The following is a 70877-nucleotide window of genomic DNA, read 5'->3' as shown; positions in this document are numbered from 1 at the left end:
GAGACAAGTCCAAAGATCATTTGGGACATTTCCAGGTGACATGGCCCAAAACTGTGCCCAGGAGTGAGCTTGGAAACCAGCATTTGTTTAATTTATTGCTGTAGATACAAGTAGTGAGGACCAAAGCACACAACAACAAGGGAGGGGGGACATTCAGTGCAGAGCCCCTTTGGGTGCTGATTTCTGGTGGCAGTTTTTGGGTATTACACAGAAAGTAAGATCTTATTCTCCATGACTGAAGTACAAAGCTGTTTCCCTCCAGAAATTGCTGCTCTTTTCCCTCTGGTGGGGGTTTTTATCTTAGTGGAAATATGGATCCAAAATTGCTCCCCCTCTATATTTCAAAGCAGAATGAATGCCCAGTGCAGACTCCAGGAAAGTTTCCTCACCAAATTTGCCAGTTTGGTACCAGTTCCACTGTAAAATACTTGATCCTGGGAGGTGACTGGGAGAGAGGAGTTCTGGTACAGTGATGTCCCAAAACCCTGGCATTTTCCTCCAAAAGTTATCATCAAAATCCTCATCTTCAAAAACTTCCTAAAAGAAGTTTTTGTACCACAACTCTCCCAGTTTGCTGCAGGCAGGACCCCACAGCCGTGAAGGTCCAATATTTCACTGCATATCAAAGAATACAGAGTAGGAAAGGAGATGTCTCATACAAGAGCTCAAACCAAACATCCTTGTGCTTCCCAGATGCTCTGGGCAGGATCTGGATTTCAGGACACTGCCAAAGTCTGCTTGGAAAAGGGAAAGGAAGGAGAAAGGGGTGGGAGGCTGTGCAGCCTCAGTGCCACACCTGAGAGACCTCAGAGAAGAGAGTTCATGGGTTGTGGAGAGGCATCTGAAAGAAAACCAGGTGAGTGTGGGCACTCACTGCACACGGTGTCCTTTACTCTGACTCCACTTTCCCTCTCTGGGGATGTCACAACAAACCCCTGCAGCTCCACAGACTGGGCCAGAGTGGTTGGAAAGCTGGAAAAGGCCCTGAGGGTGCTGCTGACATGAGCCAGGTGTGCCCAGGTGGGGAAGAGGCCAGTGGCACCCAGCAGAACCAGGGCAGTGCCTGTCCCCTGTGCTGGCACTGCTGGGGCACCCCCAGTGCAGGGGGCAGCTCTGGGACACTCCCAACAAGGAGAACATTGAGGGGCTGGAGCATGTCCAGGGAAGGGATCAGAGGTGAGGAAGGCTCTGGAGCACCAGGAGTGGCTGAGGGATCAGCCCCGAGATGAAAAATTCTTACCCCTCCATGCCCTGGACTCCCCATTTGTTTCAGGAGAGTCCTGCACTTTTCCACATCAAATGGCAACTCTGGGACACAAACTTCAGTTAAAATGTGTTTGCAGTTGGGTCTTTGAAGCTGGGATGTGGAGGAACAGGGAAAGAAGAGGAGTAGGATATAGGGATGAGGCTGAAGAGGTCCTGAGATGGTGGGAGAAGCTGAGAAGGAACCTGAAGGAGGACAGAAACAGCCAGAACTATTTAAGGGTGGGGAGGGAGGAAAAATCAATGCCGAGGGAAGAATTCCAAGGAATTTCAACATGCACCAGGACCAGAGCAGAGCAGCAATCCTGAAAAAACCATCCTTCACCCATTAGGGCAGGGAAAAAACAAGGGAAGAAATTACTCCACACAGAAATTACTTCTCTCCTGCTAACACTCATCCCAGGACAACTTTCTGATGAAACAGGCTCCCTGTTGCCTTTCACCAATCTGCCAGCTTCCATTTTAGCACTTTCCCTAATAATTTTCCCTGGTTTGCTGCTGACAAATGACTTCTGGAGAGGACAGAGGACAACTGCAGCTCAGTCCACAACCTGGCTGGTTTTTGTGCTATCCCTCACCTGCCTGAGGAGTGAACTCCTGCCATGTTACAGCACAAGGTAGGTAACAGCTGCCTCCACCTAGACCAGATATTCAGTGAGAATTTCCTGGAGACTTTCCCAGTCCTTGGTTCTGTAGGAAAGCTCATGGAGAGGGTCAGCATGGCCACACCCAAACTGCATGCTGGGACTAGAAAACAAAGGAGTCAGGGTAAAGGAATCGGTTGAAAAGGAGCAAGAAATGGGTTGGAAAAGAACTGTGGGGTGAGAAAGCAGGAGCAGCTTTCTCCTGGTAGGATAAGTGGACACGGGGGAGGTTCTGTGGGTGGGATCTGAGCATTCCCAAGTGGAGGTGAAGAAGGGGTTGGATATGATCCAGCAGGACTGGTGTGGGTGGCACTGTCCTGTCCTGAGTGCCACCAGGAAAGAGGACACTGCTCCAGGGTTTGTTAGAGGTACCCCTCAAGAGATTAAACTGATTTTTCCAATTCTCTGCCTACAACTTACAAAATCTCTGACCACGTGTGCATGTGCCTCTTACCTCTTTGTGACTCTCTCTCTCTCCCCCTAGCAGGACCTGCTGAAGTGGAGATTTTCTTCCCCAGCTGAGTGTTTTCCCAAGTGCGCCAGAGAACCTTAAACAAACAGTGGTATTTACAAGCCCTGGTAGTGCTGCTGCTCCCTTTAGCTGTGGATTTGGAAGTGTCTGTGCGATAAGTGTGCCACGATAAATTCCCTGGCTCGTTGACTCCACGATGGGTGAGCAAAGGAAAGCTCCAGCTCAGCTCCTGCTCTACAGGGGAGAATTCCTTCGCAATATCCCATCCATCCCTGCCCTCTGGCAGTGAGAAGCTGTTCCCTGCCTCTTGTCTCTCCGTTCCTTGTCCCAAGTCCCTCTCCAGCTTTTTGGAGCCCCTTTAGGCACTGGAAGGAGCTCTGAGGTCTCCCTGAAGGTGTCTTTTCTCCATTATGAACAGTTCCAAGTCTCTCAGCATCATTCCTTGACTCTTGTGCTCCCGTGGGCTTCATGAGGGAATCCTGCTCTTCCAATGTGTGGAAAAGGTAAGGACAGGGACATGGGCTGGCAGTGAATGACAGCAATATCCCCAGACCTGGCATTCCCCAGTCACTGCCAATGGGGAGCTCACAGGACAAAGTGCAGATGAGAGAAAAGAAAACCAGCGTGTAATTAAAGAGCTAATGAGCCCATCTTGGCTATTTTTAGTGCTCCTTTATTTTCCAGTGGTTGCTCAAACAGCCCCGAAATGACAGTACTGGGTCAGCCTTGAAAGTGCAGCTCCACTTTGAAAAGTGAGCAGTGTCCTTGTGGGTTTCCCTCTTTATTTCTGTTCAAAAGCCCTAAATCTAATTTGCTGTGTTTACAAAGCTGAGCCCTGCTGGGACTGCGAGCGGTGCTGGTTCTGAAATCTTCAGAAGGAACCTCCATCCTGCCACAAGAACATCCCAGACAACCAGGGCTAATGAATAAAACGGGCTAGAAATTGGCTGCATTAAAACAGTTTAAAACTCGTTGCAGGTCTATTTGCTTTCTTCACTGCTGACCTCTGTTTGCTGCTGCTGGATCCTGACAAGTCCTCAGCACATAATTCCTTATGAATAATATATCAAACACGCTCTGCTGGGCCTGGCATTTTCTCCTCCTTGTGGAAAGCAATGAACTTTCCTTGCAACCATGTCCAAATCCCAAAAAAAAAAAAAAAAAAAAAAAAAAAAAGAGAGAGAGAGAGAGAGAAAATATATCTGGAGCAGGGATGTTTTGCTTAATTTTACCAGTTTCTCCCTGATACTTTTTGTGGGTCTTGTTCAAGTGAGCCATCCATTGGCGTTTCTTTTGCGCTGCTCAATATTTCCTTTTGTGCTTCATGACCAGAGGAGTGATTCCTGTATCTACAAAAGTGCCATTTTCTTCTTATCTCACGTGTGTGGTAAATAACACTCGAACCCCTGGCAACAAATGTCTTGTGCAAATGAAATTTGCTGCCCAGGTGCTTCTCAGAATAAGAACATAACAATGGTGGAAGGGGATTAATTTTGAAATCTGAACCAGCATCTGCAGGGAATCCTTTTTTTTTTTTTTCTTTCATTTCCCATCTCAGTTTGAGTAAAGCAAGTGAGTGTTTCATGGGATTAAATGGGACACTTTATTTTGCAGAGTGAGCTGCACTTTACAGAAGAGCAATTAGCACAGGTTGGTTTTGTGGTTAAGACATTGCATCAGGCCTGAGGGAAGATGCCTTCTCAGAGGGCTTCCTGAATTAACTCATGAAGTGATAAGATTTGGACAACTGGAGGAGCTGGAGGGGCCTTTGGGCAGCCACCTATCTCCCTTCCCCATTCTGTGGTCAGGTCAGCCCATCCATGACAAATGTGACCATCCAAAAAAGATAATCCCAGCACCCCTTAGCCATTCCCAGGTGTTCTGTACCCTGCCTGTTCTCCAGCATGCCCAATTATGTTGATTCCTGCTTTTCCAGGTGGCAGTGCACAAGGAAACCAATCCATCCCTAGCAGCCTGTACTGCCGGAGCTCCTGTGTGCTTTTCACTTCTGGACCAGAGAAGCCAAGTTCATCCAAGCTCTTCCTCAGATCATCTCTTTGATTCATCTCTTTGTGTCCCTTCCTCTCCTGTCTGCTCCATGCCTGGTCCATCCTGATCTCCTGAAGTGCAGTGGCCAGATGTGGGCACGTTGTTACAGCTATGGGGTTTTCCATCTCTGAGACTGGGAGTAGTTATCCTCTTCCATCACAGGTAATAGGTCCAGAAAGGAATTGGTTCTTTTGAACCATTTTTTTGCTAAAGGTTCTCATTTTAATTATTTTCTAGCTTTACTCCTTCCTCCTTTTTTGTTTCTCCCCAGTATTGGTGCCTCTTGGTCATTCCCAGTTTCCCATCTCAGCTGGTCCTCAGATGAAAAGTTTTGCTCCCTTTTGACCCTCAGTCACCAAAACCAGAGTCATGGTCACAGACAAAAATCAGGTTGCTTTGTGAAGGATTGTCCCCAGTGAATTAAAAAGCGTTTTTTTCATCCCTCTGTTGTACTCCAGTGCACAAATATTGAGCCATTTATGGAAGAACTTCTGCGTGGTTTTCTCAGGAACTGGAGGCAAAGTGTCTCTCCATGATTTCATGAACTCCACCATCCTTCCTCCCAGTATGATCATTACTGATTCAAAGGCTGTTACATGACAGTTCTCAAAATTTCCAGGCTGAGCCTTCCCTGAGTTACAAACCTGCAAGTGGATACAGCAATTTTCTTCCTACTCCCAAACTCTCACCATTAAATTCACTCCAGATTCCATGAAAAACTGAAAACAAGAAACCTGCAAAGCCTTCAGTCTCCTGACAATGCTTCTTAGAGGCTTTTCAGCTCCTCACCTGATTCAAGGTGAGACCAAGGCCAGGTTGGACAGGGCTTGGAACAGCCTGGGACAGTGGAAGGTGTCTCTGCCCAAGGCAAGGGATGGAATGAGACGAGCTTTAAGATCCCTTTCAATCCAAACCATTCCATGTTTCCATGATCCCATAAAGCCCACGCTTATGGAATAACAAGAGCAATAATAACAACATGAACACACTGCACTCATGGAATAGAAGGGAAATCATCAGAATTCCTCTCTCTGCTGCCTCTTTTGCCACCCTCCCTCCAGCATTCCCAGCCAGCCACTGCCCAGCTCTGCCCAGCTCTGTGCTGGCAGCACTTCCAGGAACAGAACCCCTCTCCCTGAGCCTGTTCGTGCTCCTCAGTGCCGCAGTAGCTGTTCTTTGAACTCCTCATCTCCTGGCTGCGGGCACTCGTTGTGACATCCTTTGCTCCGTGGGTCACACGTTGTTAATTCCTTGCTCCTTGCCTGCCTCTGGATGGGCGGCTTCTCCCACCAGAGCTCACCTCTAATCCGTGTGCTCCCTCGAATCAGTGTCCGAAATCAAAGCTGTCTTGTCGTTTTAAGGTCTCCAGGCAGTCCTTGTCCCTAGTGCTTCCATCACACCTCTCCCGGGACTCCCTCAATAAGCATTTCTAGCCTGGCCTCAGGCCATTTATCGCACAACAGAGGCTGATTTGCCTCACAAAGGACTTGCTGCACAGCCGGGACTCACATCCTATTTCTTTCCTCGATTGCCTTCACCTTTTCCCCCCAGCCTTTCTTTTCCCGGCCACCTCTTCCACCTCACATCTCCCTGGTTTATGGGGCACTGGAATGGGGCTCTTCTGCAGGGCACGGAGCTGCTCCTTAGTTGGGAATCGTAATTCTCTCCTTCCAAGGGCTTCCTCCAGGTGGAAAGGGGTCGGCCAGGTGAGTATCAGGCTCAGATGTTCTTCCAACCCTCCTCCACTTTCCTGCTGTTTCAGTTCCCGTGTTGCTGGCTCTGTTGATCCCAGCTGGATCTTTCCCTGTGACCCCAACTCAGCCTGGGAGTGGCACCAAAGGAATTCCCCCAAAAGCCTGAAGGGGCTCTGGGGCTGACAGCAATCGATAAGGACGTGCTGGGATCCCAGGGAAAGAAAGTTCCCTGCCCAGATTCCGAGCCCTGGGTGATCTTTGAGGGGGTCGGCTCTCAGGAAACACCTCTTTCCAAGGAAGACCCCTGGGAGGAATCGCTGGAGAGCTCCGAACGGAATGCCCACCAGGCATCTTGATCCCTCTGTATTCCCGAACAGAGCTACATCTCAACCTCCACAGGCATACCGGAAACAGGATTTTAGGCGATTTTCTTAGAGGGCTGGAACCACCCATAGCAGAAAATATATATTCAAATATTCATGTATTTTTCTTTCCTGTGACATCAGCTTTTAGTCAGGAATGTAATTGGGAAACACACATTGGCCCTGGATGGAACCTTTCCTCTGCCTAATTTCACTGCCCCTATGCATATTGGACTTAACTGCTTTATAAAATCCTAATTTTCAAGAACTGTGTCGGATAATTTGGACCTTGACCTCAAGCTTCCCGATAAGCAAATATTAAATAATAATTAAATCAAATACGACCTCCTTTGTGTTTTGAGTTGTGATTCTTTGCCAGCCCGGAGTGAGAGCTCTGGAGGCAGAAGTGCTCTAATGCAGCCGAATATTAAGTTTCAAAGCCAAACAAGAGAAAAATCTCAACCTCAAGGCATCCTTTAACAGAAATTACTTCACATTTTCCACCTCCAGTGATGTCTTCATACATCGAAGCTGTTCCAAACGTGGGGAATGCTGCTCCCTATTGGAGCAATCAAATACAACACTCAGCTCTCAGCCAGGAGACTTAAACCTCTCCAAAATTAAAACCAGAGCATGAATTCGGCTGGTGTGAAATGGGTCACATGAGAGACCATCCAAACACTCGACACATGGGTGACAGTACAATTTCATTAATGTAAAAGTTATCTTAGGGGGATAATTCATGGAAATGGCTGCTACTGCCTGGAAAGGTGCTTGGATCAGGGAATACAGGTGGAAGGAAAAGGGAGGAATAAATTCTTTTAATTCAGATCCAGATGACAGCAAAGAGTGGCCACTACAGAGAATGCTTGGGTGGTGGTGGAAGGGGAGGAGGAGAATTCTTACAACTCCCAGAAAGGAGGAGGAAATGGCCTCAAGGTGTACCTGGGGAGGTTTAGATTGGATATGAGGGAAAATTCTTCATTATTAGGATGGTCAGACCTGGGAACAGGGTGCCCAGGGCAGTGGTGGAGTCTCCATCCCTGGAAAGATTTAAAAGCCATGTGGATGTGGCACTTGGGGACATGCAGGAGTGGTGGCCTTGGCAGTGCTGAGGGAATGGCTGGAATTAGAATTTTTTTCCAACCTGAGTGATTCCATGAGGGTGCTGGTGAGTGACCTGTGAGCACTGGAAAGCAGATGAGGTGGCACAGAGCTGGAGAAGGGTCTGGAGCATCAGGAGCAGCTGAGGAAGCTGGGAAAGGGTTCAGGCTGGAGAAAAGGAGGAGAAAAGGAGGCTCAGGGGGGACCTTGTGGCTCTGCACATCTCCCTGACAGGAGGGGACAGCCAGGGGGGGTCAGGCTCTGCTCCCAGGGAACAGGGACAGGAGGAGAGGAAACGGCCTCAAGCTGTGGCAGGAGAGGTTCAGGTTGGACATCAGGAGGGATTTCTCCATGGAAAGGGTGGTCAGGCATTGGAATGGGCTGCCCAGGGAGTTTTGGAGTCCCATTCTCTGGAGGTGTCCAAGGAAGATCTGAACGTGGCACTCAGTGCTCTGGGCTGGGGACAAGTTGGGGATCAGTCACAGGTTGGATTCAGTGATCTTGGAGGCCTTTTCCAACCTAAATAATTCCATGATTCTGTGATCCTGTGTGACTCTATGAAAACAGAAAGGAGGCTCTTCTATGGTTGATTCTGATCTCCAAGGATTTCCTCCTGGAGAAAAGCGTTAAGTGAAACTTTTGAATGGGAAAATATCTCTGTGCCACATAGTGAAGGTCTGGGCAGTATTTATTTGTTTTCACATCACTCCAGCCTGATGAATACGACCTGAAAGGGCAGAGAACTGGCAATAAAGTCTGGGGAGAACAAACCCTGTGAGGATTCCTGGCAGCAGGTTATGGCTTCAGAAAAGTATAAAAGGACCAGTTTCAATACCCTTGTTTAAAGGAGGAAGTGGGGGCAGCCAGAGCAGCCTGCTTAATAGGACCTGAATATGAACTATTAAAAATAAATCACCAAGCTAATTATAATTTAGAGATTTGCCAGGGTCAAGCTCCAGCGTATCAATTGTAACTTTGCTGACAAACAGAAAGGGTCTTAGAGAGGAACAGACACAGATATAACGTTTGTTTGCTTTCTCTATGAAAAAAAAAAAAAAAAAACACCGTAAAACCTTATAAAAACTGTTTTGCACAGTGTTCCCAAAGCCAACAGGGAACTGTAACATAAATCCAAAGGCACAGAGGCAAAGCAGTGGGAAAAGCTGAGCCAGGGGAGCTGTAACCCAGCTGCCATCCAGATGGGAGGATGGATGGAGAAAGAGCAGTGGGAAATCTGTCCTGATCCTCTCTTGTGAGGAAAGGCTGAGGGAATTTGGCTTGTTCAGCCTGGAGAAGAGAAGCTTTGGGGCGGCCTAATTGTGGCCTCCCAGTACCTGAAGGGAGTCTACAGGAGAGCTGGAGAGGGACTTGGGCAAGGACCTGGAGGGGCAGGACACAGGGAATGGCTTCCCACTGCCAGAGGGCAGGGATAGATGGGATATTGGGAAGGAATTCCTGCCTGGGAGGGTGGTGAGGCTCTGGAACTGGTTCCCCAGAGAAGCTGTGGCTGCTCCTGGATCCCTGGAAGTGTCCAAGGCCAGGCTGGACAGGGTTTGGAGCAACCTGGGATAGTAGAAGGCATCCTTGACCAGCAGTGCCCGGAGGGCAAAGAGCATTTCCAGCATGTCAGAGTGATCCTGCCCCTCTGCTCAGCCCTGTGAGGCACATCTGGGGTGCTGTGTCCAGCTCTGGGCTCCTCAGGACAGGACATTGAGATCCTGCAGTGAGTCCAGAGAGGGTGACAAAGATGAGGAAGGGCCTGGAGCATCTCCCTTCGGAGGAAAGGCTGAGGGAGCTGGGGCTGTTCAGCCTCGGGAGGAGATCCTGAGAGGGAACTCAGCCCTGGGTGTCCCTGTGTGCAGGGAGGGCTCAGAGCAGGGCCAGGCTCTGCTCCAGGGGGCTCAGCAATGGCACCAGAGGAACGGGCAGGGACTGAGCCCAGCAAGTTCCACCTGGACAGGAGGCAGGACTTTTTCCCTGTGCAGGGACCGAGCACTGAGCAGATTGTCCAAAGAGGGGATGGAGTCTCCTCACTGGGGATATTCCAGAACTGTCTGGACACAATCCTGTGCTCTGTGCTCTGGGATGGTCCTGCTGGAGCAGGGAGGTGACACCAGAGGAGCCCCTGTGGTCCATTCCGACCTGACCCATCCTGGGATTCTGGGCTCAATCCTCCCATTATCAACCTCACTGAAGGTACTGAGGACACCTGGGACATTTCCAGATGACTCCAGCTGGGAAAGAGAAGAAGAAACGCCAAATATCCTCAATTCAGAACAGCACAGCCACAAGGAAAGACACAAATACTGATTCAGTAAAGGGTAAAAGAATTAACACAGCCCACAAACACCCAGAATATAGAACCTCTACACAGCACTGCTATAAAAGGGATACTAAAGAAAATACTGCACTTAGATTCAAAATGTAGGCAGAGAGGAGCCTGAAGAACTCAGTCATATTTTGGGTGCTGTTGTTCAAATAAAACAACTGAAGAGATGCTAAAAATCCAAAAATCCCAGAAAATATGAAAGACCAAAGGCTCAAGAACATAACTACAAAAAAAAAAAAAAAAAAAAAAAAAAATTCTGTGTAGAAGTGCTTTGATTCAGCAACTCATCACAGGGATTACTTCACTCCTCAAGTGCAATTTGTGGCAGAAAGGATTTTTTTTTTCCATCTCACACATTTCATAGAAAGGCAGGAAGGGAGTGTTTCTCAAGAGTCTCTGTGTATCCCCCGGCCAGTTCCCTCCCATGACAGCGAGATTTGGAGAAATCCAGAGACATCCACACCTGAATTTCCCTGAATATTCACCCTGCCCACACCCCTTATTTCCAACCACACACATCGAGCGCTGCTCATCCCCTTCCCCGGGCTCGGAAATAGCCGATACACAACCGAGACGCGTTTTGAGAGATTTATTAGAATTTAGATTTTTTTTTTGCAAATTTGCAAACTTTTTTTTTTTTTTTTTTTTTAATCCTCACTTTGGTGGCCGCCGCGTTCGCCTGTTTTAAAACTTGTTTTTAATCAGGCGCTCCTCGCGCCTCCCTTCCTATGCGCCGGCGGTCAGCAAAGTCCCCGCGCACGGAGGGAGGCCCCCAAGATGGCGATGCTGGCGGAGCGTGAGTGCCGATCCCGCCGGGAATGCCGCGGGAATCCTGCGGGAATGGGGACGAGCCGGTGCTCCGGGAGCGGCCTCAGACCCTCCCCACAGCTCTGCCTGAGGGGTTCGGGCCGCGCTGCCCCTTCCGATGGGTGCGGCGAGTTCCCAGGGCTGGAAAAAATGGGGATTGCGGTGCTGGGAAAGGGAGGTCTCAGTCCCCTCTCTCAGGAGACTGAGAGAGATGGGATGAAGGGTCCCTCTGCCCAGGAGATGGGGTTCGTTGTGTCGGGAAAAGGGGGGATTATGGGATGGGGAGACCTCGGGATAGCCGGGAAAAGGGTTCAGGGGCTTACGGTGTTGAAGAACTGGGGAGCTGGGAAGGGCAGGAATGGGGGGCCCCCAGTGTCCAGAAAAACGGGGGGTCTGGGAGCTGGGAGATCCAGGCCGGGGCGGTAAAAGGGGCTCAGGAGGTCCCCGATGTTGAAGAACCAGCGGGTTCGGGTCTGGGAAAGGCAGGAATTGGGGTGTGGGGGATCCCAGGGTCAAGGAAAAGGGGAGCTGGGACATCTGGGCTGAGGCAGAAAAAGAGCTTCAGTGGTCTCTGAGGGTTAAAAACAGAGGATGTGGGGTCTGGGAAAGGCAGGGAGGAGCATCCAGAGGGTCCCAGGGTTAAGGAAGAGGTGAGGTCTGGAGGCTGGGATGGACGGGAAAGGGATTCCAGGGGGATGTTGGTGCCGAATAAGGGGGTGCAGGGGGTTCTTTGTGGCGTCTATCACACCCCAGGCAGGGCAGGAGCAGTGGGAATGTCCCTTGGACACCTTTAGGGGACAGCTTGTCCTGTCAGTGGCTCGGGGCCACCTCCAGCCCAGGGTTGCAGTGGACACTCAGGGGACGTGGCAGGGCCGTGTGTTGGTGCTGGCTTTGGTGCTTGGGTCATCTCTGGGGCAGTGCTGGAGCTGAGCTCAACCTGTGCCAATCTCCAGCTTTTAGAGACCCTCCAGAGGAGGATTTGGAGGTGGGGAAGGGTCTGGAGGGGTCACATGAGGAGTGGCTGAAGGCACTGAGGTTGTTCAGCTGGAGGTCAGACATCACTGGGCTGCTGCTTCTCCTGAGGGACAGCCCCAGTCTCTGCTCCATGTGACAGGGACAGGACACAGGGAGTGGCTAGAGCTGTGCCAGGGGAATTTGGGATGGATATCAGGGAAAGGTTCTTCTCCAGAGGGTGTTGGGCAGTGGAACAGCTCCCCAGGGAATGGTGACATTCCCAAGGCTGCCAGAGCTCCAGGAGAGTTTGGACAACACTCTCAAGGATGCACAAGGTGGGATTTTTGGGGTGTCTGTGCAGGCCCAGGGCTTGGACTGGTTGATCCTGGTGGGTTCCTTCCAGCTCAGGACATCCCACGACTCTGTGACTTTTGTTCAGTTTTCCCTGATACTGGAAGCAAAGAGCTTCACTTTTGCCTCTGAGGTGATTGAGAATGTTGGCTCCTCATTTCTGACAGGGCACCCCTTACCAAGAGCTCAGGGTCTGGCGAATTTCTCTGCTGAGCTGCAGGAAATTTAGACAATACAAATAACAAATATGGTTTGCAGTGGGAAATAAAGATGGGATTTGAGGAAAACAAATCTGCATTTACACATGGAATTTTTCAGGCGTTTTGGTGTAAATTTTGGTGTCATTTTTCCAAAATTTGTTAATTATTGTAATTGAACATGTCAATCGTAGACTCATTTGGAGTAGAAGGGACCTTAAACCTCATCCAGTCCCACCCCCTGCCATGGGCAGGGACACCTTCCACTGTCCCAGGTTGCTCCAAGCTCTGTCCAGCCTGGCCTTGGACACTTCCAAGGATCCAGGGGCAGCCACAGCTTCTCTGAGGAACCTATTCCAGGGCCTCCCCACCCTCACAGGCAGGAATTCCTTCCCAGTATCCCATTTATTGCTGCCCTATGGCAGTGGGAAGCCATTCCCTGTCCCCTGTCCCTCCATCCCTTGTCCCCAGTCCCTCTCCAGCTCTCCTGGAGCCCCTTTGGGCTCTGGAAGGGGCTCTGAGCTCTCCCTGGATCCTTCTCTTCTCCAGGTGAATACCCCCAGCTCTCCCAGCCTGACTCCAGAGCCTTGTCCTTCCTGTGCTCCCAGACCATCTCTGGGCACACAGCAGAGGTTTTGGATGGAAACTTTCAGAAATTATAATTAAAAACATTCTCCCGGCATAGAATTCATTTTGGAAAAGGGATTAGTAATGGGTCTTTGCAGGTTGTAGAATATCTGAGTGAAGAACTTGAGTTGTCCATCCCTGGCACAGCTGCCCAGTGCAGTGGTGGAGTCTCCATCCCTGAAGGGGTTTAAAATTAGTGTGGATGTGGCACTTGGGGGCATGGGGCAGTGGTGGCCTTGGCAGTGCTGGGGGATGGTTGAACTTGGTGATCTCTGAGGTATTTTCCAATCTCAGCGGTACTGTGAGTCCCTAAAGAAATGAGGATTTTCTCCACTGGGTGGTGCTGCTCTCCCAGAGTTCCATCTCTGTGTGTGGCACCAGTTTTGAAGCAGCCCAGAAAATTGGTGTTAAATTAGGAGCTGAATCTTGTGCCTGGTTTCTTCTCCCACTCCAAAGACATCAGTGAACAAATTTATGTTTCTGATAAATTATTGAACTTATCAGAAATAATTAAATTATTTTAAATTAAGAAATAATTAAATACTAAATAATTACGTATTTAATTAAATAATTAAAATATTTAAATAATTAGTGGATTTTTTGTTTGTTTGGAAAGGGAAGATGATTTTATGTTTTCTGTAAATGGCATGGAGCTATTCCCGGCTTTCTTAAATACAACTCAAAAGATTAAAGAAAGTTTTTTGGGGTTTTTTTTCCTGCATCTAACTCATCCTGTTTAAAAGTCAGAGTATGTTCACCTGGCAGAAACGTGTGGATTAATCCCACAGTGTAGCTGAGAAGTTTGTAACACTTAGATTGAAAGTGCTGGGAAAGGGAAGATCTCTTAATTTCAAGGAATATTTGTGCCAGGTGCCCTCGTGCTTTGTTACCAACAACCTCCTGGGAGCAAAACATCTCAGAGGCTTCTCTCAGGGAGAGATATTCAGGAAAAGCCATAGAAATTCACTTTGCAGCTGCTCAGCTGGGGAGCATGAGGTCTGTTGGAATCCTTGAACCAGAAACTTTGAGGCTGGAAAAGATCTCCAAGACCGTCAATTCCAGCCGTCCCCCAGCACTGCCAAGGCCACCACTGAGCCAAGTCCCCAAGTGCCACATCCACGTGGCTTTGAAATCCCTCCAGGGATGAGGACTCCAGCACTGCCCTGGGCAGCCTGTTCCCATGTCTGATCACCTTTTTCGTGAAGAATGTTTTCCCTCACGTCCAATCCAAACCTCCCCTGGCACAACTTGAGGCCATTTCCTCTCACCCTGTTCTTTGGGGAAAGAGTCTGACCCACCCCTGGCTGTCCCCTCCTGTCAGGGACCTGTGCAGAGCCACAAGGTCACCCCTGAGCCTCCTTTTCTCCAGGCTGAGCCCTGTGGCTCTCCATGGGGCAGCAGGGAATCCCAGTTTGTTTGGAAGTTTAAAATCACAGACCACAGTGATCTGCCATCTTTTCTTGGCAGCACTTGCAGAGTTTGGAGGAGTTGCTGCTCTCAGGGTTTCCTGGCGGGAATAATCACAGAATCCCAGGATGGTTTGGGGTGAGAAGGGACCTTAAAGGTCATCCCATTCCACCCCCTGCCACTAACAGGGACAAGCTTCCACTATCCCAGGTTGCTCCAAGTCCCATCCAGCCTGGCCTTGGACACTTCCAGGGGCAGCCCCTGAGGTTAATAAGTTGTTTCCTGTAGAGAAGTGAACCAGGCAAAGGTTGGATTCCCCTCACAGCCCTCAGGCCTTTCACCCACTGCAAAAACTGTTTGGAGACTGTTTGGAGCTTCAAAGTTTCGGAAGTGTGTTAAAAAAAGCGCCCCCACCTTGAATTCTGACAGGCTTAGTTCCTTAAAAATGAAACAAAACTGGGCAAAAAATGAGTCCAACATCCCTGTTAATAATTCAGTCCCTCTGGCCCAAATCCCAAATCTTGTCTTTTAGGGAACGATGACTTCCTGATTACATTGAAAACACCTCGTTGGATTTGGCTTCTCCCTTGCCTTTGTGTGGCCTTGGGTTAACGGGTCATTTTTGATCCAGCGTTTCCCATGGTGTTTGATGAAGTTTGTGATCTTCCTGCCTCCCATTCTTTGTTTGTCTTGTTTATTTAGGTTCTCTTCCTGCCTGGGCTTAGGTGCACGCTTCAAGTGACTGGTTAGCTGGGCTGGCTGCTCTTCCTTGATTTCAAGGAAGCTGTTCCTGGTGGGAAAGGCAACATGTGGGTCTGGGAATCTGTAATTTCTTCAGGAATCCACATAGGACAAAGGAGCCTTGATTCTCCTTTGGATCTCTTAACTCCTGCAGTAAATTTCTGGCAGCTTTTCAGTTTCCCCATAAAGCGTTTTTGAGAAATCCCAAGAGCTGAAATCCCACAGGTTTGTGTCCTGTCATTCCCTTTCTCTGTTCACTTACACTGGATTTTTGATTTGGCTTTTGTTAGGAAGGCAAATATTAAAAATTTCTGGGTTCTGGTTGAAGGGAAGCCCGGAGAATTGATTTTGTCCAGACCTGGGAAAGCAGCAGCATCATCTCCTCCCCTGTAGATTCCATGTTGAAACCAGATGTAAAATAAAATTGGAATAAATATGGAATTTACACCTAAATGGTAATCCTTAAAGCCTTCCCTGAACTGCAGCCCATCCTGAGGGACAGCAACTTCCGTAGCAATCCTACTTTGGCATCTTCCCATTAATAATTAATATTTTCACTGGGCTTTTATTATTGTTGTTGAATTTTTTGTTCAGTACAATTAACCCCCAAAATGCACTCAGTCTGGCATAAGTTCTGGAGGGGTTTTTTTTTGTTGTAATGAAGAGCTTTGTTTGAAGTGATTCAATACCAAGAGCTCTCTGGGAATGCCAATGGAGCCTGTTTGAATTTTCCCTTCCTGCTGCAGCCCGGAGAAAGCAAAAGTGGTCTGTGGATCCACGGAACAGCGCTTGGAGCAACGATGACACCAAGTTTGGCCAGAAGATGCTGGAAAAGATGGGCTGGTCCAAAGGAAAGGTAGGATCTAAAAGGGAATTGTGTAGCTGAAGGTTCTAAAATTGCCAGCGTATTCTCCTTTGATTTATCTTCGTAAGTGCACAAGAGGATTTGAGCAGTGATAGATTTCTGCAGTTCGTTACAAAGTCTTGTTAGTGCCTCTCCTGCTTTCCAGTTTCTCTCCATTCTTTGACAATTTAAATTCCCAAGTGAGCAGGAGTTGGAGCATTAAATCAGTTCAAAGGTTTTAAGCTGCCCTTAAACCCTCAATTCACTCCCTGTTTTTGATACTCTTTAAAGCAGCTCCAGGACCTGCTTTAGTCTTTCACCTGGTTTTAAGATTATTTTTCTGATCTGTTCCTTGAACCCCCAAAATGCTGTGAGCTATGTCCTTTCCTAGCTCCAGCCAGGACCTGTGGGTGAGGGGACTGGTTTCTGGCACTAATAAAAACCTCCAGGTCAGCACAGACACCTGCAAACTGCAGGTTTAATTCCACAGAGGTGCCTCAGCAAAGCTGAGATTTGGGGCTGCACATTGGGCTGTTTAATGATAAGAATCCCCACAAAACCTCCACTACCTTTAATTATTCTTCTAGATTTCTTCTTCCAGACTTTCCTTAAAAGGCATAAAATTAGGATCGTTCTCTGTAAATGCCTTAAAACCCATTTTTGGATTTACAATGTTGCCTCAGTTGTCTCACAATGTTACCCACTAGAAATACTGGATCTTCCTTGCCAGCAGTTGTACAAGAAGGATTTGTTGTCTCCATTCCATTACAAACTTGGACAAATGGAACTTTCCCTTGATCAAATTAAGGGGCAAAAGCCAATCTGGGCAATGAAATGAGGCTGCTTAACACCAGTCCTGTAATTGGTTGTACTGGATTTGGGTCAGGGAAGGATGTGTGGCCAAGTGTCCTGCTTGTTTCCATACTTTTTGGTCAGCAGAAGTTTCAAGGCAGATTTTCCAGCCCGTGGACCAAATCAACTCTTTCTTGTTTGTAATAGCAACAGCCTTTTTCAAATAGTCCTCATCCCTTCAAATATTTGATATCCCAGGATGTGTCTGCTGAGCTTCTCTCCACTGCAGCATCACATAAATGTTTAACACATTTGGCTGATGATTTGTGACAGATGAGGCATAAAGCAGGTAAATATCAGGAAAAAAAGTTTTAAACCCAAATCTTTGCCTTTTGGTTTTTTAGCCTTGACTGCAGAGTTGAGAAAGATAACCCTGGGCCTGAATATTGCTTCATATTAAACAACCTCAAAGTTGTTTGCTCCGATGTTTTTATCCACTTACGAGGTGGAAGGAGTTGTGAATGTCCTGCTGGCTCCAGTCTGCTTCTTCCCTGCTCCTCCCTGCTCTCCTCCCATAGAAATTTGGTCTGGGTTGTGTGTTCCGTGTGGATCTGCCTTGCTCCCATTACCCTTCCCAGACACAGAGACATTTTTGGGGAGAGGCACGTTCTTCTTATGCAGTGTCTTGTTTAAAAGCTGTAAACACTTTGGGTTTGCTTGGGAATGTCAGGTGATTTGCTGATTAATCACCCAACTACTTAATGTTGTTGCTATTTTAGTGTTTATAATGCTTTGCTGGAGGCTTAAGTAGTGAATTTAAAAAACATTGTGTGGTAATGCCTGTGAATGAATTCAGCTACATGCAGGCAAATTAATAGGAAGTTGTGATTTCCTTATGAACTGTCTTTAAGTCCAAAAGCTCTAATTGCTGCTGTAAAATCCTTACATTTTTACCCTCAAATCCTCCTTAGGGGCTCGGGGCTCAGGAGCAAGGAAATCCAGAACACATCAGGGTTAAGGTGAAAAACGACGTGCTGGGATTGGGAGCTACCATCAACCACGAGGTGAGCACAAGGCCCAGGGCAGGGAATGGATCCCATTTCAGCAAAAGCACAATTATCTGAATGGAATATCAGTGAAATGTGTTGGAATTTGGTACATGGTGGTAGCATGTGCCAAACAGGATTGTTTAGGACTTTCCAAGAGAGCCCATTTAATTTCATTTCAGTTTGAGGTGACTGCAGGAGTGGGCTTGCTGTCACCACCTGTGGAGCTTCCCAGGGTTCCTCCCACCAACAAGGATTGGATATAATCAATTAACTTACTTCCAAGAGTCTTAATATCTGTTTTGTAAAACTTGTGTTAGTTCTGAAGACTTCTGCCTTGTGATGTTCATGTGGGTGATATTTACAGGACAACTGGATTGCTCATCAGGATGACTTCAACCAGCTCCTGGCTGAGCTGAATAACTGCCATGGACAGGGTGAAACAGGTAGGTTCATGCTTGGCTCAATCAGATGTTGAAAGCTCAGAAGAGTTTCCATTCTGTATCTTTAAAAAGTTCCTGAGGCCCAGTTTGTGATGCAAGTAACACCTTTGATAAGGTTGAGAACTCCTTGTTCTTGCCCAGAATCACTGGGAGCCAAAGGATGTGTTGCTATCCATGACGATGGGTTTGTGGATCTCAGTGGATCAGTTTTGCTCTCAGGTCTCAAAGAAAGACTTTCTTGAGGAAAGAAAACATAAAATGCTAAACATGTTTATTTCATCCAGGATCACAAATATTTGAGATACTTCCTCTGGGCTGTACCTAGAGGAACATTTATTTCTTTATAAAGCACCCAGAATCTGTCTGAAGGTTCACAGCCATCACTCAGCACTGCAATGCTTTGCCTTCCTTTTGCTGATGAACTGTCACACTTGGCTTCCATGCTCCAGTGGCTTCTTAAATGCCTCCTTTTCCTGTCCTTGGAGAGCTACTCCATAGCTTTTGCCTCAGAGTTCTGCATCTCTGCTTTGAGTGTGGCATGAAGTGATTTTTGTAGCCCTGGTGTTGAGCACACAAGTGGGGAAACTTTCTCAAAAGGGCTATTTTTAAAGTCTTCTATTTTTGAAAAGCTTCTTACAAACTGACCTTGCTTTGTGAAAATTAAGTTAGGAAGTCATGGTGGGTGTGAGCTTAGAGAAAGTTTATCAAGTGATTTATCAAGTGATTTATCATCTCTCCTTTAGATAAATGCAGTTTAGACTCTGATTTTGTATCTGAACACCTCTCTGGAATGTTGTTAAACCAAGGGCTCCAGCTTGGACACAGCCTGTCCTTGTGCTGCTGGAGCAGAATTGTCAGATTAGTGAATTTGGCAATTCTTCATTCATTCATTCTTAACCTTTGAGCACTGAAGGATTTCTAGGAGAGAAAATGTAAAAAAAAAAAGAGGAGGAAAATCAGTTAGCAAGGAAGTTTTCTAATCCTGGGGAACTAGGATTAAAGTTCTGAGCTTGATACCTCAAAACACCTTTTTTGCCTTGCTGTGCAATTTGTCCTTGTGAAATCATGAGGCCACCCAGGACTCGGTGCTGTCACTCAGCTCCTGGAGAGGCAGGAGAGCATTTCATGGGGAAATTCCAAAAGTTCCTTTCTCTCTTCACAACTAAATCCTGCCCAAGTTGCAACTTGAGCCCCTGGAAGATCAGGGAGGTGTAACTGGTGGGAAACCTGCAGACTGATGAGCAGAGAGCTGAAATGACTTGCCCAGGGCCACGGTGAGTCAGCAGAGGCAGGTTCAGGGAGCAAGGCTTGGTCCTAAGCTCTGCACTCTTCCCTGGGTCATCTCATGCAAAGTGACCCTTGAAAACTCACATTTCTCCCCGTTTCACTCAGTTCTTTTGGTTCTTTTGGGAGCTGGGACAAGTTTTCAATCACTGAGAACAAATTTGGGTGCACCTTGAAAATTCCAGGTCAGAGTCACATTTGGTGATTTACATAAAAGGCATCGCTCTGAAACTTGTTTTTTTGGCAATTGTTGAAGCTGGCAAAACTCATCCAGAAAAAACTCTGCCTGCAGCTGTGCTGCAGGAGCAAATGTTACTTTATTGGCCATCCTCCAGTTCCAAACTGCATTAAAAGTCAGCTGAAAAAACTTCATTGTTCTTAAAGAACTGGTGCAGTTGCCAGAGCTGGATTGCAATCAGAGGTTGGAAAGGAAGGGCCCCGTGGGGGTTGATGCCACCATTCAAATACCCTCAGTGTCTGCAGCTTTAGCTGTCTTTTCCTTTTGGTTATTTTTTTTTTAACTTTTTTTTTTTCCCCTAGCTGAGCACCCAGTGGGGGCAGGTTTAGATTAGATTAAATATTAGGAAAAAATTCATCCACTGGTGGGAGGCCCTGGCACAGGTTTCCCAGAGAAGCTGTGGCTGCCCTTGGATCCCTGAAAGTGTCCAAGGCCAGGCTGGACAGGGCTTGGAGCAACCTGAGATAGTGGAAGGGAGTTGAGACTCCATGGTCTTTTCCCACCCAAACCATTTTATACTTCCTGGCTCTTTTGCTGGGATCCTCAGTGATGATGACTGTCCCTTTCCTGAGGATAAAAAGTGGGAACAACACCCTGGCTGTGCTTTGGCACCTGCACCTCAATCACATTTGCTGCAGAAATGGCACTTTGGTGGCTTTATTGCTCCCACTAAATTGCTTTCAAAACCACAGTAAACATTCCTGCAGCACTTGCTCAGTTTGTCAGATGATTTTCCAGTCCCTGGAAGACACAGGGATGTATTTTCCTGCCCACTGCAAGTGCCAGCACGTTCAGTAGTGAAATTCCTCCCTGCAGGCACGAGGCGGTGCTGCTGCCCCTCTCCCTGTAGGAATAACGTGGAGAAGGAATGCTCTGTGTAATGCTCCTTTTGCTACCAGGAGGTTGGAAACCAGACTCAAAAGTGCTGCATCGCTGTCAGGATATTTTAGTTCTGATCTTTACTTTCCCCACAGACCCTTTTTATTGAGGATTTTTTTGTTAAAAACTGGATTTGCTGGTCCTTTTCCCTTTAGTGTGGGAGTGGGAGAGTGGATCTCAGCCTGCTGGCCCTCAGCTCTCCCACTGCAGGCTGAGGATTTCAGTTTTAGCTCACGATTCATCAGGTGGCAGTGCCTATCAAGCAGGGAAGTGCTGAAATTCCAGTGTCAGAAAAGCTTGGGCAGCAGAGCTTCCCAGGGTGGGATCATATAAAAAAGGTGACTCAACGTGGCCCTGGGGGCATGGGTTGATTTCCCTACCCATCCCACAGGGAGGAAAAAAAACCACCTCGCCATAGCAACCTCCTGTGGAATTACAGAGCAGAGATTTCTGTGGTGCCTCTTTTCAGGAGTAAGGCAGCAATTAACTGTTCAACAGGTGAATTCTCTCTCTCTCTCTGGCAACATTTTGTAAATTAACAGGCTCCTGTGGCTGCAGAGAGAACATTTGTACCCCTAAAATAACCTGGCACAGCACAGGAACGTGATCCTTGTGCTTTTAAATAGTGAGGTTAATCCTTCACGTGGCTTTAACCTGCTCACAGTCTCCCAAAGTACTCCTGAGTGGCTCTGGGACTGAGCCAGCCCCAGAGACCATTCCCAGAGGACAGTTTAGATGCAGTCCCTCTTCTGGAAGCCTGGAAAATGAGATAATAAGGATGTGGCAATTTGTTCTAGCTGACCTCAGGGACAGAAAAGCTTTGTCACCATTTAGTTTCCTTACACAGATGTATCAGCTTATGTCCAAATAAAGGTCTTTTGTGTAGGGTTAGAAATTAAAATCCTGTAGGGAGGATTCCCCACTTTTTCTTTCTGCTCAATCAGTATTTTATTTCCTACTCTTTCTCAGATTCTGGTGCTGGAGATACTTTATGAGGAACAGCACTATTGTTATTTTCTTACCACGGAGATGGATTTGCCTTTGATGTGGAGTACCTGTATCTGCCTTTTCAGATTACACTGGATTGGCAATGGGAAAGAAAGGGAATGGGACAAAAAAAAAAAAATCAAGCATTGACATATTTCAGAAAAAAACTTAGAATGCTTCCTTCAGTAATACTTTTTGTTATGTTGTTGACTGGATTTTGAGAAAGTTAATTACGCTGATGTTTGAATTTGGTGCTTAAGTGCCTCTGACAGAGCTGGACCCTGTTTGCTTGGGGTTTTTTTTTTTTTTTTTTAGAGTCCTCAGTGAAAAAGCAGAAAAAGACATTCAGCCTTGAAGAAAAATCCAAATCTTCCAAGAAACGTGTCCATTATATGAAGTTTGCCAAAGGTAAGTGGAGTTTTGTTGTTTCATAAGCCCTGGGCAAGATTAAAACAAACCCTGCTGAAGGTGATCTGTTGCCTCATGGAGTCTAAATTTGCCAAGTAAAACCTGGGTTTAAAACCCCCTGCAGCTACTTGCTTAAAGCTCTAATGTGCTGCTCCTCTTTATTTTGGGCAATTTTGGATGGCCTTAGGCTGCTGATGTTGGGAATAAAAGAATTCCTTAGTGAAGGAGCTGAATAAAGGAGCAGTGAATATTCCAAGCAGTGGAGGCATGGGATGGGAGCAGGAGGCAGAGGTGAGGTGGGAGTGACTTGGGCATGTGCGTGGCACTAACCCTGCAATCCCCAGTAACCCCTGCTCAGAGATCATGTGGATGAGATCAGGGATCAGATTAAACCTGCATGAAGGAAGAGGAAAGCCCTCTTACATCCACCAGGTGCTTTATGCGATAAATTAGGGCAGCCAGAAAAACTCTTCATCAAGAACTTGTGGAGTTTAGTAGTTTCTTTCTTTCTTAGAGTGCTGACATTATTTCAGTCAAGTTGTGGCCCTTGACAGTTGTCCAGTCCTTTCCCTTTTGCTCTGCTCCCCTTTCACACCATGTGTGCCCGTTTCAGGGCAAGGATAGGATCAGTTTCCACTAATGGCTGATTTATTAAACTGAAAGCTCTGTGTATTGTTTTCTGACAGCAAATGCCTCTGCTAAAACAGAGCTAATTGATATCTGAGTGGAGGCCAGATTTTCATATCAGGGTTTGGGATTTTTGGTGAAATAATTCAACCTTGAAGTCCGAGCTGTTAACATGAGCCTGCCACTTTATGACATTAAACAATTAAATTGGTTCAGGGCTCACAAGTACAGAGGCCGTGGCCTGTTTGAGCAAAGAGGATTTATTTTGATTTGGATTTAACCTTTTACTAAATATAGAGGGGGAAAAAAGTGTCTTTTGAGCATGTAAAATACAGCTCAAGCCTTTCATATTCACAATATCCCTGATTTGTTTGGTCACATTTCCACAAGGCAGCCCCTCATTTGCTTGTACCCTCTGTGGCCTGACACAGGGAAATCGTCCTTTTTCAGGGAAAGGGGAAAAGTTATTTAAGAAAGGCTTGTGTTGTCGTGGCCCTTGTTGTTGAAGTCCAGTCCTGCTTCCTTTCAGACTAAACAAGACAAGCTGACACAAAAGCGGGAGAAGGGAACAGCGACGGCACCAAACGCGGCTTCCGCTCCCGGGGCTGGTTTGGAGCCTCGCTGCTGGAGGAGCAGCCACCCCTGGCTCTGGGAAATACACCCCAAGCTCAGATTAAAACACTGATTTCAGCTGCTTTTCGAGTAGCTGCTGCCCTGGGATGCTGCAGGAGACTGGGGCTGTCAGCTGAGTTGGTTTTCTGTTTGAGGGGGAATGAGGGATACATCCAAGGGGAGGCACAGAAAGGAAGCGTAGCCTTTAGACAGGAGCAAGAGGATTTGGGGTGTCACATTCCAAGCCCTGGCCAAGAGAAAGCTGAAAACATCCCCAGTTTTTTCCAGTGTGCTTGGACAAAGCCATTTAGAGGCGGTACAGTGAGGCAGGAGGAAGATGGGGAACACTTGCTCCTCTAGGCTGATGCACCTCTTTACCCTCCAGGGCAGTTGAGGATCCCAGGAAAAAGAAAAAGTCAGATTTGGGGTTTTTGTTTGTTTGTTTGTTTGTTTTGGGGTTTTTTTTTGACCATTACAAAATTCATTTTGAGGTCACTGATTTTGGAATCAGAAAATCCAGTGATTGAGACCCCAGCAGAGTCTGACCTGTCTGGGTTAATTTTGTTTCTTTAACTCCAGCTGGCCTTTTCCAAAAAATTTTCTGACAGAGGCAGACAATTCTCAACAACTCAACTCCTATGCTGTGGAATTGGCTAAACCTTTTCCTGTATCTCTGAATATCACATCACACCACACCCTCCTGTTTCCCCCTCCATGATCTCCATATGATATCCAGCTCACCACACAAGAATCAGATGGGAATAATGGCCCTCCTGGAAATCTTTGCTTCACCCTTGAAATGGTTTTCAGTTGGAATAACCCAGTGTGTGGCAGAGGTGGAAGTTTTGCTTTTCAGAAGCAGCATCAGAAATCGGAGAAAAGTCCCCACTGAATAAAAATGGATTTTTTTTTTTTCACTGTGTGGAGGAGCTGTAACTCCCTAATTCTGTCAGAAATGGGGAATCCCCTTAAGAATCCAAAGATCCCGATGCATACACACATTTCCTCCTGTGGACCTTCATTTAGTGGCTTTAGCATAGAACCACAGCATGGTTTGGGTTTGAAGGGGCCTTAAAGTTCATCTAATTCCAACCTCTTGCCATGGCAGGGACACCTTCCACTATCCCATGTTGCTTCAAGCCCCATCCAACCTGGACTTCCTGATTTTTGTTTGTCTCCAAGAGCAATTCCTCTCTCTCTGTGGGTCACACTGTTACCAAAATGCATCCTCAGATGTGAAGGTTTTGGGTTTTTTTCCCTCTCTTTACACCTTCCAGGTAAGGATCTCTCGATACGCACTGAACAGGACCTGTCCTGCATTTTTGGGAGAAGACAGAAGAGTGCTAAGACCCAGGTAAACAAGAATCCTCTCCTTTCTCTTGTTTCCTTGTCTATTATCCCCTATAACAAAATATCCAGATGTCTTCTGCCAATATGTTTCTTCTACTTGAAGTGCTGTGCTTGAACTGTGAGGAAATAAAGAGTAAAATTTAATTTAAAAATTTATTTAATTAAAAATATTTAATCCCTGTTTTTGTGAATTATCGTGATGTAACTTCTTTGGAGATAGGACACTCCAGTGTTTTAATTTTTTTGGTAGAAATTGTATATCACAAAGAGGATTTTTGCTTAACCTGAAAGGTCAAAGGTTGGACTCAATGCTCTCAGAGGTCTTTTCCAACCTAAATGATTCTGTGAAAGATCCATGAACATCCAAAATAAAATTGGACATTCAGTAGCAACTGGGCAGTCTCCACAAACTGCCCTTGTTTTCACAAAAAATGGGAAAGGCTGAGCAGCTGCAAAAAATTCAGAAGTGGCCTGAACAGTGATAAATATTTGATGAGAAGATCTTTCCCTTGATTTTGTGTAATGAGATCCAGGTTTGGACCAGCTTTTATTTTATTTATATGTTCATTAGCATTTTGTACTTGCAGACACAGACCAGCTCTATCAGTGGATAAAATAACTGTGACACGACCAACATATCCAGAGAAATTCTTTGGAAAAACAAACATCTGGAAAAGCACAAATGAATGTATTGCAGGAATTGCCCTGTTGGTTCCAAGTTCTTGGAAATACCTGGTTTTAGGGGGAAGATGGGGCTTGAAATGGAGTGGAAATTTCTGGAATACCCTGTAATGTTTGACACCTTGCTCCTTGTGCTCTTGGAAGTCATTGTGGAACTTCACTGCAGATCACTGGGGGCTGAAATAAGGATTTGGGAACTTCCAGTCGGTGAGAGCTGTTGGAGCTCTCACATCCAGTGAGTAAACTCGTACCAGGGAGCCCTGTTGGTTCTGATCACCAAAATATGCCCTGGATCTTCTCCTTGGCTCCCTTGCTGTCATATCAGTGGCAAGCAGGACAAACTGGGATTTAAAGCAGGTCAGCACTGCTGGGGGTTGAGGGAGTAGATTTTGCTCACTCATGAGTTGTCTCAGGTAGCTGGTATTGTTTTCTCTCTATGTTCTACAATCTTCTGAAATTCAGAGTTGAAAAGTTGCTTCTTCTGGGACTTTTTCCTGCAGAACATTTGCTATTTTGTGGATGAACACTGCAGATTACCTGGATTTTATTACCTGCAGATTTTATGAAGGGTGTTTAAGTTTGTGCATGTTTTTGCCAATCCCTTGACAGTTGCAGTGCTTGGCTGATGGCTGCTGTGCAGATTTCCTGAAATGGTTCAAGCTTCTGGCAGAAAAGTCACAGACTGTGCACCCAGATTTCCCCATGCAAATCCAGGCAGGAGGGAACAGAATTTGGAGCTGCATTTGTTGTCTCCTGGCTGCTGCTGAGCAACCTGAGGGGGAGGAAGCCAGAGGCAGCACAGTGGCTTCCTTCAGATCCCCCTTCTCCTTCTCTTCATGGATCAGAGATCTGTGGAGTTTGCACAGAACAGAAGTGCATTGCTCAGGCCCCTCCAGCTCTGAGCAGTTTCATTGCACTGCACCCATGAACTCTTGTGATCCCTTCCCATCATGTTCCAGAGCCTGGTCCTTAAGGTGGCACAAAGGGAAGTGTCCCATGAGGTTTTGCAGGAGTTCTCTGTGTTTGCCTTCTGGTTTGAAATCCCTGAGCTCTGGGCATTTCTCTGCTGTGGCTCAGAGCTCACTGCAGGAGCAGGGAGGTGCTGCCATTCTCCAGAAACTGAGTTGTTCCTACACAGAGATGAGGTAGGAAAAGCCCTGGTGCCCAGCAGAGCCCTGGGTTTACCTGCAGGTTGTGGTAGGCTCCAGTTCCTTTCAAATTTCTGCTCCTGCAAGCCTGGGCTGGTTTCCCTGGTCACGGGATAAAGATTTCCATACTTCCATAGGAGCCAGAACTCCTCTCCATGAATCTGATTGCAGGTTCCCAGCTGTGGGTGCAATGGAGATGATCCATGGAACTGCCCCCATTGATCCTGGAAAAGCTGGAGCAGTGGCCTGTTGCTGTTAGGGACAAAAAGGAACAAAGCAGGCAGCAGGAGGTCAAGCAGGAAAGCTTTATACTTTATTTCCTCTGACTCCATTTTACATACTTCTGACAAGCAGGCCAAAGATTGGCTACACAGGTTCTTTGACCTCGTTGGTGAACATCACCATCATCTTTCTCCTCCCAGAGGAGAAATATGTAAACAATAGATAATTTTTAAAATTGTATGTAGTTTACTTGAAGCTGCGTGAGAATAAATGCAAACAGTGAAAAGCAGGCAAACTTGAGGCAACAGTGGCCCACAGAAATCTCATGGATTTAAAAAGGCCAAGTGCTGGTGCTGCTTCTGGATCAGGGCAACCCCAGGGATCAATCCAGCCTGGAGATGAAGGGATGGAGAAGGACTTGGGAGTCCTGGTGGGTGAGAGCTGGACATGACTTAGCCCAGAAACCCCAGGAGCTATTGGAGCCAGTCCAGAGGAGGCACCAGGATGATCAGAGGGATGGAGCAGCTCTGCTGTGAGGAAAGGCTGAGAGGATTGGGATTGTTCAGCCTGGAGACACTTTGGGATGACCTAATTGTGGCCTCCCAGTACCTGAAAGGAGCTACAAGAAAGATGGAAGAGGGACCATTTACAAGGACCTGGAGGGACAGGGCACAGCGAGTGGCTTCAAACTCACAGAAGACAGTTAGATGGAGCACTGGGGAGAAATTGTTCTCTGTCACGCTGAGGAGGCCCTGGCACAGGTTGCCCAGAGAAGCTGTGGCTGCCCCTGGATCCCTGGAAGTGTCCAAGGCCAGGTTAGACAGGGCTTGGAGCACCCTGGGATAGTGGAAGGTGTCCCTGCCCATGGCAGAGGGTGGATCTGCATGATCTCTAAGGTCCCTTCCAGTCCAACCCATTCCATTATTTTATAGCTTGAAGTCCTGTCTCTGAGGCTCTTTCTGAGGTATCATCTCCCTCCTCTGTTCTCAAGGATGCAGTTTGAAAAGCATTCAGCACACATTTGATGTGCACCGAATGACTCCAACAGAGCTATGATTCCACTCTTGATCTTTTGACAAAGACTTTCAGCTGAATTATTTTTCCCCTATTTCTTTCAGTCTGGGATCAGAAAAACTTGGGTGCAACTTCATGGGAAGATGCAGGGTGAAGAACTGCTTTTCATAGAATTGAAATTGAAACTGGAGAAGACAGCAAGCTCTTCAGGAGTTTGTCCAGAGTATTGATTATCAGCCTTCCCTAAAGCTCCAGTTTAAGCCCATGACAAAATTGTAATGAGTAGAAAAAGAAAGCACAGAATTATGGAACTGTTAAGGCTGGAAAAGGTCTTTACAATCCTCTACTCCAAGCCTGTTCACCACTCAACCATGTCCTCAGGTGCTACAGCCACACGTTTCTTGAACACTTCCAGGGATGGTGACTCCTCCACTTGCTGAGCAGCCTGTTCCAGTGCCAGACAACCCTTTCCATGACGAAATTTTTCCTAAATCCAATCTAAACCTCCCCACTGTTTCACTAGGTTTGGCTGGTTGGCTGGTGTCACACCAAACTGCCTTTAGAGGTTAGGGGAAGAGAAGAAATAAGCAAAACACAGGGAATTCCATCTGTGCTTGTGCTCTAAGGGGGGATTACTGGGAGAACTCAAGGCTCAGTGATGATCTCTGCGCCAGCAAGGTAGTTTGGCTTTCTGAAGTCCTTGGCAAAAATCTGTCACCCCTGAACTGCTGCGGTGATAAACAGGGTCTCAACAAATCACTGTAACAATCAGTCCTGTCCACTCTTTCCCAGTGTGGACATTAACAATCATTCTGTGATCTGGGCAAATATCCTTTGGCAGGAGATGCTCTGTGTGAGCTCAGTCTGAGCTCTCTTCACTGTGGGGCTGATCTCAGGCTCCCTTTTTAACTGTCTCGTTGGCCAAGGACTGGTAATGGATCTTTGCTCTTGTTCCACACCAGCTCTGCAGCAGTGAGTGGGGGATGTTGAAACTTGGGTTATCTACCTTATCAAAGGAAGAGGGAGTTGGCCAGAGGACTGTAAAGATTGCAAAAGAGAGGAATTGCAAAGGATGTGGAAGGAAACGCTGTTTGCCCCTGAGGGTCGAATGGAGTTTCTCTAGAAGTAATAAAACTACAGTGCTGTTGTTCTGATGGTTCAGGGATATGTGTTACTAAGCAGAGGCAATTGCAACCTTTAATTCTCCTGAATGTTCAACATAACCATCCTTTTTTAAAAATTATTTTTGATAAATCATGTGTCCAACTCAAACCTTATTAATAAACTACACAGGGACCTTTGTTTAAAACAAACAAAAAAAATACAAGTCAAAAAAACGAGGTGGGGAAGAAAACAATGGCTGGGCTTCAGAGTGGACCTAAATTGAAAACGTCTGCAGTTTTTCCCAGAGAGAGCAAGTGATCGAAAATATTGAATTGTAATTATGATGCTCTCTGGAGACCTGCAGTGAGGACCTGTTTTGCAGGCTAGGATCTGCCAGACTTGTTTTTTGCCCCCACTTTTCCCTGTGATTTTCTCACTTGCTTAGGAACACACTGGGAGCTGGGGAGACAGAAAAACAAATTCCATTAGTTCCTATCTGGTTGAACTTCCTGGAACCCCCACTATTTTTTTTGCTTCTCAGAATTTCCTTCCTCCATCCAGCTGTGTTTCCTGATGGAGCCTTATCACTGGAGAAAATGCTCCTGAGTGAGGGTGAGGATTTGGGAATGAGTTGCAGACGGTCCCAACTTGGTTGCTGAACAGCATAATTCTGGCACTGATTTCGCTCTGGGGGCTGGGGGGGAGCAGTTCTGATTTGCTCAAACCCTGGTGGAGATGCATAAAAACCTGAGTGTTTTGCATCCACCTCACATGCATGGCTCGGGCAGTTCCATGAGTAATCTGCTTCCTCCAAGTTTGTGTAACTTGGATGTCAACCTGCGTAAGTTCCCTTAAGCCACCCAATCCAAGTAGCCCGAAAGTCTCAGGCTTGCAGTGATTTCTTCCTTGTTAGGCATTAGAAATGGAACTGTCCACCCCTGGTGCTTTTTCACTTTTTTTTTTGTTTTGTTTTTTAATCAGGAAATTGTCTTCTGACACATTTTGCAGAACTTCCTCGACTGATTTGTATTTCCCAGCACTTATCAGAAAAGCATGTTGGCTAATCTTAAGGGACATAGCTGAAAATCCGTTAAAGTCTGGCTCTGCCATGGGCTGCCTGAAGTTATGGGTAAACTGATACCATTCCCTGCGCCTCAACTTTCTGCAAAATACCAGTCAAGATACTGGTGTTTGTGGGGTTTCACAATTGTGACTTTCAGCAGGTAGCAAGTTTAATCTTAGAGTGTTTTTTTTTGTTTTACCTTTGACCAAATTTGTTGCAGGGTTAGCACATAAATTAATTTGTTGCTCCCTTTTTTGGCAATGCCAGGAAAAAAAACAAAACAAACCCTGCAGAAGAGAAAAATGAGTTACAAATTAACACAAATTTTTCACCGTTCTGCTTTGGAGACCACAGTTAGCACGAGGTATTTGGGACTGAGAAGCAGAACATACTTGGTAAAAAAAAAAAAAAAAAAAAAAGACATCAAAAACCTGGAGAGAGTCCAAAAGGATTTAGTAAAATGGGAGACAAGGTTAGAGGGCATGTCCTAGAAGGAGAGAGTGGAGGAACTGGATACGTTCATCTCAGAAAAGAGGCAGAAAAAAGATGACCTCTCTGCCTATAAATATCTGGGGGTCATGGGGAGGGAGGAGCAGAGGAAGGGAAGGGACAGTAATCAAGAGTAGGCAAAAGCCAGGAATGGGACTGGAGGGTGAGAACTTCAATTAGAAAAAGGAAGACACAGACTTACTCTTCAGCAGGCTTCCTCACAGTGATGTCAGCAAGGCACTGGAGGAGTCTCCTGAGGGAAATCCCAGCTCCTCCATGAGTGACGCCAAGAGAAAAGATGAGTTTAACACTTGTTAGACCCATTGGGATGGACAGAGATAGATCAGTTTAAGTGAAACATCTCCCAGGAGCCATTCTGTGAGCAGCTCCAGGACTGAATTGGATTCCTGTGGTTGTTTTGTGCTTGGATTCTGTGTGGCTGAAGGAGAGGAGCTGGTGCCGGAATCGTTGTCCATGTGCACGTGGATCTGTTTGCCTTCCCTGCTCAGTCATGAAATATTTTAGAGCCTTAATATTTTTGAAATCTCTGCTGCTTCGACCAGCATGTTTTACTTGCCGCAGATTTTTAGTCTCAAGTGATTGGACAAGGGGGTATGGTCTTGAGACGAGGCAGAGGAGATTCAGATGAGATATGAGGAAAAAATTGTTCAACTGTGAGGGTGGCACAGGTTTCCCAGAGAAGCTGTGGCTGCTCCATCCCTGGAAGTGTCCAAGGCCAGGTTGGACAGGGCTTGGAGCAGCCTGGGGTAGTGGAAGGTGTCTCTGCCCATGGAAAAGGTGGAGTGGGATGAGCTTTAAGGTCCCTCACCCAAACCATTCTGGGATTATTATCAAGGGATTTTTACAGCCTCTGTAGTACTGCAGGAACATTTTTGGCCTCTTCATGGATACCCCACCATGGACTCTTAACAGCCAAAAGGGTCAAAAAGAAGAGAAAAAACCAACCCAAACCCAGATTCTGCCAGCAGTGAGCAGTGCAAAGCCTTTGCCTGCACCTGAGGAGCAACCTGAGGTCACACGAAGTCACAAGGAGAACAACAGGACGGTGCAGCTGAAGGGCTGAATCACAGAATGGTTTGGGTTGGATGGAACCTTAAAGCTCCTCCAGTTCCAACCTCCTGCACAGGAGGTTCAGGTAGAGCAAATCTGGCAGCACAGACCCCTGGAAAACTGATCTAAGGCCCTGTTGCTTTGAGCTGGTAACTTGCAACACCCTCTACATAGCAAGTCAGAAAATTAATTAGGCTCAAGGTGTTAATTTGGGCCATATATTTAATATTTCTCCATGCAGATGAGATTGTTTCAGAAACACCAGGAAGAATTTCTTTTACCCAGCATTCTGTCCTAGTTGTGCTTTTGATAAAAAAAAGAGGAAGAGCAAAGTATTGATGTTTTGTTGCCTATTCTATAAGCACCTTGTTAATCAACTGGAGGATAAATTATTGCTGTTCAGATATCAGGAGAGAGGGAGAGGAGGAGAGATCTCCCAATCTGGAAGTAAAGGTCCTTTTTCTTCCTCTCTTCATTGGAGAAGTCTTGCCTCCACATTTGTTCCTTGGGGGGTTTGTTAAGGAACAGAAAACAAAATTGGGAGGAGCTCCTTTTGATTTATCTTCTCTCCTTCCCTTTTGGTCACTTCCAGAGGCTTAAAGAGCCGAGTTGGCTTTAATGTGTTACCATTAGAGACCAGGCATTAGCTGGAATAACCCATCCTGTCTCACAGTGAAAAATATCCCTTGATTGGCTAATTAATCAGTCAAAGGGGAATGACATGGCCCTCGGCTTGAGGGACTCTGCTGCACAGGTAAACAGGTCATTGATAAATGGTTTACCCACAAATTCATATATCAAGAAAACTTAGTCATTTTTTAACTACATTTGGTGTGAAAGCTGTGCTGTGTTTTTTGGAGGTGGATTTTTGCTGCCTTTGCTTTTTTTTTTTTTCATTATGGAAGCTTTTAGGCTGTGGAAGTTTGTGGAAGAGGAAAAGGCCAGTCAGAACTTTGTCACGATTGGAGTTCTTCTGCTTTAAGAAATGGAAAAAAAGAACCCTCAAGAATTTTTTTTCCTCTCTCAGAAAGAGGAAATCATTGTGGTTTTTTTATGTTGAGATCGAGTGGGTCTGAAACCAGGATGGCTCAGTTGCTTTTGTCATTTAAAGATCCCAAGGCTGCTCAGTTGGTCATATCCAGTGCTCAGGCATTACATGGACAAAAAACTAGATCCATAAATGGGTCTGATGAAATAATCAGGGGAAATCTATGGTGTGAGAGACAGATCTGTGTTGATAAAAGGCTTTAACTGACCTGATTTCCTTCTGGCATTTCTGTGCTAGGCCTTGTCATGTGTATATTTTATAACCCTTGTCCTGCAAAGGTGGTTCTCCAGTGGAATTCTTCACTGAGATTTAGAGAAAAAAAGAGGTGGGGGAAAAAGAAAATGAAAAGGGGAGGAAAGAAATCCAGCTCTAAATTAAACTGCATAAAAATGTGATCTAGAAGCACTTTTATCCATGGCATAAATAGGGTTAAAGCAGTGGAATCGTGTAAGGGACCACAAAACAATGTTTGGCATAGCTGCTTAACTGGGTGCTCAGAACAAACCCTAATTGTGCTTTTTTTCTTGCAATTGTCTTTTTTTTTTTTTTTCCTTTTCTTTTTTAACTCTGTATTATGCGAAAAAGTAACACATCAGTACCTAAGAATATGGGTTTGGCTTCTAGGGAATAAACCTTATCTTATTTTGTGTAATCCCTTCCTTCCAAGCAGCCCTTGCCATGGGCCTGAGCTTTATAGACCAGCCTTGTTTTGTTTTTCCTTTTAAAAATATTTGTGTGATCAAAGAGCCTTCCTTAAAAAAAATAAAAAAAAATTGCAGTGCAGCAGTTCAAAACAAGGAAAAGTACCTTTTTTTGATCCTATCATAACAGGATTTGTCCATGGAAGTGTGAACTAAGCAGGTGGCTTCCTGTTGATTTTTAAGCCAGGTGGGCAAATTCTTGGTGATGAGTTGGTCTCCCTCCCTGCCCTGCTTTCCCTGGGGCAGGAATTTGCTTATTCCTGTGTCTGGAGGAGTGGGATTTGGGCTGACAACTTGTAGGGATAATGCTGCTGTGGGAATGAGAGGGAAACAGCAGCCTTGTCTCTCTCAGAAATCAGGGATTACGATGCATTTTATTACCTCCAAGGTGGCAGCTGGATCTGCTCAAGCAGCCTGCGAGGACAGGGTGTTCACAGCAATCTGGTTTTTGCTGACTTAGTGTCATTAAAGGGTGTCTAACCTTCCTTCAAGGGTGTCTTCTGATTTTTGGCTCATCAAACTGATTATGAAACTGCTGGTTCGTTCAGATGGGTTAAACAAACCAGAAGCTGGAGCAAAAGAAATGATTCAGCCTGAGAAAGTCCTTAAAATCTAAAGAAACAAGCTTTTCCACTTCCAATCCAGTATTTCAGCTTCTCTGCTGGATCGTTCTTTCTTCAGCTGTGAATATTTGCTTTTTTAACTCTCCAGTCAGGAGAAATATCTGGTGCTGGAGAGTGACTTGGTGGTGGTGAAGTTCCCCACCAGTGTCCCAACTGGTTCCTCCTCTCTCTGAGCTCCCTCCAGCTCCCTGGCATCTTTGCAAACGTGGCCATGTGAATTTAATTTGGTCTTATTTGAGTTAAGACAAGGTTAAGAAATCCAGTGTCTGTTTTTCACTACATCTGCAGCCTCCCTCTGCAAACCACCATCAATCCCAGGGTGTTTCCTTTGAACAGTTATGGTGTTGCCATAGAGAGAGGGACAAATGTGACAAAAGTGCTGATTAATGTCATCAATTTGACCCTCTGTTCATAACTGTGCATATCCCTCAGCTAAGGAAAGAGGAAGAGGATGATGGACAAAACAGAATAGTTGGTGCCTTCTGTGGTCAGATGGCTTCAGCGCAAACTCTGAAAGATGTGTCCCTTGTCAGGATCCCGGTGATGAGGACTTGCTGTTTTCCCTCTTGGAACACTCTGTGGGAAGGGTCTCAGATTTGGAGTTAAGGATGAAGATTGTCCTGTTTTGATTTGATGAGAGGAGAGAGCAGGGACTCGTGGACTTTGTTAAAATGTTGGAATCACAAGGATGCTCCAAGAGCTGGAGCCTCTCTGCTCTGGAGCCAGGCTGGGAGAGCTGGGGGTGCTCACCTGGAGAGCAGAAGGATCCAGCGAGAGCTCAGAGCCCCTTCCAGAGCCTAAAGGGGCTCCAGGAGAGCTGGAGAGGGACTGGAGATGAGGGATGGAGGGACAGGACACAGGGAATGGCTCCCCACTGCCAGAGGGCAGCGATAGATGGGATATTGGGAAGGAATTCTTGGTGGGGAGGCCCTGGCACAGGTTTCCCAGAGAAGCTGTGGCTGCCCCTGGATCTCTGGAAGTGTCCAAGGCCAGGTTGGTTGCTCCTGGGGCTTAGAGCACCCTGGGATAGTGGGAGGTGTCCCTGCCCATGGCAGGGGATGGAGCTGGATGATTTAAGGTCCTTTCCCACCCAGCCCATTCCGTGGTAACAATTGAAATCAGGCACAGAAAAGGCAGCCAAGGGGAACTTGAGAGCTTTGCTGAGTTGGACAGAGTTTGGATACTCTGCTGAGCAGATTCCCAAATTTCCATGTACGCATCAGGGTGTGAAGTCTTCCCTGCACTGGATTAAGGGATGTGAATCCATCTGTGATGTGTAGTTTGTCCTTTTTCTCCTTGGGGACAGTTGGTTGTGCCCTTGGGTGTTTGGATTTGCAGACTCACAGCGCTACAAACCCGGTGGGTGTGGGTAAGGGAGGCTGGAGGTTGGTCTGGCTTTGGAGCAGGAGGTGCTGCTGTCTGTGATCATTAATTCCTCAGAAATCTTGGGTTGTAGCCTCTGATGGACCTCCAGAAGGCTCTGCCTCAGTGATCCTGGTGGAAAGTTCTGGAATACCTCAGTATCCAGAATTTCCAGGGTGGTTTGGTGGCCACCTTGCAACTACCTCAGCTGGAATTAAAAACCAACATATGTTGGATAAACTTTCAGCTCCTACAAAAAGTCATGATCGAGGATGATTTCACCATGGATAGCAGAGTGGACAGAGGGTGAGAAGTGTGGCTGTCCACAGCATTCAATTTTTGATTTTTTTATTTACTGGGATTTATTTTAAACCTGCTCTGTTTCACCGGGAGCTGAGCTTTTCCAAGTGCTGGGAAGTGTTTTTGATATCAGAATCCAACCCAGCTCAGGGTAACACTGATCCTGTGTCACCTATGTGGTACAGGTTGTTTTTTAACAAATGAAGGGAAGATCAAAAATATTGCATGCCCTAAAATCCTGTTTTCCAGAATTTTGAAGAATTTAAATGTCACTCCATGCTTCAATACTTGAAAGAAAATTATTTATTCTCAATACTTTTTTACAAAGAAATATCTAAGCTTGGGAGCAGAAGAAAGTTTCTGTAGTACAAGGTAGTCAAAGGCTAATGCTAATTAGGAAATGTTTTCTAGTTCACAGAAAATACAATTTATTTATCTTAAAATTTTTTTAAAAAAATTAGTTTTAAATTGTCAGCTTGTGTATTTTGCAATAAATATTTGCCATTAAAAATAGTAATTGGGACAAACATCTTGCTGTGGTCAAGTGCAAGCTTGAAGGTGCTTTTTTATTATTCATTAAACCACTGTATCTCATACTGGAGTAAAAAAATCTTAGATGAGGAAAATAATCAAGCAATTTTATTATTTCAGGAAACCCTTTATTTATATATAAATATATAAATATATTTATATATTTATTCTTTGATGTCTCATAGTATGGATATGAAGTTTATATTTAGTGGAGAAAAATAGGATCAGTTCAAGTAAATAAGCAGAAGGTTTTTGTTGGTTCTCTCCAAATCTCATCTACTGCTTAAACTCTTAAAAATATTGAAAAATCACCAAACACTCCAAGTTCCTGGAAAAGTTCTCAGGTTTAGTGAAATATTTGTTAAGTCCTCTGGGTATCAGTGGATGTGGAATTTCTCTCCCAACTACTAACGGATTAAGCCACTAAGAAATTTGATACGAAATATGTCAAAGACTACATCCCAAATTCTGTCTTGATGCATTTTGGGGGTAGCTGACTCTCCATGTCCCTGCTGCCACATCCAAGCAAAAGCTCTTTCCTCCAACAATTCCCAAATTATTTTAGAGCTTCAGATCTTTATTGACTTGCCTGGCTCAGCTCATCCCAGTATCAGCTCCTTAATCAGTTTGTAAACACCACATTTAGCCCAGTGGGTTATTAAGTTTTCTAAGTATCTCCCTTTTCTAAGGACTCAGTCTGTGCAGTGATAGCACCAGTTCAAAACTCCAGTTGTTCCATGAAGACCACCATAATATATAAATTATGTAAATTATATAAACTTCCTGGTGCTGCTCAGCTCCAATCTGGGGCAGTGATATAACAAAACAGGTGACTGTCGAGTTTTCCAAATTGCTCTCAAATTCCTTCCCCCTAAAAATGTTTCTCCTCCTGACTTAAAGAGTGAATGTTCTTTGGAGAGCAATTCAGCCTTGGCCAAAGTAACCTAAATTCAGCCTTTTAATATCTGTGTCTGTGCTGATGCTGGGAGCTTAAGCATTCATTTACATTTCGTCTTAAGAGCAGTGAGAATGCTGGGCCAAGCTTTGAGGTGATGAGAGAAAATTGGGTAATCCTACACGTCAGCAAGCGGCTGGAAGAGGAAGTTTTTTGTTGGAACTTGCACACTGAGAAGGCACAATGTCCCTATTTTAACTCTGCCTTGCTAAACCTCCTATTAATTAATCACTGCATTTGAACTCCTCTCTCCCAGCCCCTCTGGATTTTGGAGGATGGGATTTGTCTGTGGTGGATTCCAGGAATGTGGCTCAGGTGAGGCACAAGCCAGGCTTCAGTCAGGGCTCTCTGGTTCCCTTTCACCACCTGCTGTGCACAGCCTTGGGTCAAGTTTGCATCCCAATTTCCCAACCACTAAATCCTGGGATGATTCACGTGTTCCAAGAAAGTGGGTATCAGCCTGATTTGTGTTGTGGGTGGTTCTTCATGAAGTGCATTGAAATAGTGGGATGATAATTGAGAATTTTGAAGTGCACCCGGGTTTCTCCCAATGCCTATTTCTGGCAGAGCTGTTGGAAGTGTTCTCTACGTGCTTCCCTGTTTACCTTTTGAACTTTACAGCCACGGTGCCCATATTGTGGTTTTAAGACATTGCAACTTAATTAAACTTTCAGAGAGTCCTGGAGCGTGACTGTCTCTGGCTTTCCTGAAATCCCTGCAAAAGCAGGGCTGTTTACATAAAATCGGGATACAAGAGTGGTGCTGTGCTCCAGAGCATCCCCTGAGGGCACTGCTGGGGGTGTGTAACCCTGGATATTTGTGGATCTCGGGAAGCCGAGGTCAGGCAAGAAGCGCAGGAGTAATCTCACCTTGCAGAAGTGTTTGTCTAAGTGGTCAAGTGGAGCAGCAGCCCTTGTTTTGACAGCCAGGACTTCACGTATCCCTTGTGCTGCTGATTCCTTGCCCTCCTCTCATTCCAGCAGTCCCCCTCTGCCCAGGCTTTCCCACCTGGAGCACTGCAGGCTCCAGGGATGGATTTTTTCCCCCAACTGCGGGGTCAAGTTTTTTCCCCCTTTTCCCCACACCTTTTTTTTTTTTTTTTTTTTTTTTTTTTATAATCCTGGTGTTTGTCAGTTACCGAATGGCAAAGGAATGCTGTGTGTAGCAACTGCGGTGGATCTGGTCCAAAGGCAGGGAGCGTGGCCCGTTCCTTTTTCCGGCGTTGTCGTAGGGAAATGGGCGTCGGTCTCCAAGAGACGCTCCCAGCAGAGCCCTTGCTCCGCAGCACCGCCGGGGGATTCTCATCTGAGCCCTCACTCCTGGAAAACACAGCTTCTGTCACTCCTGGCAACTAGCTGGCCCTACAAAAACACTGATAACAATAAAGGGCTCCCTGCCCAGTCCAGGCTTGCTCTTGCTTTCTGGGAATCTTCCAGGGTAGAGGAGATGCTGCCCCTTCTGCTCCCGCATTCTGCACCTCCGCAGATCTAAAGCCATGCAGGGCTGTGGCAGATCCTCCTCCAGTCACAGAATTCTGAGTCTAGAAGCTCCTTTCTTTCCTGTATCAGCTGAACAAAATGCTCTTCCCTTCAGCCACTCTGTGAAGGTGAACTGCTCACACTCTCAGAGGAAGCTTGGGAAGTATGAAAAGTTATCTCAAGTTCATGTCAGGCAGCAAGAGATTAGAATTTTGCCATGACATCTATAAAACACTTCTCAATACTTAATTTTCCAACAAGTTTTTATGCTTAAAAGTTTTGGACTGAAAGCTGCAAAACTCTTTTATCCTAATTAATAACCAATTTTTCTGCAATGTGGATTGTCAGGCTGATGGGAGAATTCTCTGTTTTCCTGAGTTTGAAGTCCTTGAAAGAAAAGATGAGATTGCACCCAACGGGGAGTTGTGGAGTTTGACACCACTTAAGGGCCCTGACACAAAATCACCTTCAGGGTGTCATGCAGGAGGCACCCACTTGGATTTTTTTTGTCCTTCAGGATATCTTGTTGCTCTGGAGATTTGCTGATCCTGATGGATTCGAGGCAATATTCTCCAGTTGTTTCAGAGTAAAGCTAAATGCCTAAAGGAGAGGGAGATTAATCTCATCTGAGAGGTTAAATACAGTGATGTAACATCTGAGAAGCAGAGGAAAAGCTGCGGTGAAGGGCCATTTAACCTGCTTAAGGTGTGAGCTGTGCATTTGAGGGTCACCTCTCACCATTGGATATGAAGATTTCAGACTCCAGATGTAAAGCTTCCACTAAATATTAAATATTTGTTTGGAGCTTTAGGTACAAAGCTCTTGGTTTATAATCATATATTGCAAGTATATAAAAGCTTTGTATTATTTTCCTTTCCATATAGGTACTTAGCAAGGCAATATGCTTTTGACAGTCTCGGTCTTACATTTTTCATAGAACAGAATTACAGAATGGTGGGAAGGGACCTTAAAAATCATCTTGTAGCAGCCCCCTGCCATGGCAAGGGACGCGCATTTTTGGTTCTGCTGAAAGGATTCAGTCCCAGAACATGGCTAGGACCTCAAGGAACATTGGAAGGGACCACATGTACAGAAATTATTCTGTAGATTAATGCCACTTCCTAACTTATTCTTAAATAAATGATCTTTCTGCCACTTCTTTGCTTTCCTTTCCCAAGTTCTACAAATAAAAATAACTTTCTGTTAGAGATACAAGCAGAAATCCTTCTTAAGGCAGGAGCTTTATGCGTCCAGGAATTTATAGGCATCTTTTCCCCAGTGTGCAGCTCTGTATCGGTGCCTGGCTCTTATTTAGGAGGGTATATTATTCACTTTTCTCCAATATTTGGGAAAGCAGGACATGCTGCTCATTTGAAAATCATACCAGCTCCTTTATCACTGCCAGTCACAGTCAGCAACGCTGCATTCCCAGCTTGACACGAAGGAGGAGGTTTGCCCTGAATAAATAGAGGAGATAAATGGTCTTTCTGTTCCTCAGAGGAATTTGGGCCACTTCTCAAAGTTGGTGCCAGGAGTACAGTAGCAGAGTGGCATGGTTAAAGTTAATTGCCCTCAGATTTTAGTTAAAAGTCTAACTAGCTTGTCAGCTTTGAATTTATATTTTCACAGTTCACTAGGGAGTGATAATAGGGAGGCTTTGATGTAGCTGCCTGTTTTCTGCTTTGTACGAAATGCTCTCAAGTTTAGTAAATAAACTTTTATTGAGACGAGGAGCAGGATTGTCAGCTTAGAACCAGCCAGGAGAGTCATGAATATCCCCTCATCGAGGGGCAGAGGGGCAGCAGGACATTGGAGTTGCATGGCTGGAATGATAAAGAAGATTTTCGTTGAGTACCGTGCTGAGCTCTCTAAGAAACAGCTCATCAGAGATTTGTTAATTAGGTGTCACCGGAGACTTGCTGAAACAGTGAAGCTGCAGATGCACAAAGCACTACCTAATTAACTCTTTAACAGCCCTGGAATACGCCAGCCAGTTCACTCCACCTGGGAAACTGAGGAATGCTGGATTAATCCCCTGGGGCTGCCCGAGGCTGTCGTGAGCAGCATTTGAGAGAATAGAGATGTGAGACTGATTCAGAGCTTGTAACAGGAGACTGTGGCTTCTAAACCAAAAAAAAACCTCGCTAAATTAATTGGTTACAAAGATGATTGTTCTGGCTTTAACTGGAACCGAAGTATCTTTCAAAGTATCTTTTCCTTTTTTTTTTTTTTTTTTTTTTAAATTTATGATGACCCTTGCTCTATACTGTACCTCTCTGCCCTATAGCCAGCTGGGAGGGACCCAAGCTGTTCAATTGTCTGTCAAATACAGAAGCAAAAAGGCACATTCAAAAGCATTTAAAGGATTTGCTACGTCTTACTCTAATATTATTATCTTATTCAAGGTTACTTAATAATGTCACTCAGAGGGTGGTGAGGCCCTGGCACAGGGTGCCCAGAGAAGCTGTGGCTGCCCCATCCCTGGAAGTGTCCAAGGTTGGACAGGGCTTGGAACAACCTGGGATAGTGGTGGATGTCCCTGCCCATGGTATGGGGCTGGAACTGGATAATTTTTAAAGTCCCTTCCAACTCAAACCATTCTGGGATTCTGTTATTGGTTAACTTTCTAGTCACACCATTATTAGGGTTGATACCTTCCAGGCAGCTTTTCTCTGGTTGAAGGGCAGATCAACTCCAGGAAATTGCAGTGCTCCCCCTAATTCTTGCTGAAATTATTCTTGAACATTTTTAATTTTAATACATTGTGAATCCTTTCTCATTAAATGAGAAGGAATAACTTACTCTCCTGTTTCACCTGGTGATGTGTGAACAAACCATTGAGCTCCTTGAAGGTGCCAGTGGTTTTCTTGGCTCTGCAGCCAGGGTGGATGAATTCCGTTGCCAGGATCCTACTGCCATACAGACCTTGTCTCAGTGAGCTGCTGTTTTTTGGAATCTGTTCTTGAGCTGCTCTTTTCATTGCGAGTGGTTTTGCAGAGCGAGCTGGCTGCATTTGGACACGGAGACAAACTTGTGCCTTTGTGCCTGAGCTTTCACAAGCACAGATCACCTGCTGGCCACCAGGAATGTGGTCTGATCTTGTTCTGGCTGACCCCAATGAAAATGGGAACTTGCATTGCCAAAACCATTGGAGCATCCAGTGGCTCCGAGGAGTCCAACAGGCTGCAGACAGGTTTGAACGGTCTGAGTGGGAAGGGACTTTCTGTTTTGCAAGCCCTGCAATATTGATTTCAGCACTGCCTGGCTGGGGCAGAGCTGATGTCAGCTCCTGGAGGAATAGCTGTTGCTCTGTCGGAGGGAAAACTTGGGGTTTATCCACTCTGAAACCATAAAAGTCTTACTTCCTTCAGAAAGTCCTTAAAGTTTTTGATGGGAAGAATCCATTTTTAAGGCAAACAATTAAATAGTTACATGTAAAAAGCCATTATTGCTTTAACATAAAGTCATGGAAACACAGGAAGGTTTGGGGTGGAAGGGACCTTAAGTTCATCCAGTTCCATCCCCTGCCATGGGCAGAGGCACCTCTCTGCTCCAAGGTTGCTCCAAACCCCGTCCAACCTGACCTTTGATGTAAATTTCCTCCAACTGATTTTTAGTGAAGTGTAGGTTTGAGTTTTGGTTGAACTCAAAATTCTGAATTGTTTCACAGTTTCTGCCTGGTGTCATAAGCACTGTATTTGAAAATTATTTGTTTGAGGGAGAGGATAGTGCTCTTGGGTTTTTTTGGCAAATTTTTGAAAGACATTTCTCTTTGAAAAGTTTATGCCTTTAGGCTGTCTTGAAAAATACTTGCGTAAATACAATCCTTGAATCCTGGAATGATGTGGATTGCAGGGACCTTAAAGCCCCTCTAGTTCCACCCCTCTGCCATGGGCAGGGACACCTGCTGCTGTCCCAGGTTGCTCAGGGCCTCATTAAGCTGGGCCTTGGACACCAATTAATAAAATCTTTCAAAATTTGGGGGGATTTTCCTTTCATAAGGCACTTGAGGATGTCATACAAGGAATGTTTAAGCCTCTCTGAGGATTTCAATGCTTGTACTTCCATCAGGCTGGAATTGCATGTTCTCCCAGAGAGATTTTGGGCTGCCTGTGCTGGAGTTGGTTGAGAGGGTCAGGCCATTTCTCCTAGAGGCCTTTATGCAATGCCCTTCTTGTACAGTCAGGAATTTAAGGTTTATTTCATCCTTTTTCTGCTCTCTATAATATGACTTCTCCACATATTATACTTAACCTCATCCAAATACCAATTTGTGAAAAAAAAAAAAAAGAATCACTAAACAAACCCCCCAAGAAATGCTGAATCTGAGCTTGATTGTGTAACTCGACTCGCTCCAACCCTACAATGAGATTATTTAGACAATCATAATTGTTAATTACGTAATTATGTACTGTTCATTTCTCTGGAAATGGCACTCACATCATAAATAGCTATTGAGTTTTTGGGTTGTTTTTGTTTTCATTTAGGGTGTGCCCTTGGTCTTTATTTACTACATGCAGTTCAAATGCATGTTTAGAAGACAGGATTGGGAATATTCTTGCTGGGCGTTTGGGAATATTCTCTCCATGTTGTTGACTGCAGATGTATCTTCGTCCTTTGTGATTTGGGGATGGTATCAGGTACTTGTAGAGAACAGTTTGTTACGTGCTGAAGAACAAATCAAAATGTGGAATTTGGGTGCAGCTGCCCCACAAGGCAGTATAGATATTTACTAATTTTAGGTTTGCAGGTTGAGATGACTGAGACCTCAGCTCTTTCTGTTTTCATATTGCTTCAAATGTCTGAGTTTGAGCCCAGATTTACGCATCTGGAGGTGAAAGATTTTGTGTTTTAACTACCAATCTGTGGTGAGATAGCTGAAGTAGTAAAGAGGAGACAGTTTCTGGTGTCAGCCCTGCTGCTTTGCTGTTTGTTTGTCATACACGGGAATGCTTTTCTCATCCTTCCACATATTCCTGGATTAAAGGAATAAGCCTTATTTCAGGTGATATTATTCATGACAGCACAGTGGGAAGTTATTGTTTTATTAGAGAGGCAAATATATACCTCAGGGAAATACGCTGGTCATTCCACCTTCCATTTAGAAGGCTATTCCATCTCTGATGTGTCTGCAAACAAACCAGACAATTTTGGAGGTTTTTTCCCCTATTGGATTCCATTTTTTTATGTATTGACACTCCTGCCTATTTTGGGAGGGGTTACAGTTTCTTAGATAAGTACAGTCAGCTCGCTCACCAGGGAAGGGATATAAATACCTGGCTGGGAACTCAGCCTCTGGAGTTACTCTATTAATTCATGCCATCCATCTGGGATGCTGCTGATGGATGTCACCTTGTGAACAATGCAGGTGGGAAAATGGAGCATGAGAGCTTTCCAGACAGCATTTCATGTAAAAATACCAGGTGATATTTTCAGAGGCCTTTGGTTACCTGAGTATAAGGGATGTCCATGTGTTTAATGCCCACAAGCCTGGGGCTTGTCTGTGTGCCTGGAAGTGCTTGTGAGCACAAAGTCACAGCTTGTGCCTTGCTGGCGTGGTTTATTAATCAGATTCAATGGATGGCACTCATTGGGAGTTCCCTGTGAGCACTTCAGAGTGCTCCTCCATGCACAGATTTTCATTGCTTACACTTCCATCAGGCTGGAACTGCCTGTGTGTGATTCCTGGTGCATTCCATGTGGTGGTGTGGCCTGAAGGCTTCTGGAGTCTGCAGAGTGCCTCATTTGGGATGGATAAAGGTGCACAGAGAAGAATTCTGCTCCTCTCAGGTGACATCCCACCTGCAGAGCTGCCTCCAGCCCTGGGGCCCAGCACAGGAAGGACCTGGAGCTGCTGGAACAAGTCCAGAGGAGGCACCAAGATGTTCAGAGGGATGGAGCAGCTCTGCTGTGGGAAATGCTGAGGGAATTTGGCTTGTTCAGAAGAAGAGAAGGCTTCAGGGTCCCCTAATTGCCCCTTCCAGTATCTGAAGGGAGGCTACAGGGAAGATGGAGAGAGACTTTGGACAATGGCATGGAGGGACAGGGCAGAGGGAATGGCTTCTTACTGCCAGAGAACAGGGATAGATGGGATATTGGGAAGGAATTGCCCCCTGTGAGGGTGGTGAGGCCCACAGGTTGCCCAGAGAAGCCATGGCTGCCCCATCCCTAAAAATGTTCCAGGCCAGGTTTGATGGGGCTTGGAGCAAGCTGAGGATACTGGAAGGTGTCCCTGCCTGTGGCAGAGGGAAACTGAATGGATTTCAAGGTCCTTTCCAACCCAGTCCATTCTGGGATTCTGGGATTTGGAAGGCAGCACTTTGCTTGATGCACTTGTGTTACAGAGAGAAAAGCATCTGTGTGTGTTTGCTCAGTGGTCTCTTCACACTCCAGTTTCCATGGCTGCAACCCAAACCTTTTTCCATTTCCCTGCCCTCCCCACAATTTGTGACCTCATCATTTCTGATGTTTTCATTCAATGTGAAACATGTCACAGTGGCAGTGTAGCAATCATACAGAGTTTAGACCTCGCTGAAAAACCTGGAAATATCCATTTTTGTGAATGCACAAACTGTTTACTTGTTACTAGTGTGGAGTGTTTTAAGAGAAGCAGCAGGAGGAGTACCTGTGGGTCAGGTGAAAGTTTCTTGTGCCAGGTGGTAAAAGCATCAATGATTTGTCAGTATTATGGGATGCTCCTCTGCTGTGTCACACTCCTGTGCCATACTTTGTCCTTTTCTACAACTTTCCAGCCTGAGCTCTGTTTTTGGGGTGGGTCAGGGCAGAAAAGGACAGCTTTGTGTTTCTTGGAGAGCCATTAAATTTACTCCTGGAGAGAGAGGCAGGAGCTGTCCAGGTTTTCTCCCCTTCAAGATACATGTTATCACACATGAACTTATCTTGATTAATTCTGCACCAGATATGAGAGCAGTTCCCTGGAGTTCTTGTGAAAATGAGAGGGACCTGCTATCTCCCCATCATCCTCCCTCGGCGTCAGAGTGTCTGTCTCTGGCATGACCGGGAGCCAAGGGAAATTGCTTGACATCACTTCAATTTCTGAAGCTCTCAGCAGCAGCAGTTTTGGCACTGGGAAGGTGAATTCCAAAGCCAGTTTTATCCATTGGATGGTACAGATCGTGTTGACACACTTCCTTTTGCCCCTTGTACTAAATCTTCCAGGAAGACTTCCCCAGGTGGAGTCTCAGCTGCTTGAAAAATTGAGGATTTTTTTTTTTCTTCTTCTTCTTTTTCCTTCTCTGTTTCTTTGCCAGAGGTGGGCAGATGCCACCTTCCTCCCATCTAACCCCAGACTATTTCTGAGCATTAAATTGCGATTCTGGTCACTGTAAGATCCAGATGTTTTCCCCAGTCTGAGGTAAATCCTCTTTTGCATAGTACAAGCAAATTAATAAACTTTGGATAGAAAGTCACATTTTCAAGCCATGATTTCAGTATCATATCCAGGTAATAGGTCTGCATGTCTTCAAGACAGGAATTTATTAAAATATGTCACTTTCGGCTCATTTCAGTTGATGGAAACCTCTTTTTTTAAAAAAATTCAAATAGCCTAGTTTCTGCTGGGGAAACTTTCTTCTGAATTGAGCATGAAATGCCTTTTTTTTTTTTTTTATTCAGAAAATCTGTTTCAGATGTGTTTCAGACTTTTGCTTTGATCAACAAACAAGTTGCCAATCAGCCTATTGAAATTCACTTTTCCAAAGGAGACCAAAAGAAAAAAAAAATGTTTTAGGAAGTTCATTCTGAGTTTTGTTTCTTCAGACACCACCTCAAAGCCACTTTACCAAACAGATTCCCCCTGAAATGGCTGGGGTGTGTGTCTGTCTTCTTTTTTTCTTTTTTTTTTTTTTTTCTTTTTTTTTTGGCTTTTGGTTTTGTTGTTCTTTGACAAGATTATCTCAGCAGTGTCAGAAAGGACCTGCCTTCCCCAAAACAGCAGCAGTTAACGAAATCCAGCCTCTGATCCGGGTTTTCCTCCCGAGACTCGGCTGAGTTTATTTTGCCATTCTTGAGAGGTGGTTGCTTTTCCAGTCAGCTCTGCCTTTGATATCCCAGCTAAGTAAAGCTGCTAAATTTGTCCTGGCTGTGTTTTCTTTATGAGCATTTTCTGGACAAGTGTTTCAACTCTTCCTTTCCTGTCCTGTCTGATATCCAGGGATAAACACACCCAGACACACACACACATACATACACATGCTGGTTTATCCAGAATCCTGGGCTCAATGCTGCTTTCATGTGATCAGAGTCTTAAAATATTTCTTTCATTCCAGTTTGAAGGAATATTTGACATTTTTGATGCCATCACTATAATTCCTATCTTGCCCAAAGAGCATTTCATCATTATTTCCTTATTTCCTTGTGCAGGAGGTTTGAGTGAGGAAATTTTTCTTTATTGTGGTAGAACTTAAAGAGAAATGCGAGAATGCAGTTGGAGAAATGCTGAGCTCTTAGGATTTGCCTTTTGAATTGTTTGCTCAGTAGCAGTAGGAGTAACATCATAAGTTTTGGTATTCCATGTAGGCAGAGAAGTGCTTTTTTCATTTAATGAGGACACTATGTCAGGTTTGAGGGTAAAAATGTATCAGCAACACAACTGTTTTGAAAGCAGAATTTTAGAAGCTTCTTTTAAGGAGTTGGAGGAACAGGAACTTCTGAGAGGGAAGTTCTGCTTTGCCTAATGAATCAATACATGGATTATGGTTTCATTGATCTGTGTCCATTTTGGGTCTCTAGATGTTCTTCTGAATAGACACATAATAAGGTCTTCCAATTACCTGGAAAGTTAATTTATTTTAGGATCTCTGTGCTTTTGAAAATGAAACTGGATTGTTCTTTTAAACTTCATCCCAAACACCATGTCATAGAAGAAATTGGTAGCAGAATTCCAGAATTTGGGAATCTTGAAGTGCTCAAGGACTTTTTCTGCCCTGTCATGTCCATAAAGTTCTCCCCCCATTTTTTGGCAGCCTGTAACATCTGTGATGGGGATTTGGCAGCTGCTGCAATTACATGAGGGGTGTTTTCTAATATTGTTTAAATTTATAAATTGACAATGCAGCCATGATTTTAATAATGATATTGAAGGCTGGGGAGGTGCATGGGAGCAATTCTGGAGGTTTCTAAAACAGCTGTTTGGGAATTATATGTGGGTATTTGCTATATGGTTTTTGGTTTTTTTTACATTGGTAGATCCAGGTGGGGCTTTTTGGAGAGCTGGACTCTTGGTTTCCATCTGGAATGTTTATTTATCACCTCTATGTTCCAGTCTCACTTGAAGGTGCCTCCTAAAATGACATTGAGTTCATCTCACTTACAGCTGACAGTGTTTTAACAAGAAGCAACCCTGGTTTTATAGAGGGTGGAGACTGAAGCACCCATAAATTAAATCCTATGTGGGCAGGAGATGGGAAGATGGGAGATAACCCAAAATCCTTGGAGGCTCTGTCTAGCCTGTCCTCTGCACACTAAGAAAATGAGGTCCCAGGACTGAAGGAACATAAAGAGAAGGAGGGAGCAGCGGAGAGAGGAGGAAAATCAGAAGAAACGATGAAATAAAAATATTAATTTATAGAATGCGGCTTGGTGCAACCTGGTCTAGTGGAAAGTGTCCCTGCACATGGTAAGGGGTGGACCAGGTTGATCTTTAAGGTCTCTTTCAACCCAAACTGTAACTCCATGATCATTTCAATATGCAGGGAATGTCTTTTTGCCAGCTAATTGGTTTTATTTGCAGGGGGAAGAATTCTCATGTAGTAAAGATTATTTAGGCAGTGAGATATCTTTTAAACCCTAAGTCATCCTGGGTGTGTTAGAGTAGGTCAGTTTACACTGAGAATCCAGAAGATTTTAGGTAGTTTTCAGTACTCCTAAAAATCTTAGCACAGTTTTTTTTTTTCCAAAACTTCAACCTTTTGAATTACAGTTATGAGAAATACTTTTTTTTTTTTTTTTTTTCTCCTTTTGCTTAAGTTTAATTTTTACTGCCAGCCTTGGTGGTGTCTGCTCTGGAGAGTAGCAGGAAAAGCTGATAAGGGCATAGGACAGAAATCTTTGTGCTTATCTCCCTGCAACACATGGAGCTGAGAGTGCATCCTTTTCCTGTCCTAGGACAGGAGACGTAAACTGACCATCTCCTGACAGCAGGGACTTCAAACAGAGCCTCCAGCGTCCAGAGGGTAGGAATCTTCTCTCAACTTCAGAGGCCAGCTAGGTGAAAGTGGGTCACTGGATGTTTAGAAAGCTGGCTTTGTGCCAGAAAGAATAAAAAAAAAAAATCCCTACCACATTTCTGATAATGCTGGGTCAATAGACATCACTGTAGGTGTTGTGGTGTTTTGTGGTGGGTTCTTTTTTTTCCTCATAGGGCATAAATTCAGCCTGACTTCTAATTGTTTGTTTAGACTTTTCACCAGATGGCAAATTAATTTTAAAACTAGGGGAAGAAAAAAGTGTATTCCAGGAGAGTTTTACGAAATCAGAATTTTGCTGTCAGATTTGGAACAAAGGTCAGACAAAAATTGTCTTCACAGAAGGGGTTATTTGGACAGTGTTGTTACAGATGAACATCAGAGGTTTTCTTTTATGTATTGTCTTTATGTGACCTGAAAGTGAAGGGTCTAAGGCATAGGGAGTGGGAATTGGAGCAAAGAGAACCTTCCACCAGGAGTGCCTGAGCCTCGGTGTGCTTGCAGCTGTGCCAAGGGCTGGGTGTGATTCCAATTTGGGAACCAGTTCTTGGAAAACCATAAACACAGTTAGGAATTGGTTAGAGTACCTCATTTGTTACACTTAATAATAGTTAAAGTTCATTCCTAATTTTCACCATTAAGAGAGGCACAGAAAGTCCCGGCTCATTTGGCTCCATGTGAAAATCCTCCTCAGTGGCCAAAGCCCAGGAAGAGAAATGCAGGAAGCAAACCAGGAGTCCCCACATCAAATATTGATGCTGAACAGTTTGGGACAAACTGTTTCGGTGCTTCCCAGGCCTTGGTGTCCCTGGTGTAGGACAGCCCAAGAACTCCATGGTAATGCCAAGTTCAACACAGAAGATCACAATGGGAAAGAAACTTTGGAAGTGTTTTTTTCTTCTAATTAAGTGCCTGCCTGGCAGCCTGACCCTTTCCAGAGTGGCTTTGCTCTGGAGTCTCCCTTCAGGGAAGTGCAGCCCCAGAGCTTCATTTTCCCAGAAATCCTGGGACTCTGCAGGTTTCCCAGCTCTGACAGCAGCTCACATCAGCTGAAGGTGCAGCCTCATTCTCTGAAAAATTATTTATTGCTCTGACATTGGCAGGCCTTGCTGAGGCAAGTCTCATCTGCTTCGTATGTTCACTTGGAGACCTCACCAAGGCTGAAGAAACAGCGATGATCTCATCCTTTCCCTTTGTTTCAGGATGCACAGCAGTTCCTCCAGAATGATTGATTTGTTGTGGGTTTTTTTTTTTTGTTTTTTTTAACAGTCACTTCAAATAAATGTGAGAGCTGGAGGAATTAAGAGCATTAAATCTCGGAAGGTTTTCAGCTCTAGGCTGGGAATTGAGGTTTACTACAGTCCTTAATCTCAGCCCGTGGTCACATAACTTTGATAAAGGCTGGCTTTGAGAGGAAAACCAGCAAACTTTTATCTCTTCCCTCCTCCCCATCTGATATTCCTGTCCCAGCAAACCTCAAATAACTTCCCAAATGCAGCTCAGGCAGTGCAGAGCAGCTCTAGGACCCTTCAGCAGGGGGATGAATGGGATCCCTGGAGTCCTGTGATTAATCCCATAACAATCCAAGTTTCCTTGTTCTCTTCCAGTCCCTGTGAATCAGATGCAAATTACACCGGTGAGGTTGGCTAATCTGTCATCAATAACAGGCTCTCAGCTGCCTCTGCAGGCTTGTGGTATTTCCAAAATCATCCTCAAACCTTTATATTGTTGTTCTTTCACGACTTTCAGCTCTCCAGGATTCACATTATTGTCAGCTCTTCTTTAAAGACAAAGCACAACTTCTGGGGAATGTTGTAAAAGCTTTTCCTAAAGTGGCATGAATCTGAGACAGTCTTAAATTTGCTGAGATTAAGGGTTTTCTGCAGCCTTCAGACTAGTGATGGGCTAACCTAAATTTGGAATTCAAAATCCAAATATAGGGATGCTGAGATTTCTGAGAAGCAGAGGAGCTAGAGCTGGGAGTTCAGCTCCCAGTTTACACCCACATCCCCTCTTCTCCAAGGCAGGAAAACTGGGAACTGCTCTGAGCACAGGGTGTGAAGATCCCAGTCTGGGAGGGAACATTCGTGTACACAGCTCACCCTTCCCCTGGACTTGGCAAAATGAGCTCAGCTTCCTCCCTCTGAATCACTTTTGCCTTCTGCACTAGCACAAAGTTGCCTTGGTTGGGTGCTGAACTGGGGTAGAAGATGCAGAGGCAGAAATTTAGATGGTAATTAGAGTTATGGATGGTTTAGGTTGGAAAGGACTTTAAAGATGATTTAATTCCAACCCCCTGCCATGGGCAGGGACACCTTCCACTATCCCAGGTTGCTCCAAGCCCTATCCAGTAACTCTTGTGTAAGAAATTTACCATCTGCTGTTGAGCCTGAAGAAGAATTCAAGTAGCTGTTGGTTCTGCAAAAATTTCTGTCCTCTTAGAAGGATCCTGTCCTGCAACTGGAATTTATCCCCATCACTTGGCCACTGCCTGATAGGCCACGTTACCCAGCAATTCCTGTTGGATGTTGCAGAGGCTGTCACTCATCTCTGGAGCTGCCCAGCAGCTTGGTAGGAGCCGTTGTTAACGTGAGTCCCATCAGCTTTTCCGTGCCCCGGGACATTTGGGAAGCGAATCCCACCACCTGCCAGGGATTTCAGGGCTGTCAGTAAATTCCATAGTTCCTTGAGAAATGTTGCCATGGAAGGTGGCCTTTTATTCCTGTTTGTGCTGGCCCGTCTGCATGAGTGTCAATAGCAGCATCAGACTGGGCAAAATGAAACCTGTCAGTAGCTGCCTCCCGATGTTAACATTGGCAGCAGCTCCTCGGAACTGTTGCAGGGAAGTAGCTCCAGTGGCCAAATTCTTTCAGAATTCAGATATTACCTGTTTGAATGGTTAACTCCTTCAGGAGAGCTCTCAACCCATTTCCAAGATGCTGTCCAGGTTTCTTTACATAGGAGATAATTTAGGAGGGGGTCTAAGAGCTCATCAAATCCATCACCTTTTTTTTCCAAGAGGGATCAGCTCTGCTCACATGAGTCTTGACAGATGTATTCAAAAATCCCACTGTAGCTGGTGCTCTTTTACATCAACCCCACAGGCTCTGCGCAGGCTGTTATGTGTCTCACGAAACATGGAAAGGCTTCTCCAGCTCTTTAAAAAATGCATCTCTGTTGCTTCTGTTTACAATCATTATTTCTTTACCACAGGGAGCAGAACATGGAGGTGAGACCATCATTCTCTCCCAATCTTTGACATTCATGTTGCTCCAGGAATGATAATCCCCAAATCATGCATTCCTGCCTGTGTCCCTGGTTAAGGCTCTAATAGCTACTGGCACTCCAGGCAGAGATGAGGCTGGCAGATTTTCAGGTTTTCTCAATCATCAGGGCTAAATTACCATTTTTCTCCTTACAGCGAGTATAACCTGACCAGCCCTCAGTGTGAATCATGGCAGGCTCAGATCTGTAGTTTGGCATCTTAGCCATTATTGTGACCCTGAACCAGCAGATTGTTGCTGTGCCTGACCTTTCGTCTGAGCATATTTTAGGGAGTTAAACCGGAAAAGACATTTAATATTGTTTAGAAAGTGTGTGTGGGAAGGGGGGAGAAGATGGGTAGGGCAGGTTGAAAGATGAAGGTGCTGGAGCGCCAGGAACAGCTGAGGGAGCTGGGAAATGGGCTCAGAATGCAGAAAAGGACGCCCAGAGGGGACCCTGTGGCTCTGCACAACTCCCTGAAAACAGATTGTAGCCACGTGGGGGTCAGGCTCTTCTCCCAGGGAACAAGAACCAGGATCAGAGGAAGTGGATCCTCCACAGAAGTAAATTCCCTCCCAAACTCTTCTTGGAAGTGAATGAGCAACCCCCCTTTGAATTTCTGGAGACAGTCTCAGGAACCCTTCCCATTCCAGCCATATGGACTAGACTGAACCAGATCTGGCTCCTTCCACCCTTCCAGTCAATTTTTAATTCCCAAATGTGGCTTTTCAGAGGATGTCAAACAGGTGCCTTCACTTCCACGTTGGGAAAGCAGTGATGCCTGGCTGTGCTGGGTGGGTTTTGCAACAATTACACTGCTATTAATTGAAACCCAGCTTGAATACACACACACACACAAAACTTGTACCAAGAATTCCCAGAGCAGCGTCCCATGGTGAGCTCCCTCTGAGCCCAAGCAGAGAGATAAATCCAAATTTGTGCTTTTTAACTCCTACAGATGTGCAGCAAACGAGGGGAAGACTATTAAGGAATGAAGAATGTGGTCTCTCTCCAGAGAGTTTAATCTGTCCTGGTGACTCCAGGCTTAGCAGGAGATACAAATGGTTCTGTTTCGCTGCTTTGTTTTAATGTTGATTTGTTTGTAGTCTGCCCGAGGTACTAATTGGTGTTTTACAAGTAAAAATACAAAGGTGTCTGCCCTGAAGAACTCACTAACAAAAAGCACTTCAACACCGTGTTAATGACAGTCAGATTTTCTGCCTAATGAACCAATCGCTTTGATAAAATCTCTACCTCCTGGTGAATTCCCTGCTTTGATTTTCCCCTCGACTCCCATCTCCTTTTACACCTCACTTTGTATTCTTTTTTCCCCTCTGCTTTAAATTTTGGGGGCGGTTCGAGCTCTAATCAACATTTTACAGTGCAGCTCCTGGAAAGAAAGTGAATCACGTCTTTCATTAGGAGCAAACAACGCCGGGCTGATGTTGCAACTGTGGATATTTCAGCTGAGAAAGTGGAAGCCCCTGGCCTGGCACTGGATTTTAAGAGGGATGGTGGCCTGTCATTAGCTTTTAATCCCTTCAACATGCTGCGGTCCCTAACAGGTTGTAACATGGATGTCAGTGCCTGCATTTGCAATGCTCATACCCGGGATAATAATTGAACAATTCCTCCTCTTCAGCGCTGCATTGGCTTCTTACCACCTATGACTTAGCACGGATTCTTGCGTTTTCTTTTTCTTCAGGAGGTGTTGATTGCTGCAAAAATAGTCATGTTAATGGTTGCCATCGGCACCTTACTCTCACCGCTTCCATTTGGATGTTGTTGCCACTTTTCCAGAGGTGATTTCCTCTCGGGAAAAGGGTCTGTGCCTGCTTCTTGTCTGCTTCAGCACAAAATATTATTCTAAATGGTCTTTGGTGGTCATTTATACTGTTGTTCTTGTTTCTTATTGAGCCTCGTTTCCACCTTAAATCAACACCTCCTTTTAGCACAAGTCTTGTTTGCATGAAGGAGGTGAGAGAAACGTCTGAGAAACCATATTTGGGGTTGTTGGAATTCATGGTAAATAGTTCTGGCACACTTGATTTTGGGGAGCCTTGGACCAATCAGCATTATAAGGCTTTCATTTTAACCTCTATCTGTGTGATATACTGCTTTCTAAATTGTCCAACTACTTTTGGATGTGATATTTTAGACATGCAGAAGCAGCAATAACAGGCTGGATGAAATACATCCTGACTTTCTAATTTTGTACTATTTCATAGTAGGTTCTATTTTACCCAAATGCATTTCTTTTTATTTATCAACACCAAATTATTTTGGGTTTATCTCAACTACTTTAAGGTCTGCTTCATTTTTAGCCTGGCCTCCAGGTTAGCTAAAGAATAGATGATTTTTATTATTTTTTTTTTTCAACAGTCACCATCCTTGGAAGTGTTTGGAAGATGCGGATGTGGTAATTGAGGATATGATTTCTGGGCAAACATAGTGGTGATGCTGGATTGACTTTTTCAACCTTAATGATTGCATGATTCTGTGATTTTTTTTGGTCTTTTCTGTCATCTCTCACTGATTTGAGGCCCAATCCACAGGCAGACAGCAGCCTCACAAATATAAAGTTTCTATTCTTTGTGAAAAGAAATGGTTGCATGGAAAGGAAAGACAAATTGTTTTCCCAGGCAGGGTCAACTGTGTCATTCAACATCAGAGAATCCACATGGAGGAAAGGTATTAAAAACTCCATAACCACAGTTACAGCTTCTATCAGAACCTGTTAGAAGCTTTATTAGGTCCAGGGTCATCCAGCCACAATATCCAAAGCCACAGGAAGTGGAGCTGCTTTGCTTAGAGTTACCACAACCAACTTCTTCTAAATGAAAAATGAAGCTCCCACCTCGGAGTAGCCGTGACTTTCACCTGTGCTTGGAATGACTTCTTGGAGAACTCTGTGGCTCCACCCTCTTGCTTTTCTCAGGGCATGAAGTGTGGGGTAATGAAGGGAATGAACCTGGGCTGGCATTGCTCAGTCACTGCAGGGATTTGAGATGGGGTGACTTATTTGGTGGTGGAGGGACCACCCAGCTCTGGAGGCAGCAGGAGGGAAACCCGATGGATAAAACAGGACAGTGAAGGATTAACTGGAAGGAGGCAAAGCAAAATTAACAAGCAGATTTATGGTGGATTTTAGAGTGTAACTGGGGGTAAGCAACATCTCTTGAAGCTTCTGTGCTCCTGCTAAATGTGGGGCCACCCAGGTCTGCTGGATCAGGGGACACTCCCCATGCCTGGAAGTGTCTAGGTCAGGTTGGACGGGGCTTGGAGGGACTTGGGATAGTGGGAGGTGACCCTGCCCGTGGTCCTTCAAGTCCTTCCAACCCAGACCATTCTGTGAGTCTTTATTTCCCTTTTCTCTACACTGTTGTAATGCTCAGCATCAAGCAAAAATTTCTTTGCTGTTTGGCAACTCTCTGATTTTTCCTCTGCTTCAGGACACTTAGGACTTCTTGGGAAGCTCTTCTGAGCCTTCCATTATGGATTTGAGACTCCAGCCAATATCACTTCCCACAGCTGAGGAATGGGAGGAGGCTGGGGACAGCCAGCTCTGTGCTGGGCTGATACATCAGGAGGATGCAGCCAGATAGGGGTCTGGCTCTTCTCCCAGTGACAGAACCAGAGGAAATGGCCTCAAACTGCACCAGGGAAGGTTTAGATCAGGTATTAGGAAAAATTTCTTCATGGGAAGGGTTGTCCAGCCCTGGCACAACTGCCCAGGACAGTGGTGGAGTTCCCATCCCTGAAGGGATTTAAAAGCTGTGTGCATGTGACACTTGGGGACATGGCTCAATGGTGGCCTTGGCAGTGCTGGGGGATGGTTGGACTTGGTGATCTCAAAGGGCTTTTCCAACCTCAAGAATTCCACAGCTCGGTTTTCCTTTGCTTACCTGCAGACAGCAGAGCATTAGGAGCAAATGAGACGTTGGGAACAAATTGGTCTTCCCTTTAATCTGCCATTTCCTCTTCAGTCTTCATTTTGCTGCTTATTCCTGGAGCAGTCTGCTGCTGGGCTGTGATAAGCATCCCATTCCCACTCCTTTTCCAGAGCTCTTGTGCCAGGAGACATTCCAGCTTGGAACGAGTGCGCTGCCTGCAGGATCAGCTACCTGGCAATTATTTGTATTGTTTTGTACTCACTCAGGGCTTTAACCTGCAATTCCCTTGGGGCAAAGGTTCTGTGTTTTGTGTGGTTTACTGGGCAACCACAGAGCTCTTCATTCACCTCAGGGCATTACACAAAGTGTTAATAATAAAATTTCCTAGGAAATCTATCTGGAATTGCAGGCACGGGGATTTTCTCTTTTTTTTTGCTTTTCTGTGGAATCTTTATGCAGTTCCATAAAGCTCACACTTGGTGTAATGAAAGACAAGTGTGGCTTTGTAACTCAACCAGGTCAAAACCAGGGATGCAGTCATCACCAAAACAATGAAAAAAGAAAGGGAAAGCACCTCTGCTCTGGAGCCAGGCTGGGAGAGCTGGGAGTGATCACCTGGGGAAGGGAAGGCTCCAGGGAGAGCTCAGAGCCCCTTCCAGTGCCTAAAGGGGCTCCAGGAGAGCTGGAGAGGGACTTGGGATAAGGGATGGAGGGACAGGACACAGGGAATGGCTTCCCACTGCCAGAGGGCAGGGATGGATGAGATATTGGGAAGGAATTGTTCCCTGTGAGGGTGGTGAGGCCCTGGCACAGGTTTCCCAGAGAAGCTGTGGCTGCCCCTGGATCCCTGGAAGTGTCCAAGGCCCAGCTGGACAGGGCTTGGAGCAGCCTGGGACAGTGGAAGGTGTCTCTGCCCATGGCAGGGGGTGGAACTGGATGAGCTTTGGGTTCCCCTCCAACCCAAACTATTCTGTGATTCCATAAAAAGCAGTGCAGAAACTCAAAGGTCGGCCGTGGAAAGCAGCCCAAAGGCAAAGAAGTCCAAGGATGGGTTTGAAGGTGGAAAATGAGGCTCTTCACTCCCAGGAGAGGAATTTAGTGTAAATCCAAGGGCAGGCTGGACAGATATGGATGTGAAATAAAAATGAATCAAATGTTTTAACCTTTAATGCTTGAGAGATCAGGACTAGATTGCCCATGAGCAGAAAAGCTGAGACGAGATCCTGACTGTGAGGCTACAAAGTGTCTCAACATTATAGGATCAAACAATCACAGAAGGGTTAGGGTTAGAAGGGTCCTTAAAGATCCATCCTTAAAAAAGCCATGCTGTGGCTTTTTTATCAGTTTTGAAGGACAAGACCTCTCCTCTTGGACATTTTAATTTTTCTTTGCCACTGAAACACGCCTGGGAAATGTCTATCCCATAGATGCTGATCTGAGCTGTTCTCTCCTCAAATGACCTAAGGTTAAACCAGGTGAGTTGTTCTGCAGGTTGGCAGAGCCAAAGTTGTTCCAGGGATGGCGGATTTCACAAAGTGACCACGAGGATGCTTTGTCCCAGGTCACAGCAGACGTGCTGTGTCTTGCTCAGGTTGCAGGGCTGGGTGAGACATTCTGGCACTCTCATGCTCCAGGGATTATCCATAAATTAGTGCAAACTGCTGCATTACGGCTTTTCCAGCTGCTTTGTGGCTGAAATGTGCTGTTCACTGTCCTGTTCTCAATGGGGATCACCTCAGTTTGGTGTTTCAGGACGGGATCAGTGGTGGATGGATCTAAAATCAAAATTTCAGAATCATCATTGTTGACCTACTCAAGGCTGTGAAATGTGGAGGTTTAACCACATACTTTCTTCCCCTCTTTCCTCAACATTACTCCTTCTATGTACGTTCCAAATGCCATCTTTCTCCTTCCCAAAAACCTCTCCAAACTCGTAATTTATCTTTTTCTTCCTTTTTCTTCATCCTCCTTTATGCTTGCTTGGCTCCTCAGCAGAATTCTGCTTCAGTCTGATTAGAAACCTTTGTCTAAAACCTAAATTAGAAACCTTTGTCTAATTGCTTTGGCACCTTATTTTTCAGTATTGAAGGGATACCCAGGACTCATAACACTTCCTAGGAAGTGTGCAGGAGCCTGGAAGAGCTGTCTTTACAGTAGGAAGCCTCAGGAACTGGAAATATTTTATTTGCTGCTGAAATAAGAGCGAGTTTTTAGGCTTTCCCTGATAACTGTTACTGTCGGGGGGGTTTCCTCACCCGAGCTTTAGGTGGTTTAAAGTCCTTGGCCCTCTAAAAAGCCCCGAGTCGCGTCCGTGTAAAAAAGCAGAGTCCTCAAGGTTTGTTTTCAGGTTTCTCGTGTTGTTTATTATCTGGTATCTCAAAATTTTCTCTGCTCCCAGCCGAGGTCCGGACAGCAGCTGAGACACGAGGCGACTGCCCCACAGATGGGATGTCCCCTAACATTTATACAGATAATTACGTACTAGTTATTTACTATTTTGTGCCAATGCCCAGTGCCCACACCAGAAGTGACATTCTACTTCGGTCCAATCTACTCTAACTACTTTGTGCCATCACCGCCCCAAAAAATGGAGGACGAGGAAGAAGGAGAAGTACATAAGGTACCACCCAAATTCCACCATCTTGTCCCCATTTACTTCTATTCTAAAAATTCTAAAACTATTGAATTCTACATCATCTACTGTGCTAGACTACAATTTTCACATCCTGGAGGTTTGTAATTACTTCTGCAATGTTGAAAGCTTTTCCCATGGATCAAAATCAAACCCGGTGTTTTCCTGGGCTCTGTGCCAAGGTCTCCGAGCCCCTGGACCGGCTCCACACCCCCCTGTCCAGGGCTCAAACTCCTTTCCTCAGGTCCTGGCCATCCAAGGGGATGTCCTGGACTCCAACAGTTACCATTCCGTACTGGCTGTTGTGGGATGTGTGGGATGGAAACTCAAGTATAGGTTCTGCCCTTGTCTCCTCCAGCAGTTTTTTCATCCTAAATGATGTCATTAGGTTAGTGTTGCATCTTGCTCGTGGTTACAGTCATCCTGTCTTTCCTTCCTTTGGTGCTCCCGTTGCCAGAGTTAATTTAGAACCAAATTATGAGCCTTTCACCTCCAATTCTGAGATTTATTGTAGTGTTCTCTGTGTAAATACTCACAACTGGTCATGTTAATGAGCGGGGAGAAGCAGCAAAGCCTGGAAATCCAAATAAAGTCAGAACATCTTATGTCTTCTTTAAAGCACAGCGTTCACCTTTGCTTTTGTGCTGCCTTGGAGGAGAATCTGTGCCTCCAGGAACTTGGAAGCTGCGAGTGAGCACGGAACAATGCAAGTCTCTGCAGAAATGGGGCTGTGATAACTTGGCTTTTTTTGGCCTACATTTCTCAGTGGTTATTATTTGTTAATTATGTTGTAGAGTGCTCACAAGTGGGCTAATTGCTTCCCCAGAGAGCTTGCAAGGGAATGATGGACAGAACAAGGGCAGGATGTTACACATCTCAGACAGCGAGAGGGTAAGGTAGGACACGGGCAAGATGGGTAGGGAAACACTTGGAGCAGCATTTTGGAGCTGAGAGGAGAGGAGTTGGGTTGGTTTTTGGAGGATGAGTCCCGGTTGGAATTGATCTGAAGAGCGGATTGTCAGAAGAGTTGTTTAAGGAAGCATTGAAACTAAAGGCAGAAATGAAGAAGAAATGCAAGAATTTATGACAAAAAAGGTTGCAGAGAGGTTATACCTGGCTGGGTTGTGGTCACTGGGCTGTGCTGTGTGAATCCTTGAAAACAAGGTTATGATCCTTATGAATTGTGGGCACACTGTATGAATGGCATTCCTTAAAAAATAAATCCCATTCCTCAGACAAACTCTTTTCTTCAGACCCTTACAGATGGGAGAGAAGGAAAAAAATGTGCATACACAGTCCTGCTGTTGTATTTCAAGTTTAATTCTCATTCTTGCTGTTTGTGTTTCTGCATCTGTCTTCTGGCCTGCACAGGAGGGCCCTGCTGGTATTTATGGTATTTCTGGTCCTGCCCCAAATCGTGAAGTTCTGATTCATTTCCCTGTTCCTCTGAGTCCCTCTTTGCACCTGCCTAGAGGAAAGGAACCCACCCTGAGGAAGGCACACTAAAAAGTGACAACAAAGTGACACAAAGTATTTCTCAGGGGCTCCTGGGTCTCTGCTGGTGCTGAAAAACAGGAAACGTCTGTCCCCTTGCCCAGAGGTCTGAGCTGGTGGATCAGCTCTCCCCCAAACCACCCTCTCAGATCAGAGGAATGGAAGAGGCTCAAGTGTTGATCTTCCTTTTGAGAAGCATTTTCTGAGGGGAAGGGGAAAGGAGCAAAGCTTTGGTGTAAATTACCTGCTTTGAATACTCCTGGAAGCTCTTCATTTGTACACAGATCTGCTTTTCTCCATTTGTTACTAGAAAAGAGCCAGAAGAGGAGTTTGATACAGGCAGGTGTTGTTTTCAGATTTCGAAGCACACGTGGTTTCCTCTGCCAGAAGCCAAAGCTGTGATGCTGTGACTGTGCTTCCTCTTGGAATTACTACCAGAACTCCTTTCTCTCCTCTGGGTGCTTGCACTGGTTTTTATTTCATTCTTTCTTTCGGCATCTCAAATCTTGAGAGCCCTCATTGATACCTTTCCTTGTATTCACAACCTTCCTGGCCAAAGCCACTTGTTACTTCTTTTGGGGTTCTTCTGTATCTGTGGAGCACAGGAAGAAATCCTGAACTCGAGAATTAGCGAGGGTTTGGTCTCCTGAATCCTTAATAGCAGCTGCCCATTCCACACACGTTACAAAGGGATAATAAAAAGTGCCCAAGGAGTGACAGGACGTGTGGAGAAGGCTTGGATTTCTTCTGAGCGTGGCACAGTACCCGCAGTCTTGAGGACAGGAATGACTGTCCAGGACTTTTGAAGACTTTTTAGACATTTAGAGTCTGGATTTAGGATTAACAAAACAATCTGCACTGATTTGCTTCCTGGGCTGATCCCCAGTGTGGGCAGCAGGGGAGAGAAGGATTCTGCCCCTCTCAGGTGAGACCCCACCTGCAGAGCTGCCTCCAGCCCTGGGGCCAACAGCAGAAGGACATGGATCTGCTGGAGCAAATTCAGAGGCCACAGAGATGTTCCATGGGCTGTAGCACCTGGAGCCAGGCTGAGAGAGCTGGGGGTGTTCACCTGGAGAAGAGAAGGCTCCAGGGAGAGCTCAGAGCCCCTTCCAGAGCCTAAAGGGGCTCCAGGAGAGCTGGAGAGGGACTGGGGACAAGAGGTGGAGGGACAGGACACAGGGAATGGCTTCCCACTGCCAGAGGGCAGGGATAGATGGGATATTGGGAAAGAATTCCTGGCTGTGAGGGTGCTGAGGCCCTGGCACAGGTTTCCCAGAGAAGCTGTGGCTGCCCCTGGATCCCTGGAATGTCCAAGGCCAGGTTGGATGGGGCTTGGGGCAGTCTGGGATAGTGGGAGGTGTCCCTGCCATGGCAGTGGGTGGGACTGGATGAGCTTTAAAGTCCCTCCAAACCAAACCATTCCATGTTTTTTTCTCCTGCCCACTCCTTTAAAATCCAGTATCTGAGACTCCTGGTGATTTGATTCCTCACAGATCTGTCACAGAAGTGCTGCTGGGTCAGGTCTCTGTTCAGTGTCCCAGCCCCAGGTGCAGGTGAGTTGAATTCCAGGGTTATTTCCATCCTTGTTTATCTGGGATACCCTGTGAAGGATCTCAAGGCACCTTACAAACACTTCATGAAACTCTTAGCTCTGCTGTGAGTTTCATGCAGTTGATCAGGCATGTTCTGTGCTTTGATAACCTGTGCCAGAGCTGCAGGGAATAACTTCTCCAGGGTTTCCCACCAGCTGGGAAGAGAACTTGGGAAACGTGACCTTCCCAGTCCTGTGCTCGTTTTGCTGGACTGTACTTCCTCTGTTATTCAAGGTGAGAACAGAACAGTTAGAATTGATTTAGGTGCTTTTTGGGAAGATGAAGTCACTGTGTTTGCATCTCTGCATCGTGCCAATAGAGAGATCCTAGGGGAAATCTCTTCCTTTAGTTTTGTTTATATCCAGTCTAAGGCACAGATGTAATTTGCAGGGAAATGCGAAGGAAGAGGGGTTGTGCTGGCCTCAGCAGAGGAGCTGGAGTGGAATGAGATGTCACAGGGATATCTAAGTGTCTCTCAAGATACGAAATGGATTTTCTCTGCCATGTGCTGAGTTTTTTTAACTTTTTCCTTATGTGCCTTCAGCCTTCTGCACCTCTTGGGAGTTACCCCACGGTGTGTATTCCCCCTTAGCCTCAGCTCCTGGATTTTACTCGCTGCCTTTGTTGTGCAAAAGCTTAAATAAATCCAGGGGTTTTTCCTGAAAAGTGTAAGAACAGTAGGAGGAAGTGTGTGTGTGTGCCCTGTGGGACACAGTGCCGGGATTCCCAAGCTGCCCTTGGAAATACAGGTGCTGTGGCCTGACCAGGATCTGCTCAGGACAGCTGGAATGAATCCCCAGGACTATCGTTGCAATCAAGTCCCTGGCCAAAATTTAATCCGTTGCACTTTTGCAACCCTGTTGTTTCCTGTTCCTCTGGTGTTTGCAGGCTGGAGGCAAAACCTGGCTGAGTGTCACAGCTCTATTGTGCAGCTCCTGTTTCACTGATGGGATCAGGCTGGGCTCCAGCTCATCCTACACCCCTGGAAATGGATTGTTTGTATCACACAAAAATGGCATTTTGCATACCCAGAGCATTCAACAAGACAGATGGGGGCTTTCTGTTGTGTGAATTGTAAGAGTGAATGAAAATTGCTAAACTTGGCCACCTGCTGAGGTACAGCATGAGCTTTTGACAAAAATATAAAATAGAAGGACGAGACAAGCTGGGAGAATTTGGATGTGGTTTTAATAGAAATGCATCACTATGGAATTTAAAACTGAAATAAAAACAGAATCAGCAAATACAATGTAAATGAAAAGCAAGCACCTGTAGATTGCTGCAGTAGGGTGAAATGGATGCTGTTATGTGGTGATAAAACCTCCTCATTAGGATGTGGTGCCATATCCAAGGCCAGGCTGGATGGAGCTTGGAGCAGCCTAGGATAGTGGAAGGTATCCCTGCCCTTGGCAAGGGGTGGAATGGGATTAGCTTTCAAATCGCTTCCCACCCAAACCATTCCATGAGTCTGTAATCAGAATAGGGATATCCTGAAGGATGGTAAAACCTCTATCTTTGGAGGTTCCCATGACTCCACTAAAAAAAGTGGAGCTGGTCTAGCACTTACAGTAGTTCTGCTCCAGAGGTCAGTGAATCTATTAATAACCTCCAGATTATTTTAGGCATAGATTTACTATAATAAAATTCCTTGGCCTTTTGATTGCTGGAGAAACAATCTGCTCTTTTGTAGTTGCAAGTGTAGCAAAAATGGATCTTCATAATTCCATGGAAAAACATTCTGTATTTTAAAACATTTTTCCTTGTCCCCTTTCCATTAATTACTTCCTCACCTCTCTTCTTGTCCTTGCTGGGTTAGAGACAGCTGGTGGCTCATGTGGAGTGTAGAAGTTAATATCAACTGCAAGACAGCAGCTGATGTTTCAATATATTCTGGCACAGAATTTATTTTAACAGAGTCAAACAGGAAAGTGCTTCTCTGTAGTAATTGGAACTGGTCCTTTTAACAAGTATCATGTCATCCAGGTATTGGGCATGCAGGGTTTTCATTCCATTTCTCATCAGGGGATTCATCATTCTATTAGTACTCAGGCTGAAGAGCAGTAAAATTAAACCTTCCTATGTGGTGTGTCCTGGTGATTACACCACCATGGCCAACAAAAACTAGAAGTTGCAGGTGGCCTGAATTTTTACCATTCTTGTCCAGGTTCAGCATCCCTGCTTCTCATCTCTTTTATTAAACCCTCATTGGTTTTAACAGGCTGCCCATGGAAGTGGTGGAATCATCATTTTAAATTCCAGGAGGGATTAAAAGCTGTGTGGAGCTGGCACGTGGGGACATGGGTTGGTGATGGCCTTGGCAGTACTGGGGAATTTTTGGACTCAGTGGTCTGAGAGCACTTTTCCAACCTTAACAATTCTGTGATCACCAGGAGGTCAAATTGTATCCCTGTTTAGGTTTTTGAAGCATTGCAGGACTGAAAAATGCTGCTGGTGTCCACATCCCACATTTTCCATTCCAAGCAAGGATTAACTCCCCCTAACACTTCCCTGGTAGTTGTCTGAGTTGCTTTCAGTGGTTGAGACTCCCAGTGGTTGTTGAGGCTTCACAAAGATACTGATTTCTCCTACTGGCAAAGGTTTCCTGTGGATTATTTCCATCTGCTGCTCATCCTTTTCCTCATGAACACCAGGGAAATTGTCCCATTTTCCCTTTGCATCAGCCCTTTCTGTACTGGGGGTCTGTTCTCATCAGCTCTTCGCAAGATGCTGTCTGCAATAAACGCAATTTTAATCAGGTAAATTAAAAGCATTAGAGCCTCCTGGGTACCTGTTCTGATGCCAGAATTGACTGCAGAATTGATGGTATGTGGCCTTATTTATGCATGTATTTATTTTAATCCTGCTTAAACTCATCAGGCTACAGGTCTTTGTTCACCCTCTCGCCCATTTGATCCCAATCCAAATGTTAATGCTCGCACTTAACTTGAAGTTGTCAACTCCTTAAAGCAGGACTCTGTCATCGTTGATGTCTGCAGAGCTCCAGAGTGACTCTTCAGGAATTATCTGCAGACATTCCTGGGATGGAAAGATACAGGGATGCCCTCAGCTCTTGCCTGGCCAAATTTTGTGCACTGCGTGGGGGGTCCTACCAACCTCTTGGAGAGGATCTGAAGCAGCAGGAACAGAACAGGATTATTTTAATCCTATTGTTACAGTTTCTCAGCAAGAAAGTTGGTAAGAAAGGCAGAACAGGTGTGGCTGCATTTTAAAGCTAAGAATGATCCCGTGTTTTCCATGGAACTCAGGCTCCATGTGCTTCTCCATCCAGCTCACTTTCTGTCATTTAAGTGAGAACCTACTGAAATAGTTTAGCTTTTTTCTGCCTTTTTCTGCCTTCTGGACTTTGCCTTTTGTGTAGTTTTTGTGAATCAGATTTCACAGAAGTGTTGTGAATTAGTACCAACAAAACAAAGTCATGGTGAAATTACTGGCCTTAAGTAATAGTAGTGCATATGTAGCAGATAGAGATGGTATAAGAGATTCTTTTATTCCCCTATTTTAAGATTTTAAGTGCTACAAAGGAAATACTTGCATTTTGAAGAGGAGGAAACTTCTCTGAATTAATCCAGGCTGCTTCTGTTGCTCCTGTATGTTGCCAGACCCCTTTGCTCTGTGCATGGGCATCTCACTTTTCCTCCCAGGGTAACATGCAGGTGCAGTTCTTATTTTTGAATATTAATGATAATAATCCCAGAATAGTTTGGATTGGAAGGGACCCTAAAGCTCATCTCATTCCCCCCTCTGCCATGGGCAGGGACACCTTTCACTAGACCAGGCTGGTTTTCAAACCCATTTGATTTCGTGAGTTGTCCAAATCCTTCCCACTTTGGACTCCTTCTCTTGCCAAACTGTTTTCACTGATGTGAATTCCTTCCATAATTGACCATAACTCCTTGTTTTTTCCTTTCACTAAATAACTGAAAGGTGCTCTGAGAGTGGGATGCCCTAGAGATGCAATCCTGATCCTGCAGGATTCAAGGGAACCAGGATTTCCCTCTGTAAGTTTAGTGAACTCCCTTAATGATTTAATCAGCAAGCAAAGAAAGGCAGAGAAAAACACGGTGGTACATGGAGTGCTTTATGTCCTTTAGGTTATTTTCCATACATTTCACTAATTACATCAACAGATGATATTTACAGGGGACTTCTCCCTGTAATTGACCTTCATCTCTTCCTGTGCACTTCCCAACCTCTCCTTGAATTTTCCTATTGTTTCCTCTTACTCATTCCACGTTTAACACCACATTTCAAGCAGTCCTTTTCTTTTGCTTGGGAACATCCTACCAATTCCCTGTTCCCAGTTCCTTCTAACTTCATCTCCTCAGCTCAATTTTGTGGGCGATTTTGGAACTCATGGTATGGACAAACATCTTCTCCAAAGCCCAGTCTGCAGGTTTCCCTCCAGTTACAGCACAATTCCTCTTCCCTTTTACCTGATCATCAATTCTCTGGAACAAGAATATTTCTTTCTGTCTTTTATCTGGTCTTTCAGAAACTGCAGCAGCACAATCCGCTTTTAGGGATATCTGCTTTATATATTTTTTTAAATGCTTCTCTGTGTTGGGCCATGCAGGGGAGGAATTACATAAACTGTCAGGGGTTAGAGAAAACCTCTGGTTAGAGTTCAGCAGTGTTCCCATGGCTACTGGGACAGGTACACCACAGAAGCAGGAATACCTTGGCATTGCCAGCAGCCCTTCCAAGTGATTTATGGTTTTACATAAGCTTTTCCTAAACCCAGAGGTTTTCTAGGGGTGGCACCTCTTTGCTTGTCTCCATGCCCTGTTAGTTCTGTGCTCAGTGGCCCATGGTTATTAAAATTCTTATCAATAAAGGAGGTTATGAGCAGGGTTCTTATTTTCTAAACTCGAACATACCTTTGCAACTCCTCTGCTTAACCGAAGGAACATTTGTTTTTATGCCTAATGTACTTCACGAAAAGAAAGAAATGTGTAGAGTTCAAGTAATATTTGCCTTCAATTACAGTAATTAAGTTGTCAGGACTTGAAGTCAGCAAGGCAATGAGAAAATCCTTTCCTGGTTGGCCAGGGGGTAATGGGTGTTCTGGGCCCAAGTGTGTTTTACACATTGGGGTGGGGAGGGAAACGGTTCTGGCTGAAAACCTGGGACTCTGTTTGTCCTTTTGCAATCCAGGGTGTCAAAATCCTACTGTGGGGGAAGGAAAATGACCCTGCTTTCCTGAGCTTCAGCAGGGCCAGGGAAGTGATTGTCCCTCTGTGCTGGCACTGCTGGGGCACCTGCAGTCCTGGGGACACTTCTGGGACCCTCCCAACAAGAGACACCCTGGAGGGGCTGGAGCATGTCCAGGGAAGGGAATAGAGCTGGGGAAGGGGCTGGAGCACCAGGAGAGGCTGAGGGAGCTGGGAAAGGGGCTCAGCCTGGAGAAAAGGAGGCTCAGGGGAGACCTTGTGGCTCTGCACAACTCCCTGGCAGGAGGGGACAGCTGGGGAGGGTTGGGCTCTGCTCCCAGGGAACATGGATGGAGTGAGAGGAAATGGCTTCAAATTGCACCATGGCAGGTTCAGGTTGGACATCAGGAGGAATTTATTCATGGAGTTGTTAAACACTGGAAGGGGCTGCCCAGGGAGGTTTGGCATCCCCATCCCTGGAAGTGTCCAAGGAAGGCCTGCACATGGCACTCATGCTTTGGGCTGGGTGACAAGGATGGTCACAGGGTGGGCTTGATGGTGTTGTCCAACCTGAATTATCCTATCATGACATGAGATTCTCTGCTTGTTGGGTTAGGTATAATTAAAGACAGTTTTAATAAAAATACAGCTCAGCCCATTTAACCTGGGAATTCTGTTTTGTTAAACTTCTGCTGCAGCTCCCCTTTCAAATGTAACCTGTGTGGAGATGTGTGTGGATACATCCTGTTTTTCCCCGTGTTCCACATCCCTTTTCAGGCTTCTTTGCCAGAAGTCAAATAGTTTCAGTTACTTCATAACCCTTCAGGAACACTACAACATATCCCTACAAGAAAAGTCCCTAATTTTGATAAGTGCCCACACAAACATCATTGGAATCTCAAGTGCAGCCTTACTTTCGTTCCACTGGAATAGCTCTCTTGAAAGCAGATGGATGAGGAAATCACCACTCGTAATGCATCACTAATGACACCAATTTTTGCATTCCTGCTCATGGGAGTAAAGGTTATGGATGCAGAAGGAGCCAGACCTGGAAAACCTTTACTCACAAACCTTAATAAACCCCACTTCAGCCAGCAAGTTTAACGATGCCCTCAAGAGAGCCAGGTCCCTTATCTGCAGCATCATGCAATAACTATAAAGTGTTGAGATAAGTGGGGTGTTATCTCCCAGCTCTCTGCTGGCCTTTCCTGAGTATCAGCTTATGGCAGTGAAAGTGGCTGTGAAATCTGACTGCTCTGATTTGGGCAGGCAGGCTTCAGGATGTGTGGGCAGAGCAGATGCTCTTACCCATCCCTGCATTTATGAACAAGGAATTCTCTCTGACTGTAATCCCTGTGGATCCCCTTTCCTTCAGGAAGGTGTTGTAGGGCAGATGTTGGTGAGGATTCTACACCATCTTTTCCAACTTTTCCCATCTGGAGGGGGTACCTGGTTCCCCGTGGTGTGCACAAGGCTTAGAAAAAAAAACAATTAATCAGCTGAGGGAGCTGGGGAAGGAGCTCAGCCTGGGGAAAAGGAGGCCCGGGGGGACCTTGTGGCTCTGCACAACTCCCTGACAGGAGGGGAAAGGCTCTGCTCCCAGGGAACAGGGACAGGAGGAGAGGAAACAGCCTCAAACTGTGCCAGGGGAGAGTCAGGTTGGACACCAGGAGGGATTTCTCCATGGAAAGGGTGGTCAGGCATTGGAAGGAGCTGCCCAGGGAGGTTTGGAATCCCCATCCCTGGAGGTGTCCAAGGAGCAATGGATGTGGCACTCAGTGCTCTGGGCTGGTGTCAAGGTAGGATCAGTCACAGGTTGGGCTCGATGGTTTTGGAGCTCTTTTCCAATCTGAATGATTCAGTGATTCTGTGAAAATCTGGGACATTTCCAAGAGTCATTTGTGACTTCTGCCAAGCAAAAGGCTTTACCACAAAGGCTTTGAGTGCTTTGGTATGTATGTGAACAAGCCTTAATTTCAGCTCTCTGGTTTGTTTCTTTTGTAAATCTCAGATAATTTAACAAATTATACATTTCCATCTTGTGGCATTTGTTGCTTTCTCAGTCAGTTCTCTTTGCACCATCCATAACATCCAGCTCCAGAGCTACACTTTACTTTTAGTTTGATATTTCCTTTCTAGAAAGGAGATTCTTCACCTGCAGCTGGAGATGAGCAGCTCTTTATTTCATGTCTGCAGAAACCTTGTAAGATGTAACCTGTGATGTTGTTTGTGCCATCTGATAACGTGTGATCAAATGGAGTCTGTTTAAATAACAACATCCGAGACACCCTGACAGCGGAGCAGCTCCGAAACAAACATTCCCAAAGATCAGATAAGATGGAGGAGATGCCTCAGTGCTGGATTGCTCCCCTGGATCACAAGTTCTTTGCTGAAGAGTTATTCCAGGCATGGGATTTCCTTTGTGCCACGGGCTAATGGATTGTAGTGGATCATTTTTCATGCTGGTTTATGTCTTGCAGAGACATGTGCTTTGTAAAGTCAGTGTAATGCACTGAGTATGGCAGTGGTAGACATGAGTTATGTAGGAGGAGGTAAATTTAAGGAAATCAAAACAACTGAAAATAGTCTTGGTTTGTGTTCTCTTGCTGCCTTCCCTCCTTCCACCTCTTTTTCCTAAACCTGCAGCATCTTTCACATTAAGGGCTGCCTCACTTCCACGCAAATCTGTACTTGCACAGTTAATTTTCAAAGCACCACGTTGCTTTTCAGTATTTTCCTTATAAGTGTGTAAAAAAAAAACAAAAAACCTAGCATTATGTTTAAAGCCATGACTCCTGACTTACTTCTGCTCCTCTCTGTTCCCTTGCAGGAGGATATTGCTGATCCTGACTCCCAGGAAGAGAAGGAACCCAGCCCTGGAGATGGGTCCAATGCAGTGAAGAGTGTTCTCACTGTCCAGGAATACTTTGCCAAGCGCATGGCAAAGCTGAAGGGATCCCAGAAGGAGACAGAAACAAAGGTGGATCATTCCAGCCCAACAGCTGACGAAGCTGTGGAGCCTTCAGAAGAGCTGGAAACCAAAGTCAAAAAGAAAAAGAAGAAACAGAAGAGAGAGGATGAGGCAGAGAGGACAGAGGACTGTGAGAAACCAGGGAAAAAGCCAAAGACAGGGAGCTTGAGTGGAAAAGAACTGGGTGATCCACTAAATGAATGTCACAAAAGGAAAAAAAAGAGGAAACATAAAGAGGAGGACGAAGGAGAAGACATCAGTTGTGATGAAAATACAGGCAACGGAGAAACTTCTGTGGGAATGTCTGAGGGGGAGGAACTCAGCGCAGAGGAGCAGGAAGAAAAGCAGAAGAAACGCCACAAGAAGAAGCACAAAAAGCAAAAAGAGGAGACAGGGGAGTGTGGGGAAGGAGCACCCAGAAAGAAAAAGAAGCACTGCAAGAACATTTAACCCTTTCAGGCTTAAAGTCTGTCTTAGAGGAGGCTCTGTGTAAACACAGCACCAATCCAGGCTTGGACAGTGCTCCAGCTTCAGCAGGGACAGGCTGGATCTAAACACAGGCTGGATTTAAACACAGGCTGAATTTAAACACAAGGTGGATCTAAACACAGACTAGATCTAAACTCAGACTAGATCTAAACACAGGCTGGATCTAAACCCAGCTCTCCCAAGGGAAAACTTGGTGATGGGCCCACAGGAGCTCCAGTGCCACATTCAAAAGGGATCCACATGGAGGATTAACAACATCAAGACTTTGAAAGGCGGAGAATGACTTTCTGCTGCTTCACACTGACTGTGTTTTTCTCAATTCAGGAAGAAAAAATTAAAAATCACCCAAGTACTGCCTTTTTATTAAAATTGTTTTCACTTGTGAGAGCCCAGCTCTGCTTCTGGAAGCAGGGAGGGGTTTGCAAAACTGTCTGTCTTTTTTTCATTGGTTTTTGCAAAGTGGTGTCTAATTTTTACATTCATCTCTTTTTACATATAAAATGAATGTTGTTTCTACCCAAAATGCTTACTCTGATTAAAAGTTTGCTCCTGAGTGTCAGCACTAAAGGATGAAATAAAAAGACCTCCTTGTGCCTCCAAACCATTGTCACAGTTTTAACTTTGCAGCAAAGCTAAAGGAAATGTGCATTAACCTTACCATTTATTAACCATACCTAAATCTTTGATTTCCAGGCAATACTCAGGATCTCTTCACTGGTACCTCTGGAATGCAGAAAGGTGCCTTGGATAGAGCCTTTTTTTTTCCTGAAACTGGGAGACCAGTAGATTTTAAAAGCACAGTCAGATTGCTGTTGCCATTCACACATTGAAAACTTGCAGTTTGGATTTATAACCAAACTAGAGC

At 45.4% G+C, this 70877-nt stretch overlaps 1 protein-coding gene across 2 annotated transcripts; it reads left to right on the top strand.

Annotated features, from left to right (window-relative positions):
* Positions 1-10610: 10610 nt before the first annotated feature.
* On the top strand, positions 10611-70535 carry PINX1 (PIN2 (TERF1) interacting telomerase inhibitor 1). 2 transcript variants are annotated; one of them, XM_066314614.1, is made up of 7 exons: positions 10611-10713; positions 15748-15857; positions 17609-17701; positions 18051-18129; positions 21830-21922; positions 24439-24515; positions 69383-70535. In XM_066314614.1, the coding sequence occupies exons 1-7, from the start codon at positions 10695-10697 to the stop codon at positions 69971-69973; spliced, it is 1062 nt and encodes a 353-aa protein (XP_066170711.1). In that variant the 5' UTR covers positions 10611-10694; the 3' UTR covers positions 69974-70535. The 2 variants fall into 2 exon arrangements, with proteins under 2 accessions (XP_066170711.1, XP_066170712.1); XM_066314615.1 differs by lacking the exon at positions 10611-10713 and adding an exon at positions 15210-15226.
* Positions 70536-70877: the final 342 nt, after the last annotated feature.

This window comes from Sylvia atricapilla, chromosome 3 (assembly GCF_009819655.1).
Source record: "Sylvia atricapilla isolate bSylAtr1 chromosome 3, bSylAtr1.pri, whole genome shotgun sequence".
In the NCBI taxonomy this organism is placed as follows: domain Eukaryota; kingdom Metazoa; phylum Chordata; class Aves; order Passeriformes; family Sylviidae; genus Sylvia; species Sylvia atricapilla.
The sequence above is the reverse complement of the archived record's forward strand: the minus strand, read 5'-3'. Positions and strand labels throughout refer to the sequence as shown.

Excerpts from the sequence above, each read along its gene's own strand:
- PINX1 (XM_066314614.1), top strand. Across the intron at positions 17,702-18,050 it reads GAGCTACCATCAACCACGAG|GACAACTGGATTGCTCATCA; the intron begins GTGAGCACAAGG and ends TGATATTTACAG. Across the intron at positions 18,130-21,829 it reads CCATGGACAGGGTGAAACAG|AGTCCTCAGTGAAAAAGCAG; the intron begins GTAGGTTCATGC and ends TTTTTTTTTTAG.